The sequence below is a fragment of the Pseudopodoces humilis genome, chromosome 10 (assembly GCF_049639895.1).
Source record: "Pseudopodoces humilis isolate 2021_Gansu_Grassland_sample_001 chromosome 10, ASM4963989v1, whole genome shotgun sequence".
In the NCBI taxonomy this organism is placed as follows: Eukaryota; Metazoa; Chordata; class Aves; order Passeriformes; family Paridae; genus Pseudopodoces; species Pseudopodoces humilis.
The window spans coordinates 12,019,111-12,090,250 of NC_142209.1; the positions used below are offsets into that span (position 1 = coordinate 12,019,111).

The 71,140-nt window shown below is 41.3% G+C and overlaps 3 protein-coding genes across 7 annotated transcripts; all 3 read right to left on the reverse strand.

The window, feature by feature from the left end:
- Nucleotides 1–19,934: 19,934 nt before the first annotated feature.
- On the reverse strand, nucleotides 19,935–25,387 carry LOC148183678 (pancreatic alpha-amylase). The gene is made up of 10 exons (XM_005520926.3): nucleotides 25,217–25,387; nucleotides 24,476–24,622; nucleotides 24,077–24,274; nucleotides 21,991–22,221; nucleotides 21,476–21,609; nucleotides 21,268–21,390; nucleotides 21,057–21,156; nucleotides 20,724–20,845; nucleotides 20,489–20,614; nucleotides 19,935–20,237 (listed from the first exon to the last, which is right to left on the reverse strand). Exons 1-10 carry the CDS (start codon nucleotides 25,385–25,387, stop codon nucleotides 20,048–20,050), a joined length of 1,542 nt encoding a protein of 513 aa, XP_005520983.1. The 3' UTR covers nucleotides 19,935–20,047.
- Nucleotides 25,388–28,748: 3,361 nt separating this feature from the next.
- On the reverse strand, nucleotides 28,749–38,691 carry LOC102111993 (pancreatic alpha-amylase). Of its 4 annotated transcripts, none has more exons than XM_088060301.1 (11): nucleotides 38,567–38,691; nucleotides 34,876–35,091; nucleotides 33,254–33,400; nucleotides 32,769–32,966; nucleotides 32,015–32,245; nucleotides 31,007–31,140; nucleotides 30,799–30,921; nucleotides 30,588–30,687; nucleotides 30,255–30,376; nucleotides 30,020–30,145; nucleotides 28,749–29,432 (listed from the first exon to the last, which is right to left on the reverse strand). In XM_088060301.1, the coding sequence occupies exons 2-11, from the start codon at nucleotides 35,041–35,043 to the stop codon at nucleotides 29,243–29,245; spliced, it is 1,539 nt and encodes a 512-aa protein (XP_087916427.1). In that variant the 5' UTR covers nucleotides 35,044–35,091; nucleotides 38,567–38,691; the 3' UTR covers nucleotides 28,749–29,242. The 4 variants fall into 4 exon arrangements, with proteins under 4 accessions (XP_087916427.1, XP_005520984.2, XP_087916428.1 ...); XM_005520927.3 differs by lacking the exon at nucleotides 38,567–38,691 and adding an exon at nucleotides 37,333–37,575; XM_088060302.1 differs by lacking the exon at nucleotides 38,567–38,691 and adding an exon at nucleotides 34,238–34,363 and having other exon boundaries at nucleotides 34,876–35,007.
- Nucleotides 38,418–52,617, reverse strand: RNPC3 (RNA binding region (RNP1, RRM) containing 3). 2 transcript variants are annotated; one of them, XM_005520928.3, is made up of 15 exons: nucleotides 52,372–52,617; nucleotides 51,343–51,390; nucleotides 50,021–50,139; nucleotides 49,221–49,298; nucleotides 48,394–48,505; nucleotides 47,852–47,920; nucleotides 47,083–47,231; nucleotides 46,011–46,136; nucleotides 45,132–45,268; nucleotides 44,192–44,353; nucleotides 43,930–44,024; nucleotides 43,792–43,850; nucleotides 43,068–43,200; nucleotides 42,172–42,244; nucleotides 38,418–38,639 (listed from the first exon to the last, which is right to left on the reverse strand). In XM_005520928.3, exons 1-14 carry the CDS (start codon nucleotides 52,615–52,617, stop codon nucleotides 42,185–42,187), a joined length of 1,593 nt encoding a protein of 530 aa, XP_005520985.2. In that variant the 3' UTR covers nucleotides 38,418–38,639; nucleotides 42,172–42,184. The 2 variants fall into 2 exon arrangements, with proteins under 2 accessions (XP_005520985.2, XP_087916426.1); XM_088060300.1 differs by having other exon boundaries at nucleotides 38,418–39,545.
- Between the last annotated feature and the right edge of the window lie 18,523 nt (nucleotides 52,618–71,140).

Here is a 71,140-nt window from a genome sequence, read left to right on the forward strand (position 1 = left end):
ACCTACACAACTAAAAATAAAATATTGTTGTCCCTAAATTCAAGCCACCATGAGCTTTTAACAATGGTTTGCAGCTTGCTAGACTATGGATGTAAAAACAGATTTGGTGGACCAGTTTTGGCACCCAAACTGATTCTGGGTATCCTAGGTTTGACTGAATCCATAGGAACTAAGATGCAAGAACAATTTTAAATGGGAAAGCAAAAGCTTCTTTTTAAAATTGCCTCTTTAACCTATGAAATAGCACATGGAGTAGAGAGCTCATTCACAGGATTTATTTTTTTTCATGTGAAAAGCTGCAGAACCTTTAAAACAAGTGACCCTTCCATCCTTATCTAATGTGGGGAGTTTTAACATAAACTGACTTTAGCGATTTGCACTTTGGCCTTGCCTATTAAAATAAAAGTATACTAAAGATAAAACTAGAAATCATTATAAATAATGGATACTTTCATTATTTTTAAGCATTTCAATTGCATTTTTGTCAGGAAAGGCCTTTTAGGGGAATGAAAGGACATTTATGCAGATATGCTACATAAATTGCTTCACCTGTTCATTTGGAGTTCTAACAGAAAGTTTTGAGGACCTGAGCAAAAAAAGTCTTCGTAAGCAAATAAACTATAATAGTGATCCAACATATGCCTTCAACCATCTGTGCTTTGCTGGCTTATAAAATTTCTATGAGGGTCTGTTTTGATGATGTAAGCAGCATTTTCTCTTGCTTTCTATGCATGAGAAAACAAACAAATGCAAGGATATTGCACTGCCATTCCATCAATGAAATATTATCAGTATCCAGTTTTCTGTAGGAAACAGTGCTACAATGGCACTCCATATCCTCTCCACTACCTATAAACCAATAGGCCCAAGTCTTAGGGAGAAAAAAAGAAAATAACTTTTTCTATATTCCTATAGACTGCCTTTTTCCACACGTGTTTTCTGTTAAACAAATATTATTAAAGAACATTTTCTAACATTGATTTTTGTCTAGCAAAAGCTAGAAAAAACTTAGAGAGCTCATCTCTCAGAGGACAGAAACAAATCAGTACTGTGATTAATGTGAATTTCTAGAACTAAAATTTTCTCCTGGAAGGATAGAACATGTTTCTTTCAAAGGAAGAAAAGTAAGAAGACTCAAATACTAAATCTCTTAGATGCTTTAAGCATGCTAAGTATATTTAAAGCTATTAGTCTTAAAGTAAATATGAAGTGATGGAATTTTGGTTCTATTAAACTGTGTAGTAAAGCCATCCTAGCAGGTTCTTCTAGTTCCATAAAGTTTCCAGCTAAATCACTTGAGATGGAGCTTAGAAGTGTCTATGCTCTTGAGGACCTTTCTACTAAATGTAAGCTTCTATTCTTCTATTTAGAAATTCAGCTGAATACTTATCAAGACAAAAGTAGCCCCCAGAGAGCTCTGTCTGAATTGTTCTCTGGACTATGCATTTTGAAAATGTGCATTAAACTTCTGAAGCTGGCATATCTTTTAGGCTTGTTCAGTGTAAGCACTGGGTGTTCAAGGAGCTGGGAAATCTGCTCTCTCGTTTGGCTTTTACTCTTCTGGTCAGTATTGCAGTAACATGTTGAGAAGCTAAATCTACAGTGCCATATTTCCTTCAACAAAATTAGAATATTTGCTTACTTTTCACGCAAAAATGTTGAAATTATCATTTAACTGTCTTTGGGCTTTTTAATAGATATGATGGAAATATAACAATATCTGGTATCATCAAGTGTGCCGATGTGGAAGTTTTAGCAGAACACCTTTTTACTATTTTTAGGTCTCTGGGTTTTGAAAATTCATCTCTCCTACTGATGGTTTCCTAGCTTTATATGCTATCCAGAGGTTGCTGAAAAATTTATCATGTCCTCCTGCTAATTATCAATTACTCTTCCTCTTTCTAGCAGTTGTATATTAGTCTGATTCTGTGGGGGGGAAAACCCCAAACACTACTGTTACAAGTTTTTAAATACTCTGGAGTAGAAGGAGATAAGCTGGGGAGATATTCCAAATATTTCAATGACAACAATTTTAAACCAAGAGTGATTTTAAGAGGACATTGGAAGGAGATTGTTGAATTTGGAGTAGAATGCTCCCTGCTTGGGTTGAATGTAGCCAGAAAAATGCATTTGACTTGTACACAACGTTGTCTTTCTCTTCTTAGGAAAGCTTTCAAAAATTCAGTCAGTTTTCAAAAGCAAAAAATAGATTCAGGTACCAGGGGAAAGAATATAAAGCCTTGCAGAGCTTTTGCAATCTCATAGAAAAGATGTAAAAAACATGTACAAAGAGATGTAGAGATGCAGATGCTATTCAGCCAAGTTTTGCTAAAATGATTGGGGTAAACAAGACCACAGAAACATGGCCAGAAGCCATCTTTTAGCAGACAGTATTTCAGCTGCACACCACTCACTGTGAGCAGTTCAGGTTCTTGTTGCTGATGTTGTCTCCACACATTTCAGTGTCATAAACAGTATTGGTTTTCACCTCTTAGAGCTGGTCTACATAGGAAGTCACTGCAGGGTAAACATAAAGATGTGATAGCACAGGGGCCTTTCCTCTATGAATTTCCTTCATACAGCATCTGCAGGTAAAACACACAAGGTAACCAATTCCACTTCCAGTGCCAGCCCACAAGGAGCAGCTGCTGCTTGCAAAGTGCCTCCTATCCCCTAATCTGTGTCACCTTCTGTAACTCTAGATCTGTCTTGCAGCCATAGCATTATTCTAATTTTCTGCCAGTGTCTTCTGCTGGCAAGTGCCTTCTGCCACCCCTCAAACACAAAAATAAAACCTGTGCTCCTTGCCTCTGTGGCAGCATTATTTCTCTAACAGCAAATAAAAATGGTAGCAAAATATTTGTTGCTGTAGTAAGGATTCTTTGACCTGAAAATATTGGGAAGGAATGATCTGGTTATATTTAAGATAGAATAAAGAAATTTAAAAGCTAGAAACATTGGTGGTTTTTGTTTTATTTAATTGAGCTGTTCCTCACATCTAAAAAAGCCATCCCATAATTTTCCCTTACATCCTTTTCTTGCACTTTCTATAGAAGCTGGTAATTTTCAAGGACAGAATATTGGACAGGATATGTGGGGCTTGTGCTCTGGCACAGCAGATCCAGTGCTCAAATTCAAGGTGACTTACAGCACAGCTGTTGTCCTTTGGTCCTGGAGCCTGTTCCCTGTGTCATCCTCTGATAAGGTGTGGCAAAGTGACAAGTTACCTAGATGTATTTAATGTGAAATGAAACACGTTGCTTTTTTTTTGCTTCTGTTTATTAATTTTTTATTTTAATGGCATGTCATCTTAAAATACATACTTGAAAATACTTCTGAACTAGGGAGTGTATTAGCCTACAGGTCACTTTATTATTTATTTATGCTTTCTTACACACTGTCATGCTACAAAAAATGCAGCAAAGAGATTCTGAGTTTTAGGAGAGGTAGGTAATGTCACAGTGCAAAGTGAATAAAATAATTAGCAGTATCAATTACAATTTTTTTGTGTGTGTGTGTCTCATACTGCTTTGAAGATACACCTATGAATTCACAGTCTGGGCCATACTGTGTTTCCATGTTTGCACAGGAAAAAACTGAGTTCTGATAAATCTTTTCCTGTTCTGACCTTCCAGATCTCCACTGCTTCAGTGAACCCTTTTGCATGCTGACCTGTAGCAGGTTTGGCTTGTTATGGTAAATCATGGCAGGTTGTTTAAAGACCAGCACCCCATCCAGTAGATACTAAAAGCTGTATGTTTAAAAGCTGTATGTTCTCAGCCTGCTGCACATGTATCCTTCACCCCTACTTCACTCCATACAAGCTGAGAATTTGAGTCAGAAGGCAGGTAAGAGAGCTCTTCATCTAATCACCAATAAAGGCAGAGCTTCCCTATGGGACACTCAAACAGGTAACCACGTATGAACATCTAAATGTGTACGGGAGATATAGGAGAAAATTCAATTTTTAATACTTGTGTGGAGGACTGTTATTTTTTCTCAGAAAAACTTGAATTATGATAGATAAGTTACATTGAGATCAATGTGAAGCTTTTGCTTCCATAAAGAGTAGATATTGATGGCTATTGACGATAATTATGCAGCAAAATCTAGGTTAAAAATCATGTCTGAGCTGTGTGCCCACAATGTGCTTGGATGTCCGGGTAAGTAATGAGTAGAAGAGGTGGATTCATCTGGCACTCAATATCATCTTGAAAATAATTCTATCTGCAAGAGTGAGACTATGCAGTTCAAGATATGAGACAGGTTAAGACCTACAAATAAAGCAGGGTGAGATACTTGCTGTTGCTTATTTTGAAATTAGTTTTGTGTAATGTAATAAGTATCTCATTGTCTAATAAAGTTTTGGTTCTAAATAGTTTGGTTTAAAACATATTCTTAAGAATTGTTATTTTCTGGAAATTCTGTAAAACTTTTCCATGAGAATTAAGCTTAGTTCCATATCCAGTAGAAAGGGGCATACTTAGGGCTAAGAACTGCACTCTTAAATTAGTGTCAATAGCAGCTGTGTGTGAGCATCCAAGGACAGACTTTTTTTTTCTCAGGGTATGTTCTACTTTGATTTTCCTAGAGTCTATAACCTTTAAAAGTTAATGGGAGTTACATGCTACAGTATACATCAAGGAAAAAAGATACACCCTGCAGTTAAATATAATAACATTCCTCTTCATAGACCACTACTGGGCACTGGGTTCACATTGCTGAAAAACACGCCTTGAATTAGGCTCTGTACTAGTGATTTATGTAGTTATTTGCATGTGCCACTGCAAACAGAAATAGAAATGTTGGCCTGTCATGGCAATGGGCAGAGGAGCAAGTTTTTACTACACCATGACAAATCATTAGTGTGGCAAATCAGCAGCTCTGCAGCTGCAGCTGCCAGCTCCCAGCAGTGCTGCCTGACACAGGGACTAAAACAGCAAGGGCTGACCTGATGAGAGTGATTTCCCTCATGATTCCGGAGGCATGTCTGTGTCTAGGACTCCTCTGGCCACTTGTGGAGAGGGAAGCCTAGCTTTTCTGGGTTTATATGATTATGTGTGTCCCTGGAATATAATTTCTTTTTAGTTCTCCACCATTCCTTTCAGCGCTGTGAAAGCTTGCATGCATGTGTTTGTGCCCATGCACTGCTCTGCCTTTGAGGACCCCTTTGGCCTGGCTGTGACAGCACCCAGCTCTCACTCCCATGCTGGGAGCTCCCCACCTGTCTTTGAGCTGCTGCTGCAGAAACATTGTGCTGTGATTGTTTTGTTGCAAGAGACAACAGCAATAAATAGTTAATAAAATAACCAGGCAGTGCCTCAGAAAAGGGAATATGTTTACCCTTGAGTATACAGTATCATTTTACCTGCTTGCTCTGAATGACACCTTTTGCATGCAGCACATTTTGTACTGATGAAGCAATGCCATGGCAGCTTCCTGCATCTGCTCTCTCTGCTGCCTGAAAGTGGCTGTAATTATTAACGTGATAGCTAATCAACAAGAATAACTGCCAGAAACTATTTATTGGCCTCAGATTTCTCTTCTCCAGAAACTGAGGACATGAAAGAGAAAATGAGTGTGCAATATGTTCATTGGTTGCAATATGTTCACTCTTATCTCTACACTTCTTTTGTTGATATCCAGTTACATTGTTCCACTGGAGGCTGAGCCATAATATGCAACAAGAACCTGTTCTGCAGTACTTAAAAGGAAAATTAAAACAAACCCATCACTAACTTGTGATTATCTTCCTTGAAAATATCCATCTTACACTGTAGTTGTAAATAAGTGATGTGCGTACTACCTGCTGTGGATGTTCATAACACTATTGTTTCATTTGAGTAAGCTTGATATTTTAAACAGTATTGCCATCTTGTGGTACGACAAGTTTTATCATTTTGTTTCTTTTTTCAGCTTTTTGATCTTTATTTATTGGCAAGAATTCCTGAAATGCTGTAGCACATGCAACAGAATAAGTATTGCCCCAGTTATAAAAGATTCACAGAAAGAAAAAACCTGTATCTGAATGTCATAATGTATTTGAATGTTCATCAGTCCTTTAACAATGTAATTTTATCTTCTTCCACCGAAAGGAAGGGAGTAGGGTCATTGTGAGACACCTGATTGTAAGTCTGTCTCATTAATTATTGCCCACTTTTGAAATTAGTTTGTTCCAGACACGTATCTTTCAGCAAGTGTTTGGACTCTTCATGTGTGCCAAGCAACACCTGGTGTTACATGCTCCCACTGAAAAAGAGAGGCTGTCACTTATACTGCAGATTGAGACCTAGGCAAGACATTTTTCTCTCACATAGGAAAAATGTCAAGCTACTTATTTTCTTTTCAAATAGCAAGTCTTACATCAGGACTTCTTATATTTTTGTTATCAATCTTCTGGTGACCCCGAGAGACTATTACCCAACACACACCCAGAGCCAGGACTTTCTATATGTGAAGCAAGGCCCTGTAAGTGAGCAATGATTCCCCTGGATCTTCGCTCTTTCACACTCGTCTTGGAATTGTTCTACCTGCTATAAAATCAGTAGATTTCAATATTCTGGATTTGAGGTCCTGCAGAAATCTGATGATTACTAAACAGGTACCTTTGAAAATCTCACCAGTGTGGAACACTGTATAGTGTACATGAACTCACAAACTACATCTTTTTCTTTCAGGACACTGAATTTATGAAGAATTTTCTGATTTGGAGGCAAAGTCCAGGGACACCACATTGTTGGGGGGGGAATTTTATTGGCAAATAACTTTTCTCAGTAAACCACAGATTCCTGACAAACTTTCTCCATATTCAAGCTTATCAAAGCTGTACATGTTGGTGAAGTATTCTGTAGGAGATGCTTTCTGGGGATGGTCTGAGACACAGCAAAGACCTCTATAATCGAGTTAGGTGTTAGAAGTTTATTTCAGGGTGTGGGATAGAGAGAGAGAGAGAGCCTGCTATGAGCCAGCAGACAGAGCTCAAAGCGGGCTCAGAGAGAACAATACAAAAGGGGGTAAAATATGAATACATGAGCTCAAGACTTAAGATTGCTAGGAAAGAGAGTAACAGAACAGAAGTGAGAGAGCCAGGGAAAAAGAGCATGTAGAAAGTGTAGAAAGAGTGAGGCAAGAGGGCTAAGAGAGCTAAGAGAAACAAGAGAACCAAGAGAGCAGCAAGAGAGACCAAGAGGGCTAAAAGAGCGTAGTAAGAGAGTAGCAAGAGCTAAGAGAGACAAAGAAAACTAAGAGAGAGAATTCTCTTTTACAATTACTTATATAACCTATACATTTGAATATTCTATTCCTTCACTAACCAATCTTTCTATGTATACTAATACAGTAACATTTGTGTGCAACCTATAGAAATCACAGTTTTTGCATATTTTTAGTTATCTCAGGGTCTTTCAGAGCTTTCCTTATAAGGCTGGGGAGAGGGGTCTCAGCTTGGTTTTATTGCAGGAAAGAATGTGTTCTGGCATACCAGCCCGGTTTCTTTGAATTATTCAAACCATGCTATCATTTGTATTTCTTCCTTAGCCTTTCTGGCTACAGAGTCATATTTATAATTTCTTTCTAATTCTACCTTCCCAACAGTATTCTGTTTTAACTTTCCTGGCCACTAATCAAAATAGATGGATTGTGAAAGTATCTTCAGCCTGGAAAGTCCCAAAGTGAGTAGCCTGGTAATGGAAATATGCTAAACACAAAAAACAAGGTCTGCATTTACGTATGAGTTTCAGGACTGAGTTATAATAATTACTGACATTCAGCTTCTTCCTTGAGCAGCGAGCAGTGCTGGAAGATCTGTGCTACATTGTTCCTGTTTTTACTCCAAAGTTGAATAGCCTATTCCAAGAACACTATTCTGCCTGGCAAGAAACTTTCCCTCTGTAAGAAACCAGAAAGCGAACATAAGAAAATAAATTGAGATATTAACAATCCTTATGTCCTCTGATGGAGAAAAGCAAAATAAATTATTCTTTCACTGCAGTGATATCAGAAAATGTAGTGTTGTGATGGTTTGGGTTTCAGAACACACTACACATGATGTACTGCACATCTTTTATACCTAGAACCTGACTGAGATGAAAGATGAGGATTAAATTTATCTATGCATGAACGCAGTGAACATCTGCCAAAATATATCTAGTTATTTTAATTCTCCTGTTCAACAAAGCTGACCATCTGCTCTGTCATCAGCAAAGACCTTCTTCTGAGAGCTAAATCAAAAGATCACCTGTCTTATGTACCTTGCTCTCACTTAACAGAAACAACATTTTAATGGTATCCATCTGTAGGAGTGATGGTGACCTGCAGCACGTACATACTCATTGAGTCAAAATTAGCAGCTGGAGCTGTAGAAAGCAGAATGTCAGTTTAAATGTTTAGGCTCTATCAATGACTAAAAGGCATCAAATTAGGTGTATGCTTGAAAAAGTCATTCTGTATAACTGTAATGCAGAATTTTCAGACACCTATAAAAGCTAATGACACAGAAATTAAAATATACACACATTTCTTAGGGTGATCCTAAAGTAAATTAAACCATTGAACTTTTATCTTTATATTTCCAGGTACACAATAATGCAGAAAGATTCTATCACTGCATAAAGTATAATACAATCATACAACAAATTAAGTGGTTTTTAATAAAATACTGAGTTTTAAAATAATAACATATAATATATTATAATATTAAAATAAAAAACTGAGTTTTTAATATTCTGCTTTTAGTATAATTTCTCAAACTATAGAAGAGCACATTCTATTTTATAAAGGAAAGTAAGAAGCAGATGTAAGAACCCTTACTTCAGTGCCCAATAAGAGAAAAGCATTAGAGAACAGGATATTAACAGATCATTTGCCTTAGTTAATGGGTTTCTGAATTGCTTGCACAGTCATCACTGGCTTTGCAGAATTTTAATGTCTTAGTTTCAACAGTAAGAATGTGGAAGCTTTGCAGGGTTGAAAAGACTTCAACAAAGTGTTAACTTTCCCAAAGAGGAAAATCTTCCAGAGCCAGGGATCTTTGGGGCCTGGCTACCCTGGCTCAGGCTGCCTGAGGAGAGCTGCTCCAGCAAGAAACCCCCACGTGTCTGTTCCTGCAGCCCCAGCCAGCTGACCTGAGCCTCCAAACCCTGCCAACACAATGCTGTGCTACAGTTCTGCCAAAACGCAAAATTTTCTCTAATTGAGGCTGCATTGTTGATGTTTAGCAAAAGGCATCATTTATGCTTTGTGCTTATTTGCAGTTATTTTGTCTAGCACTGGAATGAACTTGTTTCTGTGTGCTGGGTATAGTATTGTCAGCAAAAATTACACGACTTCATAATTTCCTATCAATACCAATTAGTGGTTATTTTCCAGAACAGTCCAATGTAGATGAAGCTAAGCTATTAACAATATTAGTATTTACATTACCCTGATGATCATGATTCAGCTTCTTTAAATAGGCACATCAGTATGTCTGTGTAAGAATGCACTTCTGTAGACAGTCTTTTTAAATTTATTTTTTTGTTGTTAGAGACTCATTACTGACACATCACTTCGTATTCCCAGATACATGTGGCAATTGAGCCTTATCTTTGAATTACACATGATCTTTCTGAAATAGTTTTTAATTGAAAAATCATAGGATGGCATTCAAGGAGTAGAGATGATTTGAAATTAAAAAGAAAAATCAAGTAATGCTTTGCTTCACTACACAGCTTCACAGCAGCCTGTCTTCTTCAGCCTCCTGTCACTGCAGTTTAATCACTGGGCTGGGCAAACTGGGGGGAAAAGGGTCTCTGATATTCCATATAAACTTGATGCATTTTCTCCTCCATATAGAGTGGCCAGTTTCAATATGTCAGATGTTCAAATAGATGACATCAGCATACTATCTCTGAACAAAACACTTTCCCCTGTGCTAAAGTTGTCAGGGTAATGGTAAAAAGTAATTCTGAAGGTTGATACCAAGTATAATTGAATGTGTTCAGGGCACAATTGCAAATCTCTTGAAAATGTCATAAACTGTGCAAAGCTACTTCCTTAGTGACGGTTTGTTGAGCATAAAAATGGAATTGGAAGAGCCTAAGCTATTTATTTTAATTCAGTGAGATACTCAGCAAAGCTTACAACTCTGCTACATTCTGTACAAATGCAAGGTCTCTTAAACACACAAATGATGTAATCTATATTGTAAATATAGATCCAACACTGCCTTTTTGTGTATCTCTGTGTAAATGCAATACAAACACACCTAGAGAAAGAATATATTTACTTTGCACAATTTAAGTACTTTCAAAATTACACAGCAACAGAATTTTGGTGTTATACACTCTTTATCTCTGGTTTATTGCAGATTGTTTCTACAGTAAACAGCAGCATAATTTAAAATAGCAAAATTGTGCCCATGACTTCGGTGGCAGCATGGACAGTTTCTCTAAAATCTTTAGGTACTTGTTTCAGAAAATTGGTACATTCACACTTATTAACACTTTGGAAAGTCCTCAATTTTGCTGATACAAGCATTTGTGGATTTGTGTAGTATGGCTACAAGCTAAAAACAGGCAAAGGATGTAGGCAGTGCAGAGAATACCTTGTGAATAAGAATGCATGGAGCCATGGCCTGAAGAGTTGTTGCCGAGGTGCTCTACAGCACTACGCTCCTAAAAGTCCAAAGTAATTTTAATTAGTAGCAGCACAAATGTATTTTGAACAGCTGAGCAAGTAATTATTTCATTCTATATGTGACTGCCTTGAAATGAGACACGAGACAGACCTATCAACTCTCCTGCTTTCTTTATGAGACTATTCCACATGAAAAGAGAGGGAAATCATCTGTTCTCTTTTCCTTCTTCCAAAGCTGAAGTCACCTCCCACCACAGAGGGCGAAGGGAGAAGGATAGACATCAGGTTTCCTTTAAAAAAAAAACAACAAAGTTTGAAAAAGAGTTGCCATTTCTGAGAAATAGAAGGAGCAGGAAGAGTTCAGACTGAAAATGCTTTACTGAGTAAAGGGTGTTGGGCTTCAGTAAAAAGTTCTCCACTATTCCTTCATTTGTTAGGATAAGGGTGAATTAAAATTCTATCTCACTTCAAAATCATACAAACATCTTTAAAAAGTTCTAATCTCAGAACTCAATAAAAAATAAGACTCAGTATTTCAAACACTTTAATATGCATAAATAAAATAACGGTATCTTGTCAGTCTTGGTGCTAATTTTTTCCTATAGCGATATTTAATCTCAATGAAAATTCTAGATGCAAAAGAAATGTGAGATTGCACCATTAATTTTCCCAGAAATAAAAACTTATTTGCTAATTCAGATTCCTTAGAAGTGATTTGAAAAAAATTGAGCATAAAGTGAGCCATAAATATTTAATTTAATTTCCAGCTAATGGCCTAAGGGATATCCTGGAATCATAAGGAATGAAAAAAAAAAACCTACACATAGATGTGTACAAATGTGTGTGTATGGATACACATACTATATATACATATTTATACATGAATATATGCTACTTGATTTTACAACAAGTCAGACCACTTGTTTCCAAATACTTTCGGGGTAGACAGATGCATCAAAACAAGGTTATCTACACCTGCAATTATTATGGGTTAACTAACAAATTTTCTAAGTGTGTAAGTATCATATCATCTTAGGCCAAAATTTTACTGAATTGTGTAGACTAGAAAAATTTTATTACTAGTTTTTTGTGTCTACCTAAATAAAAAAGAGAAAGGGAGAAATGAAAGTGCACTTCATTTTGTGGCAGTTGATTTAATTCTTGTTAATCAACACTACACTGACACGCAACATACACTTAGTTTCTTGCTATTGATACGAAATCAATAGCAGGGGAAAGAAAAGGTATTTTTTAGGGCAATTAAAGAGCGATGAACTATAATATGAAAATATAAATTTTATCTTACTGATAAAAAGAAATCTGCCCATAAAGTCCATTAGGCAGTAGAGTCGCACTTCAAAGGAAGTCATGGATGGATCAACAAAGTCATGTTCAAAGCAGACCACATTAAATATTTAAGATTTGTGTTGAGAGGATCATCTTGTAATTATAGTGTAACTGAAATGACCCCAATGGTCTTATCCAACCTTCTGATCTCTAAGTGTGGGATATACAGAACATGGCACTTGAGTGTGAAGCTCAAATGAACAGAAAGCCACCTGTGTCCCTAGAAGATGAGTATTTTTCCAAAGTTAGCAGACATGTAAAAGGGCACTTGTATTTCATCCATAACAAAGAAGATAGTGAATCACGGCTGGATTATGGGATGTTTCCTTATTTTAGAAAAAACACACGGCCCTCCACAGTGAAGTTACATCCCTTCTCCAGCTCCTCTGCTTTGTAAATATGCTATAAACGTATTAAGACAAACCTCGTCCAGTGTCATGTGAGGTGCAAAAATTACTTAACTGGTTGCACAATGAGGTTTTGATACCCACACAGTGCCACAAGGAATATCAGCAGAGATAACATGTGGCTTTCCTCCTGAAGAGTTGTAGAAAGCATTTTCCCACAATGTAAAAAAATCAGGAACATGCGTTTTTATTGCAGCTATTTTGGCTTCTGTTACGGCAGTTTTTACATGTGTAGGTACTTTTTTTGCAGAATGGCCACATTTGCTTCTCTTGGCAAGCAATGGGGTATTTCTGTAGAGACCACAACTTAATTTATGATATTGAGGCTGGCAATGAATGTGGTAGCTATTATATGTAAAAGATGGGTAACTTTAAACATTTGTAGGAGAGATACTGAAATGGATTCCTGTTAGAACCCTAGGCACAAAGACTTTCATGCTTTCTGTGCTAACAGGCACAAACCCACAAGAGAACAGTTTAAACTGAAGCCGTAGAAAAGGCTTCCAAAATTGATAGACAGAACTGAAACTGTGAGTGTGTAGTTTAAATAGAAGTGTATTATATCACGTAGTAGAAAATTTAGACTTCAAGGTTTTAGAATATAGCATATAGAATATATGCAACAAGATAGAGGTTTTAAGGTGTTGCCTTGTTCTTTCACCTTCTTAGATTTTACGTAATATTGTGTGATTAGAAAAATCCGCAGTGCAGAACACAGGTGTTTGGTTACTAGGTTATAAGTAAAAACAAGTTACCCAGCATTTTATAATTGGGTAGTTGACACTTAAAAAGTCTTAGAAAAAGGTACTTGGGGCTCCATTTTTTAGACTGTTAGCTTAGCGTACAGACGAACTGTCTGCGAGAATGTAATCTAGATTAAAAAAATAAATAACTAAATCCGAATACAAAAACCATCTCTCGCTCATTAATCCCGACCTTAAGAAAAAGAACATCAAGGCATTTTACGCAGTGGTGCTCCTCGGGTGAGGAACTCAAGGTCGGGACTTCCCTGAAGAAACGAAGAAAAAAGCAGCTGGAAGCTGGAAAAATCCCCGGGGAAAAAGGAAAACGACAGCTCGGAGATGCCTAGAAGCTAGTGAAATGGAGGAAGCAGAAACCCGTGCTGCAGGTCGGACACGGAATAGGGGACCCGAGGAATCATCTGACGGCAAAAGGTCCGGTACGCTTCAGGCTTAATCGTATTTAATTACGGGAAACGTAATGTCCAGATGATAGAGAGACGCTTTTCATCTCCTAGAATCAGTGATAGAAGAACATCCCGTATCTGTCCCAAAAGAGCAAACAAAAAGCCTCTTATCTTCCAGCAATTTCCAAATGCAGACCCGAGGGCTCTGTTCACACTTTTGGGACTCTGTTCAGCTCAATTATATAACGCAGCTACGCTGAGAAACACCGCAGCGGCAGAACTTCTACCTGCTTGCAGGGCTGTTCATGAAGTAACAGCGAGAAGTGTGGTGCACGGGGGCAGGCAGGAGGCACAAGACAGGTGATCGCAGTCGCCCCCAAAACAACCCCGAACAGCAGAAGGCAGCGGGGGAGGAGCCCCGCCTGTTCCCTCTCAGGCAGCGGGAGGGAAATCCCCGGCGAACGGGGGATATCCCAACCCTGCGGAGTCACTTCCCACAGACCGGGGATCAAGCCGGGAACAGAACCCGCGGCAGCAGCGGAATATCCTCCTCCCGGAGAAGAGGGAGCGGGCAGGGACAGCTCCGCCGCCTCTCGGAACGGAGAGCAGCCCCGCAGCATTCCAAAGCGGCACGTACGGCTTTGCCACAGGTTTTTAAAGCTGCAGACGCGGCTTTGCCTCAAACCAGCGCCACGGGACTCCGTCTCGGCGCTGCAGACAAGCCCCCGGCGCAGGAATGTGGCCCCTCCGAGTTTGAACATGGCGGTTCCCTGAAGCACTGCTGCGCATGCCCAGTACGGCACGGAACGTCAGCGCGATGCAGAGACCTCACTGCGCATGCCCACACGGAGCCCTCAATGGAGCATGCGCATTGCTATCGACGCCATTTTGTAACCACCGAGACTCGCACCTTCCAGCAACAGCGCCGCCTCCGGCCGCTTCTGTTACTGCAGGGAGAAGTGGAAAGCGCGACGAAACAGTTTAATCAACAAAAAGCAAAAATACAACAGCGAGATAAGGATTTTCTCCCAGGAGAAGAGACAGATTTGCAAGATGCAGGTTCACCGGATCCAGGAAGAGATCCATCAAATTTTAAATCAAGGGAATTTTCAGGAAGAAGTTTAAAATCAATTGACTGTGGTGAAGTGAGAACAAAAGCTTTAGAGGAGATTTTGACATAGCAAAAGAAACAGATAAAACACAGAACATTTTACACAGATTCCAAAGAACAGTAGAAGACTTGATACAAATCCATTTCTCATATTTTTCATACACATTTACTTCTCTCTTTGTATCATCTGAGCTCTCTTTTTATAAGAGATTTTAATACCCTAGCCTGACGTAGCTTACAAGCCTGATACTAAAATATGACAATCTATTTGTCAGCACAAGGTCTTTACTTTTATAATAAACTAAATAGATAGTTTGCAACAGGTTACAACACTGTAAAGTTCTATCATTCGCAGCTGCTTTAAGATATAATTTCTTTTCCCAGTTAAAGCATGCATGTCCTATCTACAAGACAAACATGATGCTTGTTGAACTACTAATTTTAGTCCTGTTTTTGCTGTTCCAATCTGCAATTTCTACCCATACAGTTTGTCCTCTAGACAAGTAAGTCATGGAGGACTTTGCCTCTTCTCTGTGCTCTGTCTTGTTCTATCTAGCTATCATTTTCGTCAATATTGATATTCCTTCTAGCTTGCCACTTGTCTAATTGCTCTGCCCTGCTGTCTGTCCAACACTGCTCTGTCCTGTCCCTGTCACCACTGCACATATCAGCTGTCCTTTGCTAACTGCACTGTCTAGAAAAAGATAGATTCAAGGAGTATTTGTGCAAAGGCAGAAATGTGCACAGAACCCAAATGGAGAAACCTCATTTTATTAGCCTTTATTGCCTTACTTACTGTTCTACCCCATTATCTGTCTTAACAAGTTTCAGAGGAACTTCTCCGAGATGCAATGATACCAGTCCATGGAAACCCACGTTCACTCTGTGCCAGTTCAGACAACCCACAGTCAATCTCAGCAGGAAGGTTCTGATAAGTTGTTGATCCCAATATGATCTTGCTGCAGCTTTACAGTAAAATACTGTCCTGCCATTTTCTACCAGACGATGCAAATTACATGTTTAAATATAATCAAAAGCGTGATTACAAATGCTGAAGAGCAGGAGGGTAAATGACAAGTGAAGAGAGATTTAGATGTCTGTAGAGGTGTGGATATATGTTTCTGAAGCTACTCTCATTTCCAAGAAACTTAAATTTAGAGAAATGCTATTCTTGGAATTGTATTGCTTTGTGACGTGCATTAGCAGGTCTGCAGACCAAGGCTGCTGCTAGATCTTCTGTGTCTTTAACAGTGGGATATGACCCCATGACTTCTTAACAAATGCTTGTTAACCTCAGTTTTCTTGCTAACCAGGGGTATAAAATAGGCTTTTTCCATTCAATTCACTTTTAGTACCAGAAAAGAAGACACAGGAGAAAACAAGAACACCTGAGGGGAAAAAAAAATTACCCTTTTTGCCCTGGTGTCAATCTGTCCAAGTGTTCCTCTTCTTTTTACTGTTGCTAAACATTATGACTTGTGAGATTCAACTTGATTGGTATCTAAATGACCAAAATTCAGTCCATAGCTATTCTGTAAGTGATTTTTTTTTTTATTCTGTGAGCTCAGACAGGAATTATTTGAGCTTAGTCTTGACAATTTCCAAGGCACAGATACGCTTAGCAAACCTAAAGACAGAAGAGGTTGGACAATAATGGCATAATAAATGGTACATTTTTAAGTACAGAGTGATTCCAATACTTGAAATCTACCATGAGGTCATGTAAGGTAATGAATCAACATTTTAGTAGCCACTTTCCACACACATTGTAAGGGAACAGCTCAGGAATAACACCAATGTAAAATAGGCCAAAATTTGAATGTTCATTATTATAAACATAATGAGTTCCACGTAGTCACCTTGCTCATACCATAAAGGTTAACTTTCTTCAAGGGTCTTTTGACTGACTTCATGCTCTTGAGTATTCAGAATATTGCAGAAATTAGCATGCACAATTATTCTCATTTGTCATCTACAAACACAAGGAAGTGCTAAGCTCCCAAAGGCTTTCTTCCAACTGAAATGAAAAATAAAATATGATGGCATATTTACCATGACATCACACTTTCTTTTTTGGATGGGAGGAAGGGAGCCCCAAGAAAACAACAAACCAAAATAAACCCAGTCACATAAATCTTGGAATAATAGGAAAGTATAATGCAGTTAATTAAGCTGGCTACTGCTCAGTCATGTTGGCTGGATAATGCAATCTAATTATTAGTTTAGGACCAAGAAATATCAAACGTTTGTTATTCTCTGACAAACATTTGGTATGTCCATTTTCAAGTCAGAAGTGCCACAGCACAGCTCACACTTTACTGCTCTCCTACAGGGTGCAAGTCACTTTCTTAATCCTACCCTAAATGCTCTGGCTATTTATCCCCACCCTAAGTGCTTTAGTGTGCCAACTGGGTGAAAATCCAAGCACTCACTCTCACTTTGACTCTGGTAACTGGAGATAATTCACCACTATCATCTCAAACAGTGTCACCAGCATTCATTCTTACAACCATTCTGATTTAACATTAAGGCAAAATTAAAATTGCCACAGCATGAAAACACTTGCAAACTGTTCATAATTGGGCAATGAGACTAATACCCTAAGACTGTTAAAAACACAGATTGCAGATAAACACACGATCGGCAATTTAAAAGTTAGTGTTGTGTGTTGAGGTTTTCATTTGTTTCCCCTTAAAAGAAAATAACTTGAATAAATTTTTTACAGTCTTCATAAAAGAGACAATAGATTGTTAGTTTCCCTTTATAGAACTCCTTCTTCTCTTAGAAAAGTAACAGCGATTCAGGGAAATAATAAGCTGGCACAAAGGCATGCAGAGCTGAACAAAAGTTTCTGTATTTGCTGCTGCACTTAGCAGAGAAAATAAATTGCCATGAATAATTCAGTAAACAACTTTCTGGTCCACTCATAGACAGTACACTAGGAGTTCATGGTTTTTCTAATCTCACTATTTATTTCCCCTTATCTAGCAAATACACAATTTTAACTCTGTGGATTAAACCCACTAGAAGGATAAATTATCAAATCACAGTTTCTTTTTTCTGTTTGTATGAATGTGAAAGTGTTTACTTCCTGAATGTCTCTCTCCCTCCCTCTCTCTCTATATATATACATATGTATGTATATATATGTATATATGTAACTTAAATATGAGCAGTGAGCAGTTGTACATACAAGCAGCTATATTCACTTTGCTTTATTGTGCATCACATCCATGAAATTCTGATCAATATTATGCTGAAAGCCTCATTTGGAGACAGAACTATGGTGGGGAAAAAAACCCAAAATGAGAAAGAAGAAAAAAAATTTAAAAATAAATAAGTAAAATAAAAAAAATTGTAAATTTACAATGCATTTATAGACTCAGAGATTAATAACACAGCTAAAGTCACTGTTGGGCCAATGAAAGTGAACACTATTTCTAACAGAAATTTCTAAAATTGCCTCAAAATTCTAAAATTTTATGATTCAGCAGATCTGTTGTGCCATCCTTTTGTGCTCCAGCAAATATCTTATCTTAAATTTGATAAATTTCATAACATAATTTCAATTTTTCATTGATTACTGGTATAAAAAAAAATGAAGGCTTTAGTGTCATCACTTCACATAGAAGAACAGCAATAGAGATTATAAAAATAAACATTTCCTAGTAGTAACATTTTTTTTTAAATTTAGTGATTAGCAGTAATTTTGACTGTAACTCTGGGTTTAGTGAGTTATCTAAAAGACCTGGTGGTGCTCGGGATGACATCATTACTTTCTTCATCATCTTTGTGCTCAAATTATAAGACAATGTGCCAAAATCCTGAAATGAACAAAAATCAAGGTCTGAATGCAAGTTAGGTCCTTTCAAAGCAGTGAACATTTGGCCCACAAAGTTTTACTTACACCTAAAGAGTGTCTCAGGATTTCTTTTTCTCCATGTTTTATTTAATGACACTGAAAAATGCAGAGCTACATGAACCTACATTAAATAAAAGACTCATTGCACTCAAACATACTTGGAAAGTGAATCCACATACATTCACAGACACAGACAATTTTCTCCATATTCAGTCTGTAGATTTATGGACTCCTCGTATCGGTGTGTGTCATTTCAATCATTTGCCACAAAAGCTGTGGGGCTTGGGGGTGGATTTGCAATTTGAAGTGTGAAGTGATTATTCCATTTGGAATTGGGCCATGTCTGAATAATAGAGTGTGGAATCCTGGTTTCTGAGGGTAGAGCTGAATGTTTGGCTTAAGACAGTTCCTGTCAATTTCAGAGGGCCCGAGGACTCCCTGAGCACCCTCTGTGGGCAAATACCAGGTTTGCAAAGGCTATGATCACCCTGTGACATGAGTCCCCTGATCTCTGGCACCTCTCCACTGAGAGAGGGCTGCGTGCATGGGTGCAGGAGGTGCTGGCCACAGCCAGCGAGGGAGACAGATGGGAGCTCCAGTGCTGGGCCAGGGACACTTCCCACATCATGACTGCCCTGACAGACACTTGGAACCCTTGGGAACACCAGTGTCCACCTCCTACACCACAGAAGGGGAACAGCCCTTAAAAGTACACCTTTACCTCAAATTGGAGTGACCTCTTTCCATGTTTCCATCCAGAATGGGATGTAGTCAGCACTTTTGGCCTAGCAGAGATTCTGACTTAAAGCAAGGCTCGCTTTTACCTCAGAATTTTCTCACAGCTGACAAGGCATTTGGGAAAGCTGCCAAACCTGTGCTCTGTTTGCATAATTCCTTGAGATATTGGAGAATTAGGGAGCCTAACTCACCGGAGGCAGCAGTTTGCTGTGCCTCAGCAAGTGGCACAAGGTGTAAGCAATGCCTGGGTACATAGTGTGCTCTCAGGCGCCTTCAGCACAGGGAGCCTCAAACCGCTGCGGCAAATGATACAAGAGCTGAGGCTTTGCTTTGTCCAGGCACAAGCTGACTGTGAACCAGGTAACCTGCTGGTTTCACTGGTGCCACAGCCTGGAACTTCCTTCAGTGACCCAGACCGCAGGCTTGCTTTGTAATATGGAAGGGATAAACTCTGTATGTAGGCACTGCTCACAGCTGACAGCCCACGGGGTGGCTGCTCTGGGATACAACTGTGTTTGTATGGATCAGCCCTGGAAATACTGCATTTTAGCTTAGCCAGGTGCTGACTTGGATTCTTTCTTTTTTTGCTCCAGGGTTTTTGTTACATGGGAACTGGAGTGCTGCAATGTCTTAAAACCTACCACTGCATCACCACTAGGTATGAGGGGATAAAGCTACATCTAATTCATTAAGGGAAAAACATTACTCTTCAATTTGAATGCCATTTATTATTCAATAGAGAGTTGCTCATTCTCAAAAACCAAGGAATAAAATATAGGGGAAACATAACAGACCAAACAGAGAAGGGTATTTCTCCCAAATTATAATTTTGCATCAACATGGATTGCAATAAATGGATCTTCAGCATCGGTATTAATCTGGAAATTAGCCATTCCATCACCAGAAACAAACACTTGCTTTCCAGTACATTTGTTGTCTTCCTTTTGTCCAGAAATAACATCACAATAGGTACCAGCAGGCAGTCCAGTTTGCAGATAGACGTTCATATTCCTATGGGAAAATAAACCTATTTATGCATTGTCTTTAAAATATTATTTTAATATTTCAAATTGTGTGTAAGATTTCTGAACCTGATCTTACTCCCGTATTTGAAGGGCATTGTAAATAATGAGCTTTCTGCTCCCACCCCTCTAACTCTCCCATTTTAGCTCTCTGGACCAAGCATGCTCAAATAACTCAGGTTGGATTGCAGACAAGGCATGCTATTCTCTCTGGGGACACTATTTCTGCCACTCACTTACCAGTCATCATTATTGAAGATGATGAAGCCTTTATTACCACGGCCAAAAGCCACTTGATTGCTGCCATTGTCCCACCAGTTGGAGAAAGGCTCACCATCCACCACGTTACGGAAGATAACCATGTTCCTGAAAACACAAGCAATGTCTGTCACTGCACCTGCAGCAGCTCTAAAGCCACGTGGAGCAGGAAGCAGAAGCAAGTGCTTTTACATCTTGTTTCTCCCCAGTGCCCTACCTGATCTGACGCCAGCGATGTTCACAAACCCAGTCGTTGCCGCAGGTCGTGTCCTCGTTGATTGTAACAGGCTTTGTGGAGCCATCCGCGTTACTTGGGGGCCCAACCCAGTCATTGATATCCTGTCATTAAAAAGACAGCTTTATATCTTCTGACTGAAAATGCAGAGAGCCCCTCTGGAGAGCAAAGACAGAGGGAGCATCACAGTTTCACCGGCTACATCCAGCATGGCACAGGGAAATCACCTGACAAACTGAAATGCACTGCACTACTTCTCTGGCCCTCTTCTAACCCTTTATCCTCATGGATGGGTCTTCAGCATTAATAGCTCACCTTTCCATTTTCAAAATATCTTGGCCACCGGAAACTTGACATCACACGTGTGAACCCGTACGGGTGGGCAAGCATGAAACCAGATGCCATTTTATAGAGCCTGTTTGTTGGACAAACAAGGAGTGAGACATGGAAGGAGGAACCTGCCAGAGAACACACAGACAAACAAGCAAAAGCAAGAAGCATCACCCAGACAAGAGCAATCCCTTACCTGGCATCCCAGAAGGTGAGAATAGAAGCTCCACCAGCCCCGTGTCCTCTCTGGTTGTCGTGGTTATCCACAAAGACCAGGGCTCTGTCGGAAGGCACAAAGCCCCAGCCTTCTCCCCAGTTCCTAAACAAAAGCACAGACTTGAAGCTACCCTGTCAATTGGTGTATCCAGTGAATCCTGGATAAGTTGCAGCATCTTCATCCTTACTTTAAGTAGGCCATCTTTTCTCCGTTCCACTTGCGGATCACTGTCCCCAGCTTGGCACCGTATTTGAATTCTGTCACTCGGCCATTTCCAAAGTATTCGCTGCCTTTGATGGGCTCTCCACCCAAGTCAATTACCTGGTACAGGAAAACAAACCTGTATCCCTTCTTGTCTTACAAAGACCAACAATGCAAAGTACAGAACTCAGCATGACTTCTTGCTTTACATTGAGAAGAAAGTATTTATGTAGCTGTGCTGTGTAGATCAACACAAAGTCAGTATAAGACATGAGAGACACAAATAAAAACATGAAAGAAGAAAGGTAAATTTGATTGACAGTCTGTTGTGGAGGCATTTTTAAGAATCAAAACTACCTATGTCTGCAGGGCTCCTCTAAGTAAATTGTGAGCTCCTTCTAGGGTAAATTGGATGAAGATGTATTGTTGTTCCTCTGAAGGAGGAGGCAAAAAAGATACAAAAGACAAAGGCAAATATAAATGAAAAAATGTGGAGATTACCTCCTGGTATATGAAAGGTTTAGTTCCTTCAGAAAACCATTGAGTATTTAGATTATTCAGCTTGTCCAGAAATGCTTTTATGTCCCCAGGCCACATGTGCTTGGCAGCATCAAGTCGGAATCCTGCTACCCCAATGTCAATGAGATGGTTCAGGTACTCTGCAATCTTTGAGCGCACATAGTCCTTCTCCAAGGCCAGATCCAGGAGGCTGGACAAGCGGCAGTCCCGGACCTATGCAACAGAAAAGAAAATAATAAAGATATCTGTGTATTACACCAAAGGAGGAGTGGAGGTGGGGTAGTAGTTAATGATGTTGTATTGGACTGGGAAGAAAGAAGGGAGTGATATCCAGAGTAAAGGTTTTTTTCTTTACAAGTCTCCATTGCACATGATAAAGCCCTACTGTCCTGGAGACAGCTCAACACCTGCCTTCCAATGGGAAGTGAATAAATTGTGGTTTTCTTTTTACCTATTAAATTGTCTTTATCTCAATCCATGAGTTTTCTCGGTTTTACTCTTCCAATTCTCTGCCCCATCCCACTGAAAGCAGGAGGCTGAGGGGTGTTTAGCTGCTGGCTGAGTTAAACCACAAGTCCTCTTTGATGCCCAACATAGGACTCAAAGGGTTTGAATTACCGATGGCTATAATTAACGTGCTAGATGGAATTTATAGCTGTTATTGCTGTTTGGCTAACAGGTGACAGGCTCCTGTGCTTGCCGTGGGGCTCGCTGGCCTCACTGTGCAGTCGAGTCCAGGGCTGATGAGTGGCTGCTTTGTGCTGCGGCTGCAGCTGCAGCCCGCGCTGCTGCTCCGCTCCCTCCGGGACCTTCTGATCGCGGCGCTGCCCACGGCCTGGGCTGGCACCTGGCGCTGCTGCTCCTGTGCCGCTGTCCTGGACACGCTGCAGCTCCGGTGTGCACTCGAGCCACAGGGACTGTGCCCTGGGGTGGCTCCACGGTGGCACAGGTACGTCTGGGACAGTTTCTGGCCACGGAAAAGTCCACAGCGGAGCGGGCACGTCTGGAAGTGCCCGTGGCCGGGGCTGTCAGTGCCACAGCAGGGGCAGCCCTGAAGGCTCGGGGCCCAAGGACAGGCCCGTGCTGCAGCAGGTACAGCTTGAAGCACCGGGGGCTGCTCATGGGGCCGTGCAGGAGCACCTGGAAGTGCGTGGCCATGGATAAACCCCCAGCGGAGCAGGAGCACCCTGCAGGGACTGCAGCCGGGGCGAGGCCCTGTTGGGCGGGTTTGCTTCCTGAGGGGACAGTGGCTGTGGGTGAGGCCGTGCGGCAGCAGATCTGTCCCTGAGGGCCTCATGGACAGGGCCGTGCTGGAACAGCCGCCCCTCAGAATCCCTGTGGCTGTGGATAAATCCATGGAGCCGCAGGTGTGTCCCTGAAGAGCCCGTGGCTCACAGAAATGGCTGCACTCGGGGCACGTACAACCCTGAGGTACTGCAGTCCCTGGGTAAGCCCGAGCCAGAGCAGGGGAAAGGGGAGGAGTTCGTTATAACATTAAACATGAGGGTCTAGTCCAAAGGAATGGGGAGTGGAAATAGCTTTAAATTGTAATCCAGGATTTGAGATGTGTGTTTTAGGGATTAACATAGCAGAAGCCACCTGAACCAATGAAGGACAAGCCTTACATGAAGCAGAGCAAGTGCAGAAACATTATGATGTATTGTTGCAAAGTGGCTGAAGGGAGAGCTTGAGAAAGGGCTGTTACATATTCTAACTACAAAAACCAGGAAGTTGTGTAACCACTGCACCGCCTTGCACTGCTGTCAATTTTCCAAGGGGGCTCCTTATCATAATCAACTGAGTTTATAGGCTATAAAAATGAGCTCATAGACTGAGCTGAGTACACTGAGCTCAGTTCAGAAGCAAACATCTGCACATAGGTTCTTGATTTCTCAGTACTTAGAATATTTTGCGCCACACGTACCTATGGACACTACTTCATTCACTTGACAACTGCCTAAGCACAGGTTTTGTGAAGCACTACACCATTTGATTTTACTGTAGAGTTAAAAAAACACGTCAAAAGAAAAAAATAAAAAGATTTGAAAATTTTGCCAAGGGAAGTTACCTGATATATATCACCATAATTTTCAATTTCTCCACTTGCAGAGTGACATTTGCCATCATTGAAATCCCAGCCAGAGTATGGTACAGCTGGAAAATCTCTGTTTCCAGCATTAAAATAGCTTCCACAGGTAGAATGTGTGCCTGAACCACCTGCAGCCCCACACATATGGTTGACGACAGCATCCACATAGATACGAACCTGGAAAAGCAATATGTGCATTTCAGTACGTTTTGTAGCAAACGTGAAGTGATAGCCAAGGCTTTACCACATCACTATTAAGTTGATTTTTTTCCCTTTCAGTTTTTTCTCAGTTGACACTTCCTTTGAGGACAGCAACACCTGCCCTCAGTTTATACAGCACTTCTTGCTGTATCAGACACAGATTTCCAAGGCACTTACTCCAACGTTGTTGCATCTGGTCACCATGTCTCTGAATTCCTCTTCATTTCCTGATCGAGTGCAGAGCTTGTAGCTAATGGGCTGATATCTTTCCCACCAGGGTCTGTCTGGGTTAGTAATAACAAGGTTTTCATTTGGAGGCGAAACCTGCAGATGAAATTACGTACTTTGATAAGAAATCAAATGGTTTTATTTCAGCATTTTAAGGGCTAAAATCTGCACTCAGGACCTCTGCCCTCAGGAAGCTCAGTACCCAACCCAGTCTCTCTCCCACAGCAGAAGTTCAGGTCTGTGAGATGTCTGTCTTGTACACTGGCAAGAAAGACATTTTGGTTTGTACCTGTGGGTTGCCCGAGTCAAGCATGGGCCTGCTTTCGAGGTCATGTGCATGGAAGGGCTGAAGCCACAGCCATTATTATTACCTGTAATAGTGACAGCCTTAGAAATGCCAAACCTTGTTGCTTCCATACTTCCTTTTGAACAAGGTAAAGAGCTTTAACTTCTACTTAGCTTTCAGGGGAAGCTTTTCAGAGGAAAGCATGCCCCTTTGTAACTGATCTGGTAGAGATACACCATCATTCACTGGTCCTGCAGGGTTGGGGTTGCTTCTAAAAGCAATTACTACTTCCAACCCTCCCTCCTCAGCAGCAAAGTTACTTGGAGATGACGGTCTCCAACTCCAGCATTTTGACTAATTAAATATTACAATGCCATTTTCCTACCACTCAGGAAACAGCTCACCTGAACACCTCCAAATCCATTAGGAGCTAAGTAGCGTTCACACTCCTGTGCAATATCCTGCCAGCGCCATTCAAAGAGATGCACAATAGATGTTCTCTTTGGGAGAGTGTTGGGGTTGTACTGCCCCCAGCAGAGCCCTGCAGCTGCGAGGAGGAGGAGGATGACTTGCATGGTGCCTTCAGTGTAAGGCTGTGGTCTCTTCACTTGCTATTTATGTGCCTGCAAGATGAGGAAGTTCCTGTAGCAGGTGTCGAAATTCACATGGATCAATGCTATCAGTTATTATTTAAATAGCTAGCTCAATATCACTCCTTTGGTTTGTTTTTTCTCCTGGATTACCCAACAGCTGAAGATTAAATACCTTCTCACAATGATTATACGCCATCATAAACCAAGTGGTCCATAAGCAGTGCACCCAAATCCAGAACTGCACTCTTTCCAATCACACAAACAAAGATACTTTAGCAAGAGTATTCCAAAACATAACACCCAGACCCTCAAAGTGGTGTCTGGAAGGAAAAAGGAGTGGGAGGTGATTGAAAGATGACTGGAAATCTAACAGCATTAGGAGAATGAATAGGTTTGACAGCATTCAGAAGTGTCTTGCTCTCAGGATTAGACTGAGTTCAGACCAGGATACGAACAATTGCTGTGGTTTGACACTGGCCCAATGCCAGGCACCCTTGAGAGTTGCTTGCTCAAACTCCCCTGCTACAGCTGGGCAGTGGAGAGGGAAAAAAAAAACTAACAAAGGGCTCATGACAAGGACCAGGAAAAAACATTTCAAGGGCAAAATAAGTTCAACTAGAGGTTGCAAAGTGAATTTTATTACCAACAGAATCAGAGGAGGATAATGAGAAGTAAAATAAGCCCTTAAAACACCGTTCCCCCCCAGCCCCTCCTCCCTTCCCACAGACAGTGCAGGGAGACCCAGCGTGGGGGTTTGGTCAGTTCATCACCGAGGTTCTCTGCTGCTGCTCTGGGAGAGGAGTCCTTCCCCTGTGGACCGTGGGGTGCCTCCCATGGGAGACAGTTCTCCATGAACTTCTTCAGCACGGGTGCACTCTGCAGCATCTGCTGCAGCCCGAGTCCTTCCCATGGCAGACAGCCCTCCCAAAACTGCTGCGATGTTCCCACGGGGTGCGGTCCTCCAAGGACAGGCTGCTCCAGCCTGGAAGCAAAGGCCTCCTCTCTCCACTGGGTTTCCAACTGGATCACAGCCTCCTCCAGGCATCCACCTGCTCCAGCATGAGCACCTCCTGCACAAGCTGTGGGTGGATCTCTGCATCCCCTGTGGATTTCCATGGGCTGCAGGTGGATCACTGCATCCCTCGTGGATCTCCATGGGCTGCAGGTGGATCTCTGCATCCCTTGTGGATCCCCATGGGCTGTGGGTGGATCTCTGTGTCCCTCGTGGATCTCCATGGGCTGCAGGTGGATCTCTGCATCCCTTGTGGATCCCCATGGGCTGTGGGTGGATCTCTGTGTCCCTGTAGATCCCCATGGGCTGCAGAGGAAGCTCAGTTCCGGCACCTGGAGCATCTCCTCTCCCTCCTTCTGCACTGACCTTGGTGTCTCCACATTGTTTCCCTCACATGTTCTCACCTTCTCCTCTTTTCTGATTAGAAGAAAAACCATGTGACTGTGTTTTGATTTTCTTTAAAAGAAGTCATCACAGAGACATTACCTCTCTCATTGTCCCAGTTTTGGCTAGCAGCATGTCCATCTTCAGAGCCATGAGGGATTGGCTCTGCTGGACATGGTGGAAGCTTCCAGCAGCTTCCCACAGGAGCCACCCTGGTCCTCTACCAAAAACCAGGCAGTGCAAAACCAATGCAACAGCAATGTTTAATCAGTAACAGATTTATCACACGAGGTTGTGGGTCTTCACCAGGTGAATCCCACTGGAACTAGGAACTGACACACCTTCTTACACCTAATGTTTCTCTGGTGTCATTGCCCAGTCCCTGCTATGAACTGTTACAGGTTTTCTTCACATGGTCATGAAGAGCAGCTGATGGAAAGTGATCAGAGTTGCATTTGCATCTCCAGCAGAAACTTTGCATAAGATTTCATCTCATTTTAAGTGATCAATGATTCATCTGAGTCAAGGAACAAAATCCAAAATCAGATGCAAATGATAGGGCAGATGAGTTTTAGCTCCTGACATATAACTGAATTTGAATTCTAGAGCTGTTGTCGAAGTCCTTTCTTGCATTTCCTACAATTTCCTCCTTCAAAAAAAAGATCTTTGACTTTTCTTCATTAAATTATTTCAGGTCTTCATTTGGAAGTGATCAGTAATTGACATTGATAAGATCAATGTCTCAGGGACAATCCTCCATGAATTAACTTGAGTTGTATTAACAATAATACTCCAAGAGAATGCAAAGACTAGAAAATCACTGGCATTTGATGAATACCTGCGAAGAAAATAAAGTTCCAAAAAAATGTCACAGTTACTGCAGGAGAAAAATATCAGTGCACTTCTTATCTGTACTGCCTCTGGTGTGTTCTTTCTAAAACTAGCCATGCCAGTGTGTCACGTGTCCTTCTCTTTCCCAGATTTGGTCTTCAAGGACAAAACACTCAAGTAGGTCCCACTTTTCCACCTGTTCATTTTCATATTGCAGACCTTTAATAAGGTCTCTTTTTCCACTACTGCAATAAAATAGTAAATCACTGTAAATGACCTTGCCTACTCACTAACAGCAAGGAACCAGTGAGTGATTGCACCTTGTGATTACCAATTCAATGAAAACAGACCCCCTCATTCCCCAATATTACGGAGAGAAACCAATATGCCTGAGGTTAATTTTTACATCAACATTCCCTATGGAGTCCCATTGAGGTGATGGAATGTCACTGCATGACTTTCAGTTTCCAATTACATGTATTTTCCAGTGAAAAATACGCTGCTGTCAGCCAAGAACAGGATGGACCCATCCTCAATAACCCAATGCAATGGATGGCAACGCCAATGGGAAAGGGGGCAGGGAGAACTCCCATGGCAGGCTCTGCAGGCTGTGACTGCTCAAGCAGGTTGCAAAAAAATGCTGACATAAAAGCACAAAGTGCTCATAGGCGGCCTTTATTTCAAACAACTGTGCCACTTGAGTGCATCACCTGAGAGTGTTAATTAAAAGGGTGTGAAGGCACCTTGGTTTAGCCAGACCAGCATGGGGAAGGGCATACACACAGCTCAGCACGAAGGATTATACAAAGTGAGTAACTAACAAAAGTTTTCTGAAGGTAGCAATGGGCTTTAGCTGGTTTCAACCCACATATTGCTTTCTTGCAACTGGGAGTGCCCACCATCCTAATGGTGAGTGCATTACAGCCATCAGCAATGCAGATCAAGTCAGCATTAGGGTAAGAATGTGTGGCTTTGATTTGTACAGGCACAAGCTGACTGTGAACCAGGTAACACACAGGCTTGAATGATGCCACAGGCTGGAATAAGTGACTGGCATGGACCAGCTTCTTCTGACCCTGGCTCCCATGTTTGTTTTGTCACAAAAAAGGGATAAACTTAATCTCAATGCCATTTTTTATTCACCAGATAGAAAGAATGTACAGACCAACAGAAGAAATACATCTTCAACTGATATAACTTTTTATCAACTTGAATGTGATATGTTTCAGCACAAAGGGGTCTTCTCTTGGTTTTTGGATAGCCTGTCAATTCCCAATCCTGCTTGCCCCTAAAGAGAACTACATTTCCACTTATGCACAGAACAGCACGATTTTAAATTTAATAATGTCAATCTTCTTCCATTTTTTATTAGTACCTTAACTGAATAAAGTGCACTTAAAAATGCACAGATATATAGCACCACCCCCAGATCTGCACTGGCACCACCAGTTCTCTGTACAGCAGCTGTTCACTATTTCATTAGTATTACAGCTAACACACTTTGCTCGGTCTCGGCTCATGCAGTGTGGAGAGCCAGGACATTCAGCACATCTGTCTGCTGTTAACAAAGATACAGAGGAGAAGGAATAGCACATGCACAACGCATCTGGTTACAATTTAGCATCAACATGAATGGCAATGAATGGGTCTTCATCTTCATTCCCAATCAGGAAATTAGCCATGCCATCAGCAGCAACACGAACTTCAACTGCTGTACAGAAGTCACCTTCTTTTTGCCCAGAAATGACATCACAGTAAGTGCCAGCAGGCAGACCGGTCTGCAGAGATACATTCAAGGACCTTTGGAAAAGAACAGAGTGCTATAAGCATTATGAGGACTCTAAAATGCTCTTCAAATCATACTGGAGACATCAGATGTTAGATAATTCTGGAGTTATCCTCTAGCCCTTCTCTGGACACTGCAGAATCTATTCAATCACTACATGCTTCAAATTGCTCATCACCACAATCTATAGCTAATTATTAGACATACTCCTGACATACTCCTGTTCTCATATCCCATTCTTGCATAAAAGAGTCCAATACAGTTTTTAAAACTATCACATTTGGAACATATTCCCAAATTTACAAGTTCCCTCACTTCTATAAAATTAGACTTTGCTGGCTGACCTGGCCCAGTGACACAGCCAGCTTCAGGACTGGGAAATAGTAAAAGGCCTGAACTGCCAAGAGTGAAGAGTGTCTATGGTAGAGTGGAAAATGCTAAATATAAATTGTCAGCAACTGGGGCATCCATTAGAAGTATCTATTCAAGCTAACAACACCTGTAAAGGTTTCATTACTAACTAGACTTTTTAAATGCATATTTAATAAATAATATTTATTTTTAATTGTAATAAATTATAATTTATTTCCCTCCTACTTACCAGTCATCATTATTGAAGATGATGAAGCCTTTATTACCACGGCCAAAAGCCACTTGATTGCTGCCATTGTCCCACCAGTTGGAGAAAGGCTCACCATCCACCACGTTACGGAAGATAACCATGTTCCTGAAAACACAAGCAATGTCTGTCACTGCACCTGCAGCAGCTCTAAAGCCACGTGGAGCAGGAAGCAGAAGCAAGTGCTTTTACATCTTGTTTCTCCCCAGTGCCCTACCTGATCTGACGCCAGCGATGTTCACAAACCCAGTCGTTGCCGCAGGTCGTGTCCTCGTTGATTGTAACAGGCTTTGTGGAGCCATCCGCGTTACTTGGGGGCCCAACCCAGTCATTGATATCCTGTCATTAAAAAGACAGCTTTATATCTTCTGACTGAAAATGCAGAGAGCCCCTCTGGAGAGCAAAGCCAGAGGGAGCATCACAGTTTCACCGGCTACATCCAGCATGGCACAGGGAAATCACCTGACAAACTGAAATGCACTGCACTACTTCTCTGGCCCTCTTCTAACCCTTTATCCTCATGGATGGGTCTTCAGCATTAATAGCTCACCTTTCCATTTTCAAAATATCTTGGCCACCGGAAACTTGACATCACACGTGTGAACCCGTACGGGTGGGCAAGCATGAAACCAGATGCCATTTTATAGAGCCTGTTTGTTGGACAAACAAGGAGTGAGACATGGAAGGAGGAACCTGCCAGAGAACACACAGACAAACAAGCAAAAGCAAGAAGCATCACCCAGACAAGAGCAATCCCTTACCTGGCATCCCAGAAGGTGAGAATAGAAGCTCCACCAGCCCCGTGTCCTCTCTGGTTGTCGTGGTTATCCACAAAGACCAGGGCTCTGTCGGAAGGCACAAAGCCCCAGCCTTCTCCCCAGTTCCTAAACAAAAGCACAGACTTGAAGCTACCCTGTCAATTGGTGTATCCAGTGAATCCTGGATAAGTTGCAGCATCTTCATCCTTACTTTAAGTAGGCCATCTTTTCTCCGTTCCACTTGCGGATCACTGTCCCCAGCTTGGCACCGTATTTGAATTCTGTCACTCGGCCATTTCCAAAGTATTCGCTGCCTTTGATGGGCTCTCCACCCAAGTCAATTACCTGGTACAGGAAAGACAGAGCATTGCTTTCTACTCAAAAACTGAACAAATAAAAGATATTGCTTTAGACATTGCTTCATTTAAGGGGACAGTACTTGAGCTAATTATGTTATTTGGCTTTCCTGCAAAACTGTATGCAAGGCTATTTTCTCCTTTTAGCTTAGCCCAGCTGTGAATCTCATTTCCATCTCTATCCTCTATCTCCTTACCCCAACTGATCACTTACCCATGATTAAGGCTTGGGCTGCACTCATTTTATATTTAGTATGGTCATCTGTGTCTCTGCTTCCAGCAGTTGTGCTGCATCCTCTTAATATGTGAGTTAAAGAATGTTTCTATTTGCCTAGACTTTGCAGGCAAGATCCTAATTTAATAAAATGTGTGCAGCACATTTAGATTCTGCTGAAACCAACGCTTACCTGTTTCTTCCAATTTGTTATTCAAATGTAAAACAAAAATTTGGAATATCAAGTAATAGTTGTTATGCTATTGGAAAATAAAGTTTCAGACCACAATCAACACTTATGTCTTCTGTTGCAATTTATTATCCAGAATTTAAAATTCAGGAAATTAAATCTCTTTTTTAAACCAACAGAATTTTTACACTAACTTCAGTGTAGTAAATTTCATCTCAATAAAACTTCCAGGTTGCCTAATTCCAGAAGATCCAAAACAAGTGGGGCATTTTGCAAATCAAGTACCAGTTACGGGCAGATTAGCTATTTGTAAATTATGATTGAGGATGGTATTGAGGATGATTTCTGTAGATCTGCTTGGGCTCAGCCCATGCAAAGCATTGCCATGTGTGACCAGGTCTGTACTGGGCCTGCAAGAAATATGTTTGTGAAGTAAAAATTTTAAAAAATAAAGATTACCTCCTGGTAAATAAAAGGTTTAGTTCCTGCAGGAAACCATTGAGTATTTAGATCTTTCAGCTTGTCTAAAATCGCCTTGACATCCGCAGGCCACATGTGCTTGGCAGCATCGATCCGGAACCCTGCTACGCCGATGGCAACAAGTTGGTTCAGGTACTCGGCAATCCTGGAGCGCACGTAGTCCTTCTCCAGGGCCAGGTCCAGCAGGCTGACCAGGCGGCAGTCCCGCACCTGGCCAAAAATCCTCAAATCAAACACTTCTCACCTAATGAACTTCATGTAGCGTTCTACACGCGTTTTGAATGTTCTTTATGATATCAAATAAAACCTTCAGTAGCCTTTGTTCCCCATGCACATCTTTCCTCTAGAAAGTCATCGACACAGAAGCTGAAATAAGAAATTGCATTTACCCCTCTTTTTTGAAATTGAGACCAAGGAAAACTTTCAAATTACAATAAAAGGCAAATAGTATCTTCTATCTTTATAACACATAAATAGATTTTATGAGCTTTAAATTGTCTTAATTAATTCCCTAAGCACATTTGTCTGAATCTGAAACTGACCCATTGTCTCAAGTACAGCCATCCCTTTAAGAAGTGGTGCTCCTGATAGCAACACTAACCTCTGCTATTAATTTGGATGGCTTTTTGTGAGTCTTTGTTATATTCCTTTTAAAAAAGTCTCACTGTAACTGAGAGCAAAGAAATCACAGCACGGGAACAGATGTACATGAAAACTATAGTTGTAGGTTTACCTGAGATATATCATGATAATTCTCAATGTTTCCACTTCTAGATTTACATTTATGATCATTAAAGTCCCAGGCAGAATAGGGCACAGCTGGGAAGTCTTCGGTCTTTGCATTGAAATCGCTTCCACAAGTAGCATGGTCACCAGCCCCAGCATTAGCTCCACACATATGGTTGATTACTGCATCCACATAAATGTGCACCTAGAGAACAGTTTCCACATAACAATTTGAAAAAGCTACTTCTCACAGCACCACTAATTAATGTTCTCTCTCCCATACCTCCTGCCCTCTCCCCCTATTTCTGCTTGCTTGCTTGACCCAACATTTTATTCAATTTTTTATTTTTTTTGTTAGCATACAGCAAGAGTGATAAAACATGCAGCTCAAGACACAGGCAGGTAACACTGCATTCATTTTTTTAAATGGTAGAATCACTGCTTGGCTATATTCTTCCATTGTAAACACCAGAAGGTTTCAAGAGTACTTACTCCAACATTGTTGCACCTGGTCACCATGTCTCTAAATTCAGTTTCATTTCCAGATCTTGTGCACAGCTTGTAGCTGACAGGCTGGTATCTTTCCCACCAGGGTTGCTGGGGGTCAGTAATGATAACATTTTCATTTGGAGGTGAAATCTGTGAATAAAACAATAGCACTTGGTAACACAGGATAGTGATAAAGGTTAATTTGTTTGCCTAGTATTTTTAGAAAAAGAACATAACCCACTTAGATCCTCAGTATCCTCTGCTTACACTGTAGTAGGCTGGAAATAAAAGACTTAGGCCTGGCCTTCAACAGGTAGAAACACAGTATAAAAATTAGGTCCATGAACAGAGTGTCCTAATTATCTTCATGACTGCAAGATTCGAAAAGAAGCATCTGAACTTGAAGAAGTAGGTCAGCAGAGGAAGTGACTACATAACAACTGATGCAACATCCTGCCTTTAAAATTGATCCAACTTCCCATTTTTGTAATGTTCTGGATGAACACATTCTTGACCTAATTCTTTGAAGCTTACAGGTGAGTTACACCTCCTTCTTTTACAGACTTTTCAGGATACTTTTTAGGCAACAAGCTTTGCTGCTACCTCCAAGTCTCTGGGCATAACCTGATCCAACCATTTCTCAGAAAGATCCCTACAGCCTCTTAACTGCCACGCCTTCCTGACCAGCTCAGCAAGTCATCATCTGAAAAAAACTTCCTTCGACCCTGCCACAGAATGGATTAAAAAGGTGAACAGGCATAGGCCACAGTCTGAGAAAGCAGTTTAAAATCAATCTGCTCTGTGTGCCTGGAAAGAAGGTTGCAAAGAAAAGATGATTATTTGAAAATTATGGGAAAGTTCTCACTCAGGCCAGCTTGCAATCTGTTGGGCTACAAGAGAGAGGCAGACTTCACACCAATTTTTCCTGAGCAATCTGACAGGTAAACTGAAATACTTTAATAAGTGGCTGTTCTCCTGCCATGCTACCTCACCCAAGTGCCAGTACTGGTTCCACAGGAACATGTCTCTGTTGTTCAGACAGAACTGACTCACACAGGGACACCTTCACCAGAACCTGCGTTCAGTTCGCTTCCGCCTGCGCACACCAGGTTCCTGCAAAGAAGGGTCTCTTAGTGGTTTACTGTGACACTGTGCTCTACAGAGAGAAACTTGCTCATTTGGGTGAACACAATTAGCAGCCTTTTGTACTTAATTATTTAAAAACTTCAGCACTTTTTTCTCTTTGGAAGCCCTTTCTTCAGTCATAGTTTCATTTTACATTTATCTAGCTCTTAACAGCTTCCTTTGATTCAAATAATATCAAGCAGATAAACATAGGTTATTCTTCATAGCAGTAAAAAAAGGATTTATCAAGTGATATGCAATTCTAATTCATCTAAATGTAATAGCAGAGACTGCAAAACATGCACTTTGGGGCAACGAAATAAATTCATGCTTACTTGATGATAGGTGAAGAATATATTTGTCAGCATTTACTACTTCCATTACCAATATCTATTTTTCTTGTTCAGTACCTGTCCTTTGACAAATTAAACATTTTCAGTGAAAAAACAAATTATCATCTATGTAGTAATTTTACTACCTACTGATAGGAACAGACATACCTGAACACCTCCAAATCCATTAGGAGCTAAGTAGCGTTCACACTCCTGAGCAATATCCTGCCAGCGCCATTCAAAGAGATGCACAATAGATGTTCTCTTTGGGAGAGTGTTGGGGTTGTACTGCCCCCAGCAGAGCCCTGCAGTTAACAGCAGAAAATAGATCCCCATCCAGTGCTTTGTGATCAGTTCTGCTCTTCTTACTAACTGTCCATGTTCCTGCAAGAGGGTAAAGTCCACATTAGAAAATACACATTTAAAGGTAAACTCATCTCTGGCATCATATTTATTTACTTGTCATTTTATATGAGAACTGGATTTTATCCAAACTATATCAAATTCCCATACTAACAGTAACTCTGTTTTCATGCAGTTAAAATTCAGATGTTGCCTAATGCAGGCTGCCACTAGAATGCAAAAGTTGTGGTTTTATTAGTATAAAGCAAAAAAGTACTCCAAAGGGCAAAGAAACACTTACATAGATGGCAATGGACATTTTATTTCTCATTTTAATGTACATTATTATACATTCTTACTTATCCTTGAGAGGCATGTTTTTTTACAAAATGGTGCTGCTACAACTTGAACATATTTGGACAAGTCGCATATGAACAATGCAAGTTAATTACTGAGGAAGAACAGTGCCCAGTTTCACAGTACCAATTCAGTAATATTTGTCCAATATTTGTCAATATTTGGACAAGACCTTGCAGAAGCAGCATATTTAAACCATGATTTGTTATGAAACCCCAGATATTCTGGAGGTTTCACATATGTGAGTCTGTCATTCACAATATGCACGACATCTCTCATTCAATCAACAGCCTAAAACCTGGAAGATCTCTCAGATACAGAAATCATTAATTATAGTGACTCAAACCCAGAAATGCTGCATGTCTGATCTCAGCACACCTGTTTGTGTGAAGATATTCTCCTTTTAAGAATGTGGGCCATGGCATGCAGATGTTAGAAGAGCTGTGGAGCTCCATATCTTTCTAAGTGCCCAAGTACAAAGAGTTCTGCAAAAGGAGCTCTCCAGAAGCTTGAAATCAGCTACATCCCCTTCTGATGAGCTAGGTTAGGAACTAACTGCATTTCCCAACCCATATCCAATTTGTAGGGGATGACAATCCTATTAGGGACAAAGACAACAATCTTTGTCTCTCTTTTTCATCACTGTGAGAGATACAACATGTAACAAACCACAAATGAAACAACTATCAAGGTATATGTTACTCTATTGAGAACCCTATTTCGCACTCTTCACATTTAGAAGTTGGTTTGGAGAGTCTGAGATACAAAGAAATCCTACAAAAAGAATTTCTGCACACAAATGGCTGAACTAATACTTCCCTGAAATAACAAAACACAGAATCTTGTTACTTTCCTGTATCTATTGTTTATAAAAAGTTATTTTACAGAAATGACACAGAGCAAAGAGAGATTCCTGTCACAGGGGAAACCAAACACCGCAGTGAAGGTTTAAACATGAACACAAGGGCCCTCAGGTTTGCTGCACGATGGAAACCAGTGCTTTTCCAGTGCTTTTAATACACACATGGGAATGCATTGCTGAACGCTCTTGACGTGCTGTGATACAGAAACCCAGACATAAGTTTATATATAATCATACATGACTTCTACAAAACTGCCCTCGTTTCTGCTTCAAGGAAAGGATGATCCATATCTCTCAGGTAGTGAAGCACTCTTTGGAGCAACTTTAGGCACAAAATATAGCAGTTTATAAAGTGTAGAACATGCCTTCCAGAGCCTACTGCTATTAGCTGTCACTGTTCTTCTCAAGCAGGCAGAGTTACTTTGAACTAAGCATTTGGTATATTTAGCTTGTTTTTCTGCTTGTGAACAAAATAACTTTAATACAACGTAGTTGTAAATCTTCGGTAAAGTATACAGATTAAGTTTCAGCCACAAGCAGTTGTTCTGGGTGCTTCCATTTTCATGAAGGAATGCTTTTTGACCCTGATAAGAACATACATTGAAAGAAAATGAGCAAAGAAAATTTGATCTTCTTTGATAAGAGAAGCATTTATCAGATTGGCAAGTCTTATTTCCAGCAGTAAATACACAAAGTAGTAAGAATAATGTACCTTGACCCAACCAGGTCCAAAACTTAGTGCTTAAAGACTCAATGTAGATTTTAATTTCTCTGAAACGGGTTTATGGCTGCTCTGCCTTCAATACAATCAATAACAAGAGAATGGGGATGTTGAAATCCTCATCGCATTCTGATGGCTCTAGCTTCAGAATATTTTTGAAACTTGGAAAAGTAACAAAAGACTACGTGGAAGAGAGCAACACTGACTGCCTGCAGAGAACTCGGGAGCGGAGTGTCGCTACAGAGCCCTACTGCTCTCCTGGCCAACACGGGAACTCGGGTCACCTTCTCTTCTGCTGGGTCACGGCCTGAGCCGTGCGGGCCAGCCGCCCTCTGCAACACACCTGCAACCCCCGTTAGGTCTGCGGGACGTCCGACGCCGTGCTGCTGAAGCTGCAGCTGCCAAAGGCTGTCACAGGGAAGGGCAGCGGCGGCCCTGTCTCCTCCAGCGGCTCCCCACGGATGTCCCCGCAGCAGCCCCGCGTTTGCCGCAGGCGAAGCAAGCCCGCTTGCTTGGGCCGCCCTTTCGGCGCCTCCCGGCAGCGCTCCCCGTGCGGCCGGGCCGCGGGGCTACGTGCGGGGGCCGCCCCTTCCGCCGGGCCCGCCCCGCCACGGGGACAAGGCGGGATGGGGCGCAGCTCCCCGAACGGGCACTTCCCGCACGTTTTTACAAAGAATTTTTGTCCTTGAGCACAGCACCACCTTGCTGTACTCCCACTTCGGCACTTTGAAAATTCACTCTGTACGTGTAGCTCAACATGGGTGTTAGGACAGATTAAAGTTGAAAAAACCCTCTAGGATTAAAGGAACAATTACACAGTCCCCATGGGAATGCAGCAAGTAAACTAGTAAAAATTCCACTGACAGCACTTTAAAGTAATCTGCTAAGCCAGTTCAAATTTGAAAAAAAATAGCAAAGATAGACTTTGGTCCAGCCACCAATACTAGGGATTTAGACTGTATGCAGCTGGAATAATGACAAAAATCTTTTACACCAGCCAATTCCCACACCATCAACTACGATTTAAGTAATTTATGGAATAACTTTAAATCCACTGGACTAGAACCACTTGTCAATTAAACGTCATTGTAATGTTTCCCACATGGTTTCAGACAGTTCCACTGACCAGCCCAGTACGTAGCAAATCCTACTATGTGACCACTGTTATTATCACCCTCAACAGAGCAAGGACCACATCTGTACCAGTTTTAACAGCTACTCTGGTTTTAATGACTTCAGTCCCACTAGTGACAGTTTTCAAGTAGCATATGAACAATGCAGGTTAATTACTGAGGAAGAACAGTGCCCAGTTTCACAGTACCAATTCAGGCCAATGCACCAGTCCTTCTGCTAGGCCTTCAAGACAACAAAATCCGTCCCACTCAAAACCCCAAGAACTGAATTCAAAACAAAGAGAAGGCAGCAAAATGAAGAGAAGGGAAATAATTTATTAGATTTCACAAGCAATCTAACATACATTTATGATGCAAGTCTTGTGATATTTAAATGTATATGGAATCTTTATGATGTGAGAATTTATTCTCTGCCTTAAGTACTTTAGAAATGCTACTACGCACAGTTCAAGAGTCCTGATGATTGCTTCTTCCCCAGCTTGGTAATAACTTGAAAGAGATGGAACACAAAAGGGACCTGGAACATCACAAAGGCATGTTAAAAGTAAGAACTACAAGAAACAGCAGTGTTATATTGGCTTTTGACAACTAAATTGAAAGATGCTTAGTGTTTTAAAAAGTGCTTAATGTCTGTGAAAAATACATCTTAATAAATGCAGGCTGTATTAACTTAATATTATAGAAAGTTAAACAGTAATGTAGTATGAAACCCACAGGAAACATGTAAGTCACTAGCAACAACACTACCTCAGTGCAGAGAGCAATCTAACAAAACCCAAACAACCAACAAAAAGGTAGCAGTGAGTTGATTATTAGTCCAGCTCCAAATACTTAATTGCAAGATATTGTTAATTTTCTTCTTTACTCTAAAAAGACAAAGTAAGGAATGTATAAACTAAATCAACTCCAGATTTTCTCATGTAGCAGGACAACAGTAATCATCAAATGATCTAAAATACTGGTTAACCCCTTAATATTAAGACGGCTCTGCAATATATTTTAGCTAACATATTATTATATTAATATGTATTTAAAGAAAAATAAGTTAACTTGGTCAGTGAGAGCTCAGCACAGCTTCACATAGATCAGCTGGTATGAGCTAGAACTTGCACTAAGGAATAGGACCACAAATTAACAGGGTGAGGAGAAAGGTGAAAGGCACCTTTTCAGATTGAGAACCTTCATTGTGTCTATTCACACAACACAGACATTGGCTTCCTTTTTCCCCCCTGAAAAAACTTGTTTTTTAAAATGATTAGATTAGCTCGGGCTTAAAACACATTAACTCCTCCCCACACCTACTCTATATGAAAACTTAAGATGCAGTTGAGTGCTACAGGAAACATTGCACAAAAAAAGGATACAACAAGAAAGGATACACTCTGCATGACAGTATTACTGCAGTATTTACGCAGGAATGTTTCTAAAGAAGAACAGCAGAATGTGGTTTAATTTTATTTGATTCTCAGTATTGCACACACATAACTTTATGCTACCTAGCAAAAAAAATCAAATATGCCTCTTTGATAAAAAACAGTTCTAACACCTTATGAGATTTAATGAGGTCTGATAAGTCCATCGACACTAAACTTCATATTCAAAAGTAAATACATTTTTTGGTAACTTGAACTATTAGGATAGCAGCGGATTTTTCCATCTCCTTCAAGTCTTTGCCATTTTACAGATTCACTTTATTTCCATCAGGTCCAAAACCCAAACATGTTTCCCTTTAATGCCAGCTTTCAAACCACTTCTTCCCTTAGAAGAAGCTGGAGACCTCTCAACATCAGTTTCTTCCACGTAACTTTTCTCCCAAAAAGAAACTTTATTATTTTAGCTAAAGGAAAAAGTCACTTTAGGTGAACTTTTTGCCAGTCTACAAATAAAGACATTTCTGCCAGCAAGGAGTTCTACAGCATTTTTATAAATCATGTGTATTTTTTGTAAAAAAGTATAAAGCCTTTGTAGAAAATTTAAAAAACAAAACCAACAACACTAGACTCATGTTTTTGCATTCATGGAATTATGTATCATAAATCAGCATCCATCAGAATATCCCATCAGGAACAGGAAAACATGTTAAGAAAAGTCATGCTTAAATAGGGTTCAGATTAACCATTACTTAGGAAATGCAACAAATATTTTTAATTAAACCTCACGGATCCTTAGAAACCCGTTTAATTCCATGGCACATTGTTATGACTACAACATATAAACAGTCAAGGTAAGTGAGAAGTTTTCCCATGGACAGAACACCAGGGACACTTGTAAGATGGCAACTCATGAAAGACTTTCAGACTTTACACAATTAAATCTTGCCCAAGTAGTGTTTACTCACTCTAAAAAAAGCTTCTGAGTTGACAATCAACATAATAAGTACCTTGTTATTTTCTTTATGCAATTCTAGTATTTAGCAAGTTTAATGAATTCAGAATTAATGTACAAAATTAGTTGAAAAGACATGGAACTCCTAAAAGAATGAAAGTGCTCAGGCTTCATCTGTCAGGTTCTCCAATAACTAAAATTCTTCAAATTTTTTTGATATAAGAAACCTTAGTAATATTATTAGACACTAGATAATACAAATAGAAGTTTTTTTCTAAAAAGAAAGGAGTGAGAAACAAGACCGAAATATTCTAATAAATACTTGATCCTAATAGAACATTTTAGCCAAGGCTCTATTCTCTCTTTTCAAAGACTAGTACAGAAGGCAGCCTATAAAAAAGGTGATCTTTAATTTGACAAAATACAGATTTTCCAAACCACAAACAGTAACACAAAATAGGAAGTAAGACCAAATAGCATTTCAGCTATGAGGGAAACAAGTGAAAAAATCTGATTTTAAAAATCCTTTGACAATGCACAGAATGAAGAACCTGCAATTAAGAGTAGCTGTTAAAAACAGAAATTCCACCATGACAATAACCACACTGTGGGCTTTACAGCCGATTTGTAAAAATCAAAAACAACTATTAACATCCTTTATTTCCAATTCAGGTTTTCTTCAGAGCAACAAGGATCAAGCTCCAGATTAAAAACACACCATGGGTTAAGTAATGTTTCATAAGCACTCAGGCTAAGATTTCAGGCTAATTTTGTTCTAAGCAGAGGAATAACCAGAGTGATCTCAACTGCAACCAGGAATTAAGGTCAATGCCCTTTAAATTTGAGCTAGCTCATGTATCAGAGAATGCAGATTGAGAAATAAATGCTTTTTATTCTTGCACCAGTTACTTCACATGGTCATTTGAGAGTTCATTATGCAAATCTTTGCAGTCTATGAAACCACTCAGGTAAATTAGAGCTAATTTTACTTGACTTACTTTCACAAAAATGAAATACACTTAGTATTGTAGGTAGCATTGAAGTAAAACTACATGATAAGAAATAAAATTAAATAACAACTTTCTGCTAGAAATTACTTCCTCATCATGTTTATGTAATGCCAAAAATCAGGACCTACACATTCCACAACAAAGGAAGCCTTAAACAATGCAGCATTAAGCAGCACTTTGTGACAGATCGTTCACTAATTCAGACAAGTTTAAAGGGTGGTACAACAGCACTAAGAACTCATTTTCTAAAGTTAGCAAAGACCCTTTACAGCTAACAGGAGTTTACTGCTGGAACCAGTTCTTCAGGATCACTTTACAATAGCAAGGGTGGAAAGGAAAGAGTTAAGAGGCAACACTTCTCACTACCAAAACCCTGGATGATTTATACAAGGTAAATTGTCCAATTTCAAAAAAATTATTCTCCTTATCTCTGCAGATGAAGGAATAGAGAAACTGACAAGCTCCCTATGATATGACGATTAGGAAAATATCAGTCACTGAGTTTTTTAACAAAGAAAAAAGCAAAGTTTTAAATTTACACCAAGTATATACCTTGCACTCTGTTCTTCTGATTTAAGAAAAGAAATTTGTATGGAACATTTCCTCTCCATCATCAGTATTCCTAAAGAAGCTGTTAGCGTAAATAAAACCAAGCAAACACTACAAAACCCCACAGCCCAATTTTTTATTTTTACTTTCAGGCAGAGTCCATACCTTGTAGAGTGTTTTACTTTTTTCTTTTCCCTTCATTGGCATCTTGTTTTGGTCTAGCTGAACGGGCAAATTGCTGAGATTCTGTTAAGGACTACAAGTATCTGATAAGTAGAAGTCAATCAGTCTGGACAGTGACCTTTATCTGTGAATCAATTCCACTACAGTATGAAGTATTATAACAACAGTTGTCTCCCGGTCAAAGATTGGGACCTCACTGATACACAGTACTGCAGTTATTCAAGAGCCTGTAAGGAGGACTAACTGGGAATGGGCTAGATGCAAACAGGGTAAGTACAGTAGAATAAATGCTTGATATTTACAAACTTCCAACCCAGCATGTTAATACTTAACTTTGATGTCTCAGTACTTGAGAGGAAAAACAGTAAAAGCAGCAGATGCTGCGAGTTACTGTGAGCATAAAGAAACTGAAATAAACTATGAAATATTTAAGTGAAAAATAAGAAAGGACTTGCACACAAAAAAAAAACCAGTGCTATGCAATCAAAAAGTGACATTCCAGTTGAAAAACCAGTCTAGAGACCACTTACAGGAACATTTCTTATGTTCTTCATTCTGTAGACACAGACCTAACCAAGTCAAAAACCTTGTATTTAATTTAAATTCAGTGGTCATACAAACTAAATTATCTTTTGTATTGTCTTTGCAGGATCAAAGATGTAAGACCAGCGAATTTCATTCTTAAAGATAGCACTTTTACTTTCCTGTTTCAAAAGACTTCCCTCTCTGTTTTTTTCAGCTACCATAAATAGTGCACTGTGTTAGTGCTGACTGATTTTCTTAAGGCATTTTCTATTTTGCAGAACACTATGACAACAAAACTAGAGATTAGCAGAGATTACAAAGAATATAATGTAAATGCTCAAAGGAAAGGATACAACCACCATGGGTTTTTCAAACAAGACATAGCCATTTGCTTCCTTTAGTGCTTTAGCAGCTGCTTTCTCATTGGGAAGTCCAATGAAAGCCTGTCCCTTCATACGGCCTTCTTTCATCAAACGGATATCAAACCTAGGGCACAAGTGGGAATTACTCACGTTTAACAAACCTTGCAGATTTCACAGTACAAACACATTCTCATGCTTCATGTGGGAGAAATAGCAGAAACAGAAGCAAAGCCTACAAGGAAAATTAAGGCCTTGGAGACCACTTTGCTTGGGGAAACCATTTACTAAAAGGTAACATTAAACTGCAGGACGGCAAATTGACGTGCAGTACTACTACATAGGACATATGCAAAATCATCAGATACACACAATCACCTACACAGCTCTTTCTGTGTCACAGAGCCAAGAAAAGCAAATCTGGGAATGAAAATATATAAAAAATGTGAAAATATATTTTTTAAAAATAAAAAAATATATTTTTTATTTTTAAATGTAACTTAAAAATAAAAAAAATAATAGGCTCTTCAATCATGGTTCATGAAATAATTATATGTCTTAATCTTTATAAATGAGGATTTTTAGCTGTAACTAGTTTTTGCTTTATGAAGAAACACAGAAAACATAAATATGACTATTTTTAAAATACCAGTTTTCAGCAGTGTCATAGAAGTTAATATAAAAGGCTTAATTTTAACCAAGTATGAAATGAACTCACATATTGCGTTCCACCTCTGATTGGAAGTCAACATATCTTCCAAAAATGAACTTAAGATCCTGAAATTAAAGTGTAGGTGTAAGAAAAACGCTAAGAAAAAGCCCTTTAGATAGATACTTAATTTGCTTGCTTACCTACCTTTTCTTGAACTTGTTTAGCTAAATTCTTCACATATATCCTGCAATTTGGATCACCTGGCTCATAGTTTTTGAAAACGGAATATTTTTCCATTTCTTGAAGACAAAAAAAATAAACCATGCTTTAGCTCATTTACTTTGCACATTTGCTCAGTGTAAAATAATTTACTATATGCTCAGTTAAGAAAATAAACACTTATATAAGCTATTTGTTGCAACAAATGAAAAAGCTACTACTAGATAATATATTCTCACAGTTATACCTTCTCTAGAAAGTCTGTTTTTTTCTAGATCCTTTCTAGAAATAAATTCTGATGGTATTTCATCATCTTCCTCTTCAGTTTCCATTTTATCATTTGAGCTAGGAGCTGGGAAAATCCTTCCAAAGCCTGTATTATTGATTTCTTCTGTGGCTGCATAAAGGTCTGAAATGTCAACAAATTATGTAAGTGGTTTGTACATCTATTCACACCAAGATCAAGAGCCAGAAAGAAAACCATATTCCTTCCAGCAACGTTATAATAGAGCACACTTTGCAAGGCAATTTGAATGCATCCTTAAAAATGAGTCTTAATCCCTGGTTTGACAAAAGCACCTGCTCTGTACAGTCCTATAAAACCCCATGTAGTACAAATAAAGGCCACAGCACACATTAGTTAACATAAAACTTGCCTTGCTGTTCAATCCCGTATCCATTACACTAGATTCCCTTAAAGAAACTGGATATTACTGTAAAGTACCAAGAACCACAGATTGACTACACCCTCTGAAAAGCCATCACACCCCATTGCTATCATTGCCCAGATGGCAGATAATCAATCCACCAGAGAAAAGGGGCTGGCAGTCACTTGGATGCCGCTCTCTAAGAGCTGGAAAGGAAAAATCTGAAACTAGCCTGATATATTCCTTTACACTATAAAGTACTGAAAATCTGTAACATTTGCACACTGACATTTAAAAGACACTGCAATTCACCATAAACCTTTAGAGCACATAGGAGAGAGACCTTTAAAATCCCCTGGATCCTTTGCAAAACTTGTAACGTGGGACAAACGGCAAATACAAATATGACACAACTTGGTGTTGAAAGCTCCAACACAATAAAGGAAAATAAAAGAATTTCCTGGTGTAAATTTTAGCACCCTTTTACATACTGAAGCCACAACTTAACATTAAATACATCTGAAGTACAAACTCTCTTACCATTTTTTTCTTCTTTTTCTGAGTTTATCTGAAGAACAGCTGGGATCTCAGTACTAATATGAAACTCTATTTTTTTATGACCTATGTGCTGCGGCTGCTCAAAGACATCTGAAGGTGACAGTGTAGGGTGCGAATTACTGTTCAAAACAACAACATGGTAATTAAAGATTCAGACATTGATTAATGCATGGTCAAAAACAAGATTTCTTCCAGTTAGATGTTATGCAGTTGTTTACCACAAACACATCCTCCATTTTGTACACTTCACTCAACAGAGTTTCAGGTGATTACAACACTGCATATACAGTATATACAGTAGGTATGTCTGGCAGTGGGAGCAAAACCAGCAATCACATATCACAGTACAATACACAGAGGCATTAATTAAAACATTCATCAGTAACTTAAGCATGAAAAATAACTGGCCTTGCTGCTGCTGTCACCTAGTGTGTAAAATATACTACATTTTAAAAAAATGTAGCAAACCACTTGGAGGAAACAGGCAGCCATTAGTAAAAATGCATTCACAATCAGTCGTCACAACATAGAAATACTGCACTGCTGTCTAGTGTGGCACAGAACTGCAGTTCCAAGACCCAAACTTATTTTAAAGCAAGCCAGTTTCTATTCTTCCAGTGTCATACTTTTAATCTTTTAAGAAGCAGCCCAAACAATAAATCCGAATTGCTTCTGTCACAATTGTGATATGAAACTAGTCATCTTTCTATGAAAAGGAATTTCTATTAGTTTGAAAGGAAAAAAAACAGAGCTTGAATCAGGCACACTTTAAGGTTGTTGAGCAGACTTTAGTTCAAACTAGAGGAACATTAGGATTTTTAGACCAATAAAACCAATAGGATAAGTGCAAAAATCACAAACCTGTGGGAAGTACACACTGGAACATTCAACATGTCTTTAATTCTTTGCTTTTTTCTAACACCACGTTTCTTTGTGTTTATTGGTCTTTTAGGCTGAAGGGTCGCTAATTCCATCAACTTGGTCATTCTATTTTAAACAACAAAAAAATCCAAAACCAAACCAAAACAAAGAGGTTTACAATTTATTTGAAAGTACTAATTTTAAAAACCCTCCCCCTTTCCTTAAAGCTCTTGACATAGAACTTTCCAGAATATAACTGTAAAACTATCTTAAAACCAAAACTGTAACACACAGCAAATCAATATACAGAAAGCAGTTAAGGACTGACCAAAATCCTAACATGTCAGTGATGCCCTTCCTTCCCCAAGCATGCTCCTTACTGGGACACTGAAGCCATAAGAAGCTGTGATGCCCTGAGCTGAACTTGATTTTAAGGCAATGAACAGGGGTACCTTTTCCCAAATGATGTGTTTTTCCAAATACAGCATAAAGACTTTCTGATTTACTTCTCAGTAAAGTACTTCTCAGTTTAGACAGCAAAGAAAAAAGCTGCTTTTTAATTTAGTGTTAGTTTAAAGATTAAAAAAATACAGCTATGATGTAATTCAGTCCCAAAACTGCAAGAGAATCCTCAGCACAAATATCACCCCTAGAAATATTCACTGACGTACAAAGAATGTTCTGGAAGTTGGTGTGCATAGATGATTCAGGCTGAGGAGTCAATTTAGAAAGATGTGGAACAATGAAGACTTCAGAAAACAATCTAATTTCTGCTTCCATATATCTGCATTCTTCTAGCTGAGTTTTTGTTTAGTTAGTTTTTTTTGGACATGGGAACAAATGAAAATTTGCACACCAGTAGGCCACTTTTCTTTTCTTACTGCATTTAAACCTGCACTGTCCTTCTGCACTCTAGAGTTTCTCAAAGCATCTGTTAAGATTTCTAAATACTGTTTACTAGATGCTACATCTATATGCTGCAAACATTACTATTTGCTGAACTGGAAGCTAGAAAAGTAAAACCACCACTTTAAGCGAGCCAAAAACTTGCAAATGACTGTAAAATGCATACCTCTCCTTTTCCTCATCATTATCACTTTCATATTCTGATTCATCCCCACTAGACAGTCCTTCCTCTTCCTCTTCAGGTAAAGGAGGCTCTTCAGGAGGCAGAGGTGGGATTGGGGGAGGTGGCACAGGTGCTGGTAAATACTCTTCGTACTAATTATGGGGGAAAAGTTTAAAAAAATTAAAGTTTTTAAGGAAAAAACCTAAACATATCTTGTTTTCTTAATAAAAACAGTCAAAGCAATAAATGATAATTTAACAAGTATTTTCTCAAAGCATTCTTATAGGGATCTAGATACCATTTTGGTAAACTATATTACTAATGAAAAACTTTCCACAAGAAAAAAAAAAAATCTGTTTTTTGAAGCATAACAGAGAATGTTTTAATTCTCTGAAGTTGAGGTGATAAAAAAATAAATCAACCATGACCCTGGATTTTCACTTTGCACTCAGTTTCAAGGACTCTCCCAAAAAGAATGTATTTCTTCAAGGAGAAGAATATAGTCAAAGCAATGGGTGAAGGCTTAGGCTCCAAAGCCATCTCAGTTTCAACAGTGAACTAACAGTTAGAAACATTCCAGTGCTGCTACCATAGATGAGTATTTCTTTGTTCTAAGTACAGTCAAAAGAATTGCTTTAGAAGACCAGCATGTACCCAGTGAACTGCAGCAGGATTTGCAATCCTCTTAAGATTTACACCTCCTACCATGCCGCTAACATTTTAAATTGTGAATCAATTCCATAATACTGCAAACATATATTTAAAATATTACCATGGGAGGCCGAGCAGTAATTGGTCCAAAAGGTGGAGGAAGATTCATTTTATTCATCAGATGAAGTACCTGAAATGAGTCAAAATAAGTAGGTTTCCTTTGAGTAAGTGAGTGGTAACAGTTTCTTGCTAGGTAAAACAGCCAATCACTCCTGGCAGGTGTAAATCAGCACAGTTTTAATGTTCAGGAACAATGTGAAACCTGCACTTGAGATCCAACACTAATAGTCAATATAAGCAACACCCTAACAAGTCTAATAAAGAAAGTACAGCATCTTCTCAGAGTGAAATTCTAGGTACTCAAGTCACATCTTATTTGGCAGAGCATATCCAGCCAAGTCTTCAGTGTCAATTAAGTAATCTACATCAGGTTAATAAAATCTCACCACTTCAGCACAGAAAAAAAAAAAAAGACTGGCTAACACAATCACAAAAAAAAAAAGTATTTACTATGACAAAAATAGTTACTTCTGTGGATAATTAAAAGAAGAAAAATTAAATGTTTTGAATTTTATACTCTTTTTTTTCCTGGTTTTCACTTACCTGGACATAAAATTTGGGCACACTTGCCAAGGCATTTGCTATATTTGCTAGAATTGCACTTGAAGGTGGTGGATACAAATATTTGAGGCAAGAATTGATGGGGAAGGTGAGGCTGAGGAAAAAAGATTGAAAACAAGACACCTTAACATTACTTCCACTTAATCACTGGTAACAACAGAAGATTACTAAAGGCTTAACTATTGATTACATTTGAAGTAAAACTGAAATATTATTATTTCTCCTAGAACAGTTTTGGGCCACTTACAATGCCTTTAACAGCAAGGAGTGGTCCCCTGTGCCTGACAGATTTACTGGGCTTGGGCATAATGAAAATATCAAGCCATGCAGAAGCCTAAAGCGAACAGAAACAATCAACATGTCCAAAACCAAAAGCACAACATAGCAGCCTGTACAAGTATCATAACCTCAAAGGGCTGCATTAGCTTCAAAAAAATTATTACTTCCTGTATGCTAAAATGAAAATGGGGGAAAAAAAGGAAGAAACATCATGAAAACCAAGTCAGTGGTATTCTGCTGTTAATGCTGGGAGAACCTCTGCCCTCCAACCCCCATGAGTGCATGCATAGTGCCAGAAGGCTGTTCTGTAATCTACAACTTCACAGCTCAAAGCACCAGTCACTACCCAGCTGTGAGGATTCTAAAATTGAGGAACTGAAACTTCATCATTATGACAACTATCCTACAGCTATGGCTGAGGAACAGTAGCATAGGAGGAAACAAAACTCTTGTTCAACAGTACAGAACACATTTCAAAATAATCTGTAACAGAATAAAACAATTAAGATAAATAGAAACCCAACACTAACCCATGGTTGGGTGCAATTCCATGCTCTATTTTAACACAGTTTGGCTCCATCTTCTCTTCTTTCACTGGTTCTTCTAAACTGAAAATTAATTTAGTCATAATTAAAACAGGGCAACATTTAGATATGGCTTATGTAATATATAAAATATGCATCATCTATTAATAGAAAAAATAAGCACAGGTATTTTTAGCATCTTTTACCAATTGCATTAATGCAGCTGTTATCAATTCCTCATATTTAATACATGTAATTACAGTAGTGACAGTCTTCTAAAATAAATACTTGTGTAGATTTAAGTAAGTCTCCCTATATTAAAACATTCCTGACTTAAATCCACTCACAGGAAAAGAACTGAAATAGTTTATCATGCACTCTGTTCAGAGATCATAAATTCAGAGGTGTTAAATAATTGATTTGTTCATATTCAGAAAATGGAATATATAACTTGAAAACTACTGCAGTATTTTTAATTAAGTACATAATAAAAATAAGCACCACATAGCTTTTATCGCATATTTTTATTATTAATAATATTTTAATACAGTATTTTAAATAGACAATATTATATACTAGTATTATCATCATCACTTATTTTTATAATTTATTTTCACATTCCACAGGTAATGACACAGTTCTGCAGGGAGGAATGCAGTCACTCTCCTACAGATCTGAACCCCTTTGTTAAGACTTCCAAGCAGTTACAATTTATCCCTTGAGTTAGAAGTACTACCAAAGTACCACAAATCCACAATCCTCTTTCCTTGACCATAAATATAACACGGAAATTATTCTGCACATACCTTTTGCACTTGTCTGAGACACAAGGCTGGCTAAGTACCTGTGCACTCTCTTGCTCCTTTGCAAATTCAACAACTAACGTGTGACCTAGAAGTTTCAGCTGATGCAGTCTTGATAAAGCCTTCAAGTAATTACAAAGAAGAAAAGAAAAAAGGGAAGAGCACAAACATAAGAATTATTTGAAAGCATGACTGTTTTTATTATGAGTGGCACACTGGCTATAGGATGCAGTCCCAGCTGCTTTAAGTGAAATCTGTGCTACTGTGGACACGAGTTTTGCATGGTTTGTGTCTTCCCAGCCCCTCTTTTAAGCAGCACTTCCTGCTAGCAGAAAGGAATGGGACCAGGCTGCACCACCAGAACCACTGCAGAGGTCGGTCACCTGAACACAGCAGCAGCTTTAACAATCAGACTTTTCAAACAGCCTACTAAATTGCTGGAATTTCAAGTAACCAACCTTCTGCTCATGAAGTACAAACATGCTAAACTCTGTCAGTAACATCTAGGAATTTTAAAATCAGGATTCTAACAGAGGTAGTAGGAAGATCCAGCATTCTTCAAGTCCAGAACCCAACAGCCTGCTAATAACTGGCACAAGTACCTAATTCACCCCTGCTCACCTCACAGAGTTTTAGTCCTTCAAAGTGTAGTCTAAAAAAAATAGGAGCAGCAGAAGAAAATAACAAACAAACAAAAGAAACCACCAAAAAGCCTCCAAAAACCAAACAAAAACAAAAAAACAAACAAGAAACCCAAACAAAAAAACACCCCAAACCCAAAACAACACCCCAAGGTATAAGGGGGAAGTTCTGACACAGGCTTTTTAACCAGACTAGTATTTAAAAAGCATTATTAGTATTACCTTTTTGGCATCCATATTCCCTATTAATACTGTAGTTTTCTTATCAAAGCTGGGCATTCAAGGCAGACTTGGATAGTGAGTATAACTAGGGCTTACTTTTATGGCAAATACACAATTAGGCAGGAGACAAGGAAACTCTGGTTTATAGCTTGTATATAAATGCACACCAATCCTAAACAGGGCTCTGATCAGTCTCAGCTTCTGTGAGCTTGCCAGGCTCTGTGTGACAGGCTGGCTCGGATGACTTCCACAAACCCCTTTCAATCTGCCTTTCTTAGGACTCTACCAAGTGTTCAAGAATTTAATCAAGTTCTGCAAGCAAATCCTGAAACAGAACTCTAATACTACATGGTGCTGCTTTGTTTTTTCCTAGCACTAAGCACCAGATTCTATGTAAACCACATTAGAGCACTGGGAATTCAGTGCTTTGCTAAAACATTCACTAACAAACTCAATACAAACCTTTGCAGCTGCATTTTCACTGGGAAAGGTGGCAAAAGCAGTATGTTTCTAGAAAAAAACAAACAAAAAAGATATACTGTATTTGAATCAAAAAGGTAAGAGATTGCAGGTAAAACATTGAACCTTTGTTGACTACTTTGTTAGGTCAAATTCACATATTTGAAAGCTTCCAGACGGTAGTCATCTAATTCCCATTTGGGCCAACTAGAAAACATTTTTCTTACGAATTTAAGGAAAGTACCTCCTGGCGTCAAACTTAAGACATGAGCTGAGTAGTTTGAGGAATACAGGACAAGTGGTCTTTTTCTAGCAAGCAAAAACAATTCTAAACTGCAAGAAAGTACATATGGATAAAGAGGTCTAACCCTGTTCCAAACCAGAAAATTCATCCGAGCACCTCACAAAACATTTTCATCAAAGTAACCCCTAGAAGTAATGCTCTTTCTGCTACAAAAGTTGCAACTATTGTACTCTGAACGTTTGAAAGGTTTCTAACCTTTCCCACAATTTTCCAAGTTAAATCAAATCCTCACAGAATACACCTTTCAAAGTTAAATTTGTTTTAACAAACTTTATTACCCTATCTTGCCACATGATTCTATACCCAAAATCACTATAAAAATATTCGATATCCTATAAACAATGACCCTGATAAAATACGAAGACATTATCAATCTGCAGATCTGCAAAACACAAGGCTCTTTATGAGGAGTACTTAACACAAAACAAATACATCCATATTTTAGTAATCTGGAGGAAGAAGAAAGCAGAACAGCGATTTCAAGAGAACTGTTTGACTGCATCCCTACACGTGCCAAGAAACCCTTCTGCACTGCTTAACCCCAGCCTCACTGGTAGCGGCAAGAGGCCAAAGCCGCGGGCAGAGGGCTTGCGGCGGGCGGGACAGGAACCCGGAGCCGGCCGCCGTCCCGACCGCCCCGCGGGGCTCCCCGGGAGCAGGACCCCCGCCCCGCCCTGCCCGGCTCCAGGCTCAGCCCTGCCTGCGGCCCGCCCCGGCCCGGCCCTCACCAGCCGCCCGTGGTCCGACAGGACGCGCACAGACACGGCCCCGAAGTGCTGCAGCAGATCCTCCTTCTCCGCCGCCGTCAGCTCGGCGGGCAGGTGCCGCACCAGCAGCGTGCGCCCGCGCCGCCGCGAGACACCGGGGTGCGGCGGGACGCCGGGGTGCGGCGGAATAGCGCCCAGCCCCGGGCCCAGCCCCGGGCCCAGCCCCGGGCCGCCCGCCCGCAGCTCCTCTGCGCCCGGCGCCGCCATCGCCGCGCAGGGCCGAGCACCGCCGCGCGCCGCCCGAAACAAATCGCGCGAGAGCCGGGGTGAGGCCGCTGCCTCAGGTCTCGCGAGACTTTGGCCCCGGGTGGAGGTGGCGCGATTCGCGCGCTAAGGCAGGAGCGCCCTTTCCGCACGGAGCCCGCCTGGGGGAGTCCGCGATGCTGCTCCTGAGAGAGACGCCAGCCTCCCTTTTTAATGCGTAGCAGTTTTCAGGCCAAATCCTAAGAAGTGTTGCTCTCAAAAGTGCCCTCTCCTCAGCCTTTGGTTGGAAAGACTTGTCCCTCCCTTACCTGAACAGCGAGGTACTGTGGCTGGCACAAGCATGAACCTGCTGCCTTGGGCAGCAGCTGTGCCTGGCCAAGGGAAACAGCTGTAATTACAACCTGGGACAGTGAGGATGGACGAATTCCTGCCACCTACCACTGCAGGCACACAGGCGGCTCCGAAGTCTGCCCCGTTTTGGTGGACAGTAGGCCATGATCTTGAAGAGAGTCCCCGATCTTGACTGATGAAATCTCAGGTCTTACCCTACTTATTTAGGTGTTTGTGAGCTGGCAAAAGCCCTGCCTGCCTGTGTCAGTATTGCCACTGGCTGTGGGTCCCACATAGGCACAGTGCCCGATGCTGCAGTGCAGAACTTGCCGTGGCTTTGAGCAGCTGGAGCGGACAGGGACAGCCAGGCCCTGGCACTGTGCTGGGGTGTGCTGTAGCCAACCACAGAGAAAATGTGCTTGGTACCTGGTCAATAGGGACAGGTGTTTCCTATACCTCTCCATAGAAAAGCAGGCCCTTGAGTCCAGAAAGTCCTTAAGGCCCCTTCAGTGTTCCTGAGTGGTCATGATGCAGTGCACCTGAACAGTCTTGGCCATTCATATTTGGTGACTGGACACTGACATTTTGGGCAAAGACCTGGCCATTGTGGGTTGTCACAACGGTCTCATTAGGGCGATCAGATGAGAATCCAAATTTGTCCAAACGAGTTTGGGAAGGATTTGGATAAAAACAGGATGTTCTAAAGGGATCTATGAGAAAAGCAGAAATGTAGGAGCAATTTTTTAGAGGATCTGCTACTCCATTTTTGTTGCTGTCATAAGTATAAGCTAGGAGATATCTGTGAACTGGTAAGCAGGTAGAATAATTGACACAGTGTGCAAATAGAGCAGTGTATTTTCTCTCTTGATAACACCAGCACTACTGTTTTTTTTCTGAGACTGTTGACACTTTAACACTGGCTTGCCTAGCCAGCTCTGTGTGTGGCTTATGGTTTGTATAAAGTCCAGAAGATTTTCTGGGATATGCTGGTCAACATGCAATTGTAGCAGATAGGAAGATAATAACTGTAAAAGCAAGCCTATGGTGGTTGTGTTGTTGCATCCTGTTTAAATTGGCATGACTTGCAGTTTGCTCCTGGGTAATGACTTCAGAGAACTTTTTATGCAGCAGATCTGTGAAACTTGTAGGCAAAGCAAACCTTCCTGTTTCATTTTAGTGCTGTAGCACATTCCAGTTATTAATCTGCACATCATTCACCAGATGGTGAAATAATTATATAACATCAAATATGTTTTCTCTTCAGAATTAAGGAACACTATTCCCAGTTCTGCTTAGAGAAGGCTGAGGAAAATGTGTACTCTTAAGGTACACTGAACAATTGACAAGAACAGTTTCACTTGAAATAACCAGTATCTCATGGCTCTTCAGCCCAGCTGCTACTCCTAGCACAAAATACTCCTCAAAAAAAGAACCTCTTTTGAAGTCTCTTTACCCTGTTTGTTAGACAAGGCTGCTGAAGCTGAGCACCTCTAGAGCAGAGGTTTAACATAGCAACATGCAAGTCAAGTTGATAGAAAATTCACATGTGTTTTTTCTAAGAACAGAAAGTAAAAAAAAGATAATTCTATGGCCATCATGTCTACAGTCAAAATATTTTAATAATGTTACCTTTTTTACTTTCCAAGCTGTGTAATTTGTAGATTTTTGAACAGAGTTCCTCAACAACAGTGCATTATATTTTTGTGTTGAAATCCATGGCTTAGAAGTTCCTTGTTTATACAGAGATTGAATGTAAGTGCTTTAGCAGTACCAGCATGATCCAGAACTACAGATTTAATGGGGTGGGAAAGGCGGGAGATCCTTTTGGAGCAATCTCTACTCAAAGCAGGGTCACTACTGAAATACAACCACATCATTCAGGACTGTTACAGTGCGTGCAGTGGTGAGTTGCAGCTACCTTCTGAAAGCGTCTCCAACCAAAGGTGTTTGGGTAGGCAGACAAGCACACAATCCTACACACAGCAGCCATGGATAGCGGTGTGGGGGCTGAAGAATCAGCCAGTGGAAGGACTGTGACATTCCCCTGGAGAGCTTCTCCACAGGCTAGGCACTTTCTCTTATAGTGAGAAAGTGTCCCTCCCAGAGACCTTTGCAAGTTTTATGTTGATTTATTGTATCCTATTGGTTTTCTTCCCCCTCACTCTACCCTATTACTTGTATCCCAGTTTCCCCCCACCCCTCTCTTTCCCTATATAAACCCCAGTTTTTCCCCTGTTGAGTGAGAGCTGCTGTCACTGGCTCCCTTTGCAGAGGGTCCTTCTCTTAATAAAGGCCTGTTCTCTGTGGAACGCCACACAGTGCTCTAGTCCCTCTCTGCGTCGCCTGAGAGCTGCCGCTGAGCCTGAGCTGACAATCACTTGCCGGGCAAGGGAGGTGCCTATGCCCCTGGGCTGTCTCTAAAGGTGCTTCTTCAGGGAGGTCGTGGCACCCCTGCCATCCATCCCGCTGCAGCAAGTAGTGCCCAACATGAGGCATTCAAGGAGCCCCTGAAAAAGTGTCCACCCACAGTTGTCATTGCGGTGTGTTCCCCTGTTGGAGCTGCCACCCCCTGAGGGGAACCCCTTGTGTTCTAGCAAGAGGGCAATCCAAAGGGCAAAAACGACCGGGACCCTCGCCAACTATCCAGGGTGAAAAAGAAGAGCCCATGAGGACTGGCCGTCAGGTGACCACCTGCCCACTGGCTTTTCGTTGGCCTTGCCAGCATCAGCCAAAGAAAAAGGATGAGTTTTACATTTTCAAGTTTTTCAACTTTCTCAGGCCTTTCTCATTTTTATTAGCATTTTACCACTGTGTGGGGAATGAGACATTCAGGATGGGAAATCGTCTAAGCAGACCTAAGCTTACTCCTCCTGAAAGGGACTTTTATATCCAAATTGTGGGCACCCTTTTGCTGGAGATTTTAAGTTTTCTAAGGGGAGTTTGAAAAGATTTGTTCATTGGGTTTTTAAGCATTTTCCAAAGGCTAATCACAATTCTGTTTATTTGGGCTCATTCTGGGACGAAGTTGGGAAGGAGTTTTATTCAGTTCAAGCAAACGGGGATTTTTCAGTTGCAAAGTTTTCCCCTTTGTTTCATCTTATTGTTCAATCAGTGGATAAATGGGGGAAAGTTTCAGGAGAAGTTTCAGGTCGGCAGTTCAAAACCCCATCCCCTTTTCCCTCTCCCCGTGATCCCAAATCCCTCTCCACATTTGAGGGGCGGTCAGCAGGTGGTTGTCACCAGCAGGCACAGGGTTGCCACCATCTCCCTGAAACCACCCTACAGGCTCTCTCCACTTGCCAGGATGGCACTGGCTATGCCACCCTGGACCTGCCCTCAAACCTTCTTCCCATGCCCACTTTCCCAGTTCCATCTCCTAATTATTAATTCCCCTCAAGATGGCGCCGGCAACGTGGCCAGCCCCGCCGTTTTGTCTTCCTCACACCCAAGTTTTCCCGCCCTTTCTCCACAAAATGGCCACTTTCCTGCCTCTACCCCTTCTTTTCCGGTCGCGTCCTGCTCCTCCTCCCTCCCCACTACGTTGTTGGGTGTAACTGCATCGGGCCCCTCCCCTTCTACTGGGAAAGCCCTTCCCATCGCGGACCCCATCCACGCTCCTTCCAACTTGTGCTCCTCTCCTGGTAGCACGCACACTCCCGGTCCCTACAACACCAGGACCGGAAGTCAGAATGACAACAACCAGAAGGAAGCCATCTTGGCTTCCACAACTTCACAGAAACAGGCAAGTTCCAGTTGCCCTAAATGGCCACGCTGTTACTAAGCGCCCTCCATCCCCCACAGAGGATGCGAGCAGTGTGTCCTCATACTCAGATTATGAGTATGATGACCACTGGGCCGAAACTCAAAGGGAGGCTACTCGGGCCAGGGACTCAGCCCTGTCCAAAAAGATCTTCGTCTTCCCTGTAGTGTACAGGCGTGACAGGGCAAAGGCAAATATCGCAGTGTGGGAATCAATCCACTACCAGGAGCTGCAGGAGCTCTGCAAAGCGGCTGAACATCATGGCCGGGGGTCACAGTTTAAAAAAAATTTATTCAAAGCCACCTTCATTGTTCACCTCACGGTTCCCCATGATACTAAAAACATCATGAATTGCCTCCTATCCCCAGCAGAATATATGCTGTGGGAAAGGCAATGGAAAAAACAACTCAAACAGTTGGCAGATTCATATTCCAAAGATGCCAACAAACCAAATTTATCATTGGAACAGTTGGCAGGTGAAGGTGACTTCCAAAAACCCCAAGGGACCAAACCAGGGACTTAGACAAGGCCACTTTAAAAGACATTGCTAATGCTGCCAAAATGTCACTCTTTATAACCCCTGATGACAAAATCCCAACACAATGCTTCATAAACATAGAACAAGGGTCAAGTGAATCTATCATTAAATACATTGATAAACTGAAATTAGTTATTGAGAAACAAGTGGAGGGCCCAGAGGCTCAAAAAGAACTTTCGGTAAAAGTAGCCATGGTGAATGCCAACACTGAATGCAAAGGCATTCTAAGAGCCTTTCCCCTTGACCCTGAACCTACCATAGAACAGATGGTTGAAGCCTGTACAAAACATGCATCTGTGGAAAACACAGTGGCATTAGCAGTTGCTAAAGGGGTTGCAGAGGGCATGTCCAGTGCCTACTCAGTGGCAGCAAACCAAGACTCTAATCATTGTTTTAACTGTGGTGAGCCAGAACATTTCTCTAAAGACTGTCCCGAGAGACCTTTCTTTCAAGATAAGCAGTATCACCCACCCAACCACCAATGTCTCCCGAGGCAGAACTGGCACCAACTGGCATCCAGGAAACTTCCAGCAGAGCGCAGGATGGCCTCATGCTACGACAGCAAATCAAATGCCACTACGCTCTGTGAGGCCCACTATCCCACCTCGGAGACCTACCAACAACCTACCAAGGAAGTGGACTGTGGAGAGCTCCAGAAACCCAACACATGGAGCGATTCAGGCAGGAACCCGGCGCCAACTGGTAACCAAATTGTCTATTAACTTTGAAACTGACTCTGTATACAAAATTCCTACAGGAAAATGGGGACCTCTGGGAAGCCCTTCCAACATTTTAATCCTTGGAGACACCTTTCATGGCCCAAAACAAGTTTATGTTGTCTCAGAAGTACAAACTATCAATCCAGGCAAGGAAATAATTTGTCCAACTTTCATGTACTGACTTGCCATTTTTTCTCCCAAAAGAAACTCCTATTGTGCAAGCCTTTTGTTACCACCTAACTGCCTGGAACAGGTTCCTCTCAACCCTACCACCATGTGGGCGCAGGTTGTGGGCTCCAGGAAGCCAATCATAGAGTGTGATCTGTTCTTTAAAGGGGAAAAGATCTATTGCCCAGGTATGCTGGACACCGGAGCTGACGTTACCATCATTGTTCACTCTGAGTGGCCTGCCATTTGGGAACTCCAGCCTGTGGTGGGGATGATCTCAAGGATTGGAAGGGTAGCAGTCTCCATGCAGAGCAAATGAAATGTCATCATAGAGGGTCCTGAGGGAAAGATGGCGACCATCACACCATTTGTAGTAAGAGCTCCAATAACACTATGGGGGAGGGATGTTCTATCACAACGGGAGGCAATCTTAAAAATCCACAATCGGGATTTTTAGTGGGGGCTGCTGAAGTGTGCATGACACCTAACATCCCCAAACTCACCTGGAAACAACACCATCCAGAGTGGGTTGATCAGTGGCCCCTGTCAGACACCAAGTTATACGTACTTGTTATAAGCCCTTGTAGAGGAACAACTTGCCAAGGGACACATCACAGAGACCAATAGTCCCTGGAACTCCCTGTCTTTGTTTTGAAGAGACCAGGTTAAGGACAGGTGGAGGCTCCTCCATGACCTTAAGAAAATCAACAATGTGATAGAATATATGGGTCCCCTCCAGCCAGGCATGCCCTCACCCTCTATGCTCCCTAGAGACTGGAAACTGGCCATTATCGATATCAAAGACTGTTTCTTTAACATATCCCTCCATCCCTTAGACGCTTCAAGAATCATGTTCTCCGTCCCCTCCCTGAACAGACAGGCCCCTCTAAAAAGGTATTGGCTCATACTTCCCCAAGGGATGAAAAATTCCTCAAGTATCTGCCAGTGTACGTTGCCTACATCCTGTCCCCTGTGAGAGCCCTGTTCCTGGACTCCATCATATTACATTACATGGACAATATCCTTATTTGTGTGCAAGATGACAATTCTCTTCACTGGACTCTACATAAGACAATAAAAGCAATTGAGGATGCTGGGTTCGAAATTTTTGAAGACAAGATCCAGCACACCTGCCCTTGGGACTCCTGATCCGTGAGCAGATCGTCATACCCCAACAGCTCACCATCCAGGACGACCTGAAGACCCTGCAGGATCTACACCAGCTCTGTGGGTCCATCATCTGGGTATGTCCCCTGCTTGGGATCATGACGGAAGTCCTCACGCCACTCTTCAGTCTGCTTCGTGGCAGCGAGGACCTTGGCTCACCACGTGCCTTCACGCTGGAGGCCCAAGATTCCATCGTCAAGGTCCAGGAAGCCCTGTCTTCACGACAAGCCCATCGCTACAAACCCAGCTTGCCCTTCCAGCTTGCTATCCTTGGTAAAGCCCTGTGTTTATACGCACTAATTTTCCAATGGGATGGGACATTGAAAGATATACTTCTTATCATCGAGTGGGTCGTTATTCACCACCAACCTACTAAAACCATCACTATCCTGCAAGAAGTCATGGCAGAACTTATCAGAAGGGCCAGATCCTGTCTCTGCCCTCTTGCGGGTTGTGAGCTCATGTACATTTTTCTACCACTGAAGACAGATGAATTGGAGCCTCTGCTCCAAACCAATGAAAGCCTTCAGTTTGCCCTTGACAGCTACTCAGGCCAAATTTCCACCCATCCACCTGGCCACAGATTATTTAAAACAACATTTAATCTGGTCCCAAATTCACTTTTAAGCAAAACACGACTTAAAGGTCTGACTGTCTTTACCGACAGCTCGGGGAAATCCCAAGAGTCAGTAATGGCTTGGAGGAACCCCAGGACACAAGAGTGGGAGTCTGATGTCCCTGTGGTATAAGGTTCTCCACAAATTGCAGAACTAGCCATCATCATCAGAGCTTTCAAAAAGTTCCAAGAGCTTTTCTGTTTGGTAACCAATTTGGCATATGTCGCTGGGGTAGCTATGAGGGCTGAACATTCTTTTCTAAAGGACTTCCCCAATCAAAGCCTATACAAATTGCTTTCTAAATTAATATTCCTTATCTCCCACAGAAAGCAACCTTACTACATCTTTCATGTGAGGTCACACACTGACCTCCCAGGTGCCACTGCTGAGGGAAACAGGAGGGTAGATGCACTTGCCATGGTGGCCATTGCAGCCAATGTTCCAGATACCTTTGCCCAAGCAAAGCTGTCTCGTTCCTTTTACCACCAGAATGTCCTAGCACTAATTCAAATGTTCAAAATACCCAGAGATCAAGCTAGGGCAATTGTTGCCACCTGTCCCAGTTGCCAGTCCCTTTCAAATCCCAGCTATGAGTTCCGGGGTAAATCCCCGTGGCCTTAACAGCTGCCAAATATGGCAAACTGATGTCACACACATTCCCTCCTTTGGGAGAGTTAAATATGTCCACGTTTCAGTGGATACATTTTCTGGTGCAGTTTTTGCTTCAGCCCACGCAGGAGAAAGTGCAAAACATACCATCCAACATTTTTTCCTTGCACTTGCTACCCTGGGAGTCCCACAACAGATAAAAACTGATAATGGGCCTGCTTACACCTCCCACAGGTTGAGGGACTTTTTCAATCAGTGGGGGGTGAAGCACACCCCAGGCATACCTCTCTCCCACAGGGCAATCAATTGTAAAAAGGACACATCAGAACCTCAAAGGAGTCCTTGATCAGCAGTGGGGAGGAACAGAGAACATCCCTCCTATTGAGAGGCTCTGTAAGGCTCTATATGTCATGAATTTTCTAAATTGTTCACCTACAGAGCCTGACGCCCCTGTAATACAGCACTTCTCTAATTCGACCCAAGCCAGACTCACAGAGGGGCTGACAGTGCTTATCAAGGACCCCAAATCACAACAGACATCAGGACCTTTCCCATTGATAACCCGGGGGAGAGTGTATGCTTGTGTGTTCACACCATCCAGTCCCAAATGGCTCCCAGGGAAAAATATAAAACCTTACTTGGGCCCAGCAAACACCACCTCAGCACCAGACCATTCACAACCTTCTGAGACCCACACAGGTTCTCAAAAACAGCAAGGCACCGCTGCCTGGAGACGGAGGTGTTGCCAAAAGCGGTCGCCGCAGAGAACCACTCCAATCACTGCCAGATCTCAAACGAGATCAAGTTCAACACCACATCACAGCCAAGACAATGCTGGATAAGCACAGCCCCTGAAACTCCCTTCCCCTTTTCCTTCCTGTTCCTTATCCTCCTTTTTCCCCTAAACACTTACCCAAATGCTAACCTGTTGCATATTTGCACTACAGTGCACCTTAATGCCACTGCTGGTGACTGGTCATGCGTCCCCTCTGCGCAAAATGACCCCACCAGCAATCAGCTACCTCAACCCTAATACCCGCCCCCTCTACACAGTTTTAAAGGAAAAGGGGGGAGAGAGGTGAAGGAAAATAACCCCCCTACAAAATCAGAGTTAATCTTTTTATATTCTGTTATAGAATATGGAAAGCAAAACCATCCTCGAATTCCCAAACCTCTGGATGCTCCTGAAAACATCAGTTGTGGATGCCTGGCTGGTAGCATAGCCCAGACAAAACATGTGGATCAACCCTCGTGAAGACCCTCAAACAAGATCATATGTGCTTGTCCATGGGCAGCACCACCAACCCTTTGTCATCATGCCTCATGGGGGTTCCTTTGAAGCCCCATGAATATCCATTCATGGGGAAAGAACCCAACCTGGTAGATACTTGGGATGAGTGGACAAGGATCTTACCCCATGCACCAGAGGAACCCCAAGAATTGGAGCTTTTGGGGTCCTCCAAGGCCACTTACTGTGTAAATTTTGACTACTGCCCAGTAGGCAAGGCATGGCCTGCCTCCGAACATTACAGGGTGATCCAGACAAAGAAAAATGTCTCGCCAAACAGTAAAATTTATAATCAATTTAGGTGGTGCAATTACACCAGCAGCACAGGATCCGCCTCCTCTCGTCGTCCCAGAATGCCACCAAAATGGGAGTGTTCTTAATCTGTAGGGATGGAGTGTGGGCAGGAATCCCTTCCCGACTCCAGGGAGGTCCATGCACTCTTGGACAGCTTACCATCTTCACTCCAAGCTCAACCCTGTTTTACAATTGGCAGAATAAGAATGAATTGGCCTGTTGAAAGAGAGGACTCACCCAATTAGAGGAAAATTGTGATAGCCAAATTGAAGATCGGTCCTACACAAAGAGGGTGGTGATGTTGGCCTTTTTACCTTGGGTAGCCGCTGCTAAAGTCCTCAGTGAGCTTTCTCACCTGGAGTGTTGGCTTGGTAAGCAGGCCAACCTGACCTCCTCTGTATTGAGTAACCTTCTGGCTGATGAAGAGATGGTCAGGCATGCGACACTTCAAAACTGTGCTGTCCTAGACTTCCTGCTCCTTGCCCATGGACACAGCTGCGAGGAAATTGATGGGCTGTGCCGCTTCAACCTAGCAAGCCACAGCAAAGGCATCCACACTCGCATCCAAAGACTTCAAAATGCAGTTCAGGAACTCAAGACCGAAAAGGAGCCCCAGTGGTTCGAGAACCTTTTTGGAAGTTGAGGACTCAAGGGATGGGTTGCCTCCCTCCTGAGGAACACTTTTTGGATTCTTCTAATTATCATCATTTTTCTATGTATGTTCAGCTGTTGCAAAAGTTTGATCGCAGTCTCTGGGAGAGGCCTTTTTAATAAATAAAGAAGGGGGGAGTTGTGGGGGCTGAAGAATCAGCCAGTGGAAGGACTGTGGCATTCCCCTAGAGAGCTTCTCCACAGGCTAGGCACTTTCTCTTATAGTGAGAAAGTGTCCCTCCCAGAGACCTTTGCAAGTTTTATGTTGATTTATTGTATCCTATTGGTTTTCTTCCCCCTCACTCTACCCTATTACTTGTATCCCAGTTTCCCCCCACCCCTCTCTTTCCCTATATAAACCCCAGTTTTTCCCCTGTTGAGTGAGAGCTGCTGTCACTGGCTCCCTTTGCAGAGGGTCCTTCTCTTAATAAAGGCCTGTTCTCTGTGGAACGCCACACAGTGCTCTAGTCCCTCTCTGCGTCGCCTGAGAGCTGCCGCTGAGCCTGAGCTGACAATCACTTGCCGGGCAAGGGAGGTGCCTGTGCCCCTGGGCTGTCTCTAAAGGTGCTTCTTCAGGGAGGTCGTGGCACCCCTGCCATCCATCCTGCCGCAGCACAGCAGGATGAGACTGATGGGTGAAAAGACAAGAAGGGTTTTTGTATGGAGTTCCACTGGCGTTTATTGCAGCCACACACTGCAGGAGTCCAGGGACAAAGAGAAGGAAAAGCTGAGCACTCAGGATTATATATGGGTAGAGAAGGGTGGATCAGAGGGCCAGGTTCCAATGGGGGTAGTGTAAAGTGGTGCATAAGAGGGGCCAGGGAAGAGGGAGAACCAGTGGGATAACGGGAGGAGGATTGCACCAAACTGGGGCCAATGGGGAAACAGGGAAGGGAGAACTTTCTAGGGGAAGGACTAAAAAGGTAAAAAGGGGAGGGACAGCCAACAGGCCAACTGGGAATATAGAACTAAGGTACCTTAAAATGGCTGTGCAAAGAACTGTGGGGGAACACTTTTTTGTTTATGTTTTCACATGGGGGAAAGCCTTTTCTTTCATACATTCACCTTATACCGGAGACACTTCCTTCCACACCATTTCTGGCCTGGGCTCTGGAGCCTCCACACAGGACTTTCTTCAGCCTAGCGTCAAAAGGCCCTTAGGATGAAGATTACACAGCCTGCATAGAAAAGCTTTTCCACACTTTAATTAACCTCCTAGTTGTTGTAGTATGTTTATTCAGTTCTGTTAAAATTGTTGGTGTTTTGTCTGTTTGGTATGTTCCTGGTTTCCCCCCATTTACTGCTTTGGTTGGTTCCAGTTGTCATGTAAACCCTCCCAGTTTTCTTGAATGTTCCCCGTCAATCACCTTTACCCTGCCCCATCTCCCCATCCATCATCGTAAACCCCACCTCTCCTTCCAGCTCCTTCCATGTATATCATCCCTTCCTCAACACGTTATTGGTTGTTATGTTGTATTCCCGCCTTCTTTGTATTCCCATTGGTCCCTGACATTGTAACCTCCTCCCTTTACCCCTCCCTCTGTGAGCTCCCATTGGACCCTGGACTGTGCCCGCCCCTGAGATAAAACCCCGTGCACAGAGGTGCTCTGGGCTCTCTTCGATCCTGATTTGTCCCAGCCCAGACCCTTGTGCTCCTCCCCTCTCCTGACTAAACCTGCTCCTGGGAAGTACAGCCAAATGACTCTCCTCCATCCTTTTGCCATCACCCACGACGCCTGATTTGGCAGAGCCCGGCAGGATTTGGTGCTCTGAAGGTTCTGCAGTGGGATCGCCTTTCCCCTGCAGTTCCCCACTCCTGGCGACTGCCCGTGCTGGAGTGGCACCATAGAGCTAGCCCAGAGCTCCGGTGTGGCCAAGATGTGTCACCTAGTGATTTTCTTTCTCCTTTTTTATTCATTTGAATGTGACTGTATTTGTATAATTGGTAACTTCATGAATACAAAAATTCAAATTCCAGTTAAAATTTATTGAGTAACAACAGTGTGATCTGTAACTATAACTAACAGTTGCAGAACTGTAGATTATGCAGCCAGGGCTGTTTGAGTGGCGACTCTAAGTGGAGTCTGTTTTTACTTTTTCTTAATAGAATCAAAATGTGGGTTCCAAATGCTGTGTAACACTCCGGTTTCTACAAAGCTGCTAAGCTTCTCTTGTATGTTTGCATGCACGTGTGTCTCCATACACATCACTGATTCCAGGGCCTCTGCTGCCATTCTGGGCCTGTATTTCTGCATTTCGTGTCCACACAATGACTACTTGTTACTACAGCTTGGGTCAAATCTGGTTTTCAGCACAGAGGTAAAAGTAAATGAAATTTGGCATGGCTACCTCATAAGAAAAATTGATGCTACATCTAAACAAATTAAGACAGAGTTCCAGACAAGCCTTTGTGAGTTCAAGCAAAACAAATCTGACATCCCTCTGTCCTGAGGCTTTGAAAGCCTGTGGCTCTTTATTAATAATGGCAATTCTGTATTTACTGGCCTGCAGGCCAGCATCCTGTATTACAAGGTCATTGCGGCAATAACAACTCTATGGATCAAAAATATTGGAGTTATAGGCAGTAGTTGATGTTATTAAACTCAGTTCCCAAAGGATATTTTTCCTGCCTAATTTCTTGTGAGCTACACAAGCCTAACAAGGTGGTTTTTTGTTAAGAGTTTTGGAAGCCTCAGGCCAAAATACTTTAATTATTGAGGTAAAGAAATAACCACACTAGAGCAGCTTTGAGATACAAATGACAACATTACTGGGTAAAATTTTATTTTCATGGTGGCAGTTCAACAACTGTCTTCATATTCACATCAACAGTGTGGTGTAAGAAAGTAGCTTTAGAAAGAAGGAGGCGGTGAGGCTGTCAGGATCCTGGCTGTTACTGCTAGAATGGTGTCTGGTACGGAGGCTCCAGGTGCGAGCAAGCCGTATTTTGTCAAGTCCTATTGCACAGAGTTCGTGTGACAAAGGGGGTTACAGGGGTGGCCTCTGTGAGAAGCTGCTGGAAGTTTCCCCTTCCAGAAGAGCCAGTGCCAGCTGGCCCCAAGGCAGACCTGCCACTGTTTTGCTGAAGACAGGCGTTCCCTGTCTTATCTGTTAAATTTTCTGTGCCCTGTCCCGCTGAGGAGGGCAGGCAGAGAGGAGCTTCAGTGGGCACCTGCAAAAGGCTTTAAGTCAGGTAACTGCTTTCCTGAGCACAAGCAGACATTTTCTTTATGCTTTAAATTTTTCTGTTTGAATAAAATACAAAAACAATGGATAATCCAAGAATGCTCCTTTTTATATTTGACCACTAGATGATGCTGTAACTCTTAATTGCAAATGATACTGTACTGTTAACATTCTGATTTATTTTATAGAACTCTGCAGCATTTTTATATATGAAAAGCTGGTGTTTTCTTTTTCTTACATGCATTGTAGCTGTAAGCACATACAGGCTGGTTAGTTTCTGTACAAATCAATATAGATCAGACATCTCAGCAATAGCTCTTCCTGACAATATGGGGAATTTCACATGATTTTTGAAGCTGTTCTTATGTTCTTCTTCCTAGATGCAGATGTGGACCGCTTTGAGTAAAGGATTTTGCAAAAAGGGGAAAGTATACTGAGAAGAGATTTGAGGTATCTGATTCAGGTTTATATTTATGTTTCTTTCTGTTTATCTGTGCTACATAGTCAGTTAGAATGGTGGGTTTAGTTTTGGTTTTGGAGTTTATATTTCTGTGCTGTAAGATCATCTGGAATGAAGGAGGATATTTCTATTTAGCAATTATTGTTAAAAATTAGGTGTTCTTACTTATTTGCATAGGCGTTATTTCTTTTTTCTGTTTCCGTAAGTCATTTCCCACTTTTATATTTAGAAGCACAGTGGTTTGATCCACACTGTTGGGGGTCTTATCCAAGAGCTCCGTTAGACTTTCACACATTACGCCATTGTACTGATGATCTTCTCAAAGTGATTTCAAGAGAACAGCATTCTTTCATGTGAGCTAATTGTTTTTCACCATTTTCCTTTTCTATGAACTACTACAAACACTTCTTATTTTTTGCAGCAGTCCTTCCATCTTCTTAGCAGAAATGTTAGTACAGTATGGCTGAATTGATTGCAGGAGACAAAGCAAACATACTCAACCAGCTACCTTCTGTACAGAAGTGCTAAAGGCACAGCTCCGTTCAGGTGATCCCCATATGTCAGAACCAGAGAAGGAATGAAAACAGGTTATACAATTCAGAACAGCTTGCAAGCTAGGTCAGTGCCAGTCAGTTCCAGCAAAAAAGGAGCTTTGGAACTAGCTTAATATCAGCCTTCCCCACTTTGAGATATGCGTGTAGCACACTTCTGCCAACCAGAGATCTGGATCTTATTTTCAATATGTAAGCAAGGAAATTACACTCTCTGAGAGGTAAGGAGTACATGAAGCTTGTTTTTCCCTCACTGCAATGGCATCTGCCACTCACACTGGGTCTGATCGGGAAATGCCTACATGACACTACAATTCCAACTTCACTGGGATATTGTTCTATCCACAGCAGGCTTTGAGGCGAGGGATAATTCACATTCAATTTAAAAGTAAGCTTCATTTTTGCAAACTCATTAACAGTTATACTGAAACTGAGGTCCTGTCACATGACTGTGGTAACTCTCATTTTGAACATGATTTCACTCATTTACTTTGAGGTAGGCTTATATAAAATCACCAGGTTGCAGTAATTTTGCTGAATACGTAGGATAATACTGGGTTTTACTTACAGCTTAATGTCAACTTCAAAAACATCTAATACTGCCTTCCAATAAAAGATATTGTCTACTTATGTAGGCAACAAGTACCTGAAGTTTACAATGCCCTTAAAAGCTGCTGAAAATACTGTGCCAGTGGGATGCCAGTGCTAGGGACTCCAGGTGTCCAGCACATGCTTACACAACTGCAGTGTTCCTGCAGTTAACAAATTCTAATGGTGTAGCATGACAAAAAATCCTCTGGCTTTCTTCAGGTTTATCCAGAGGCCAGCCTTGGCTTCCAAGAGATTAATAGCAATGGTTAAAGGCCACTTTTTTTTCTTCTTCTGCCCCATGACCAGCCAATTTAGGTGCTTATTTCACCAGTAGTCCCACTGATATCCAAGTACTGTGTGACGTATTTCTTCAGTATTGGTAAGATCAGCAGTAAAAATATCTACCTGGACTTACTCTGGTCTTAAAACTATAGGTGTACAACTGTAAGGACTAAAATTGATAAAAGAGGCATCATCACCATAATTTCAATTAGAAAAATCCATTCCATTTAAAAAATATATTCCCAAACTCGGAGGAATCTTATGTTGTAACAGACTCCTACTCTGAGTGATTATTTTTTAAATTTCTTTGTGTCTCAACTCTTTATTTTTAATGCTATTTTATTTTTAATTCTCCTCTGGCAAAATTTCTTTGGTGGGAATTTCATTCTTCTTGCAGTAGAAGCTTCTCTGCTGCAAAAAGAATTTTCTTAGATAATTTTAGAAAGTCTTCTAGAGATTTATTGACTTGAATTACAATAGCTTACTTATCACTAAGGCTTTGGGTAAATCACAGAAAAGGATAACTAATTTCATATGGGAATGAAGTGGACTTCCCACATTTACTGCTAAATAGAAGAGCTCAAACAATCATTAATATCTGATGTGTACATCTACACTTTATATATTACGCCAAAGACAGCCCAGAGGTTGGAATCAAGTCTTATTTAAAAGGAGAAGTATAAGAGAATATGAGAGGAATGAATGAGAAGAATGAAGAATGAGAAGACACTATTTTAAGCAAAACAGCAAAACATCAGAATATTTACTAGTGCCTAAATCCTTTCCAGCACAGAGTGTCTATAAAACTTACTTCGCAGCTCTGCTTCATTTAAGACAACTATAAATGGCTTTATTTCCCCCTAGGACCTGTTTGTTGTACCCTAATTAGGGGTTTTATCTAGCGTGTTATTATTCTGGTTCTACTGAATACAAGCTTGACTGCTTTGAAAGGCTTTCAAGTGCACGCTCCTATAAGTCCCCTTTTTCCCCCTAGATTTTATAAAACAAATTTTGTTCATGTTTATGTTATGATATTTAAGTATTAATTATCCTCCCGAGACAAACATTCTTTTTCAAGATAAAAAAACTCTGGGGCTAACCAAATTGATTATACATTTAGCACAGTTGTTTTTGTAGCAGTTTTACTAAAACCTATGCAGTGAAGCATGGCATTGCCTTCATCTGTGTGCTTCCAGAATGATCAGGAAGAGGTCTGTAATTGAAAGATCATCATCTTAGTAATCCCTTTTTCCTATAAATATTTGTCAGACCCGGCTGCCTTGGGCAAGGCCACTCGGTGGAGTTTCGTGGTATCCCAGTGTTACACACAGACTGCTCCCTTTGGCAAAAGCCTCTACAGGCCTGGGGTGAACACTCTGCCTCCAGCACAGCTTTTTGGGAGCAAGCTGGAAGCACATTAGTCCCATTAATTACTGGCCGGATTGAAGTCTGAGCATTCAATATAGTTCAGATCAGAAAGCCACCAGGAAAGCTTCAAAGGAGAATGCGCAGATGGCATACTTTGTCTGGGGGATCACTGGAATTTCTTACTCTTAGTTCCTGAATTTAGGAGGAAGAAATGCTGTCTTTTTAGTTACTAAAGTAGCCTTTGCATCTGCTATAGGGATATAGCAGTGAAATGAAATGGTGAAACAAATGGAAACAAGGCACTGTTGAACACAGCCTTGGGAACATGGCAGTCAGGAGGCCATAAAAAGCTTTTGACAATCAGAATGACAAAGAGAAGGCTTGGAAATGTAGAAGCCTTGGCTACTGTGGTTTGATTCCTGTCATAGAAAAAGAATTCGTAATGAACCAATACTTTACAGTCTTGATTGCTTCATATAGTGGGGAAAAAGCCCAGACAAACTGCAGCCTCATGTTCAGCAAACAGTGGGACCAGAAAGCTGGGAAGATGAATGTTGGAGGAGTGGGAAATGAATGATTTTCTTCATGAGAGAGCTGCCCCCTACCACTGTAACAACAGAGGTAAGAGGAAGCTGCTTTGGTGCTACTTCCAAGAGCTGTGCTGAGGAGAGCCCCACTGTCCCTGTGTATCTGTACTCAGGTGCTTTTGCTGGGCTTTGGTTTGCAGTGGTTTTGTTGGTGTCATGAGGGTTTTTTTTTTTCCTTTTTCCTCATTTTTTGTGTTGTTTTTTTATTTGTTGTTATTTGCTTGGGTTGTTTGCTTTGTTTTGTTATTGGGGGGGGGGGGGGGGCTGTTTGTTTGCTTGTTTGCTTTTTCATTTTCCTACACCTACCCCTTTTGTTTGTAAATCCATTCATCAGTGTAGGAAATACACCACAAAGCCTGCATGAGGTTCATGAAATCTCCCAGTAATCTTTCTGGTTTCTACCCCTGATGGAAGGAACCAAATAGCAGATCCTTATTTACATTTTGCATAACCTTTAGTTAGTGGAGGAAACTTGTCTGCTCTAAAATAAGCACATCGGTCAAACACTGCATTTACTGCAGCACATTCTTCTAGCTTATTACTTATTTCAGAATTTTAGCCCAGAAATAAACCAAACCAAACCATTATGACATTTTCCTTTCTGCTTATTTAGCAGTAATTTTGGCAAGAGAAACTTTACATGAGTATTTTAAAGAGGAAGAGTTTGGGAGTTGTACACCTAAGATTCAATTAAGGGAAAGCTTGGCATTTTTTTTCATACCAAACCCCCCACTCCTCCTCAATCTTCTAAGTGCAGTGACCTTTGTTGGATTTCACTTAGAGCATATAATAAATTATTACTTCTCTTATAACTCCTGAGATTTTTCTCTCACTTTCAGTAAAATTGTTCTGATACATTTTGTGAGGAAGCTGCCTAAGGAAGTGATTGATTTAGAGACAGATCAAGTCATAAATCTTCATCCATCAAGGATAGGCATGAACTAGTTCTGCTGAAGACAACTGTCAGGGATTTCCTGGAAGAAGGAAACGGGGGAATTTGAGAGAGGAGGTCCACAACCGGGAGGCCTAGTGAGAATCTGAGAAGACAGTTATTAAAGGAAGGGCAAAATCAACTGGAAACCTGTGGAGGCCCAGGGGTCTGCCACCAGGGTGGTCATACCTCAGCCCTGGAGGGGAAGAGGCAAAAGGGAAGAGACGCCCCTCTAGAACAGAGGAAGAAAAGGCCTCCCTCCCATGGGCTTTTTGCAGACACATGTTGGTGCCTTTTGGTTTTTGTTGTTCTGAAAGTGTGTGGGGATTGATGTCACCCTTGTTCAGCTCCCATTTACCATTTATGTACCCTTCCTAGAACGTTCTTCCTTCCCTTAACCCCCATTGGCTCTGTTTTGCCGCATTGTTC

Excerpts from the sequence above, each read along its gene's own strand:
- RNPC3 (XM_005520928.3), bottom strand. The coding sequence starts at position 52,617 with ATGGCGGCGCCGGGCGCAGAGGAGCTGCGGGCGGGCGGCCCGGGGCTG. Across the intron at positions 45,269-46,010 it reads CCAGTGTGTACTTCCCACAG|TAATTCGCACCCTACACTGT; the intron begins GTTTGTGATTTT and ends TGTTTTGAACAG. Across the intron at positions 43,201-43,791 it reads TCAGAGGTGGAACGCAATAT|GTTTGATATCCGTTTGATGA; the intron begins GTGAGTTCATTT and ends CTTGTGCCCTAG.
- LOC148183678 (XM_005520926.3), bottom strand. The coding sequence starts at position 25,387 with ATGCAAGTCATCCTCCTCCTCCTCGCAGCTGCAGGGCTCTGCTGGGGG. Across the intron at positions 24,623-25,216 it reads ATGGATTTGGAGGTGTTCAG|GTTTCGCCTCCAAATGAAAA; the intron begins GTGAGCTGTTTC and ends TTTCATCTGCAG. Across the intron at positions 21,391-21,475 it reads GAAAAGATGGCCTACTTAAA|GAACTGGGGAGAAGGCTGGG; the intron begins GTAAGGATGAAG and ends GCTTTTGTTTAG.
- LOC102111993 (XM_088060301.1), bottom strand. The coding sequence starts at position 35,043 with ATGGGGATCTATTTTCTGCTGTTAACTGCAGGGCTCTGCTGGGGGCAG. Across the intron at positions 32,246-32,768 it reads ATTATCATGATATATCTCAG|GTGCGGGACTGCCGCCTGGT; the intron begins GTAAACCTACAA and ends ATTTTTGGCCAG. Across the intron at positions 29,433-30,019 it reads ATCTTCAATAATGATGACTG|GTCCTTGAATGTATCTCTGC; the intron begins GTAAGTAGGAGG and ends TCTTTTCCAAAG.